At 39.2% G+C, this 72,089-nt stretch overlaps 1 protein-coding gene across 1 annotated transcript; it reads left to right on the top strand.

Annotated features, from left to right (window-relative positions):
* Positions 1 to 8,265: 8,265 nt before the first annotated feature.
* RpS3 (ribosomal protein S3) lies at positions 8,266 to 56,075 on the top strand. The gene is made up of 4 exons (XM_067142756.2): positions 8,266 to 8,423; positions 10,752 to 11,071; positions 38,266 to 38,453; positions 55,838 to 56,075. The coding sequence occupies exons 1-4, from the start codon at positions 8,394 to 8,396 to the stop codon at positions 56,026 to 56,028; spliced, it is 729 nt and encodes a 242-aa protein (XP_066998857.1). The 5' UTR covers positions 8,266 to 8,393; the 3' UTR covers positions 56,029 to 56,075.
* The last annotated feature ends 16,014 nt before the right edge of the window (positions 56,076 to 72,089 follow it).

Consider the following 72,089-nt stretch of genomic DNA (forward strand, 5'->3'; position numbering starts at 1 on the left):
GTCGGAAATCACCCAGAACAAATCGAGCTGCTTTTCTTTGGAATGTTCCAGTACTTGAATCAGGTAATCCTGGTGAGGGTCCCATAAACTGGAAACATACTCTAGTTGGGGTCTTACCAGAGACTTATATGCACTCTCCTTTACATCCTTACTACAACTCCTAAACACCCTCATAACCATGTGCAGAGATCTGTACCCCTTATTTACAATCCCATTTATGTCATTACCCCAATGAAGATCTTTCATTTTATTAACACCTAGATACTTACAATGATCTCCAAAAAAGAATTTTCACCCCATCAACGCAGTAATTAAAACTGAGAGGACTTTTCCTATTTCTGAAACTCACAACCTGACTTTTAACCCCGTTTATCAACATACCATTGCCTGCTGTCCATCTCACAACATTTTCGAGGTCATGATGCAGTTGCTCACAACCTTGTAACTTATTTATCACTCTATAGAGAACAGCATCATCCGCAAAAAGCCTTACCTCCGATTCAACTCCTTTACTCATATCATTTATATATATAAGAAAACATAAAGGTCCGATAATATCGTCTTGCGGAATTCCCCTCTTAATTATTACAGGGTCAGATAAAGCTTCACCTACTCTAATTCTCTGAGATCTATTTTCTAGAAATATAGCAACCCATTCAGTCACTCTTTTGTCTAGTCCAAATGCACTCATTTTTGCCAGTAGTCTCCCATGATCCACCCTATCAAATGCTTTAGACAGGTCAATAGCGATACAGTCCATTTGACCTCCAGAATCCAAGATATCTGCTATATCTTGCTGGAGTCCTACAAGTTGAGCTTCAGTGGAATAACCTTTCCTAAAACCGAATTGCCTTATATCGAACCAGTTATTAATTTGACAAACATGTCTAATATAATCAGAAAGAATGCCTTCCCAAAGCTTACATACGACGCATGTCAAACTTACTGGCCTGTAATTTTCAGCTTTATGTCCATCACCCTTTCCTTTATACACAGGGGCTACTATAGCAACTCTCCATTCATCTAGTATAGCTCCTCCGACAAACAATAATCAGATAAGTACTTGAGATATGGTACTATATCCCAACCCATTGTCTTTAGTATATCCCCAGAAATCTGATCAATTCCAGCCGCTTTTCTAGTTTTCAACTTTTGTATCTTATTGTAAATGTCATTGTTATCATATGTAAATTTTATTACTTCTTTGGCCTTAGTCTCTTCCTCTATCTCGACATTATCCTTGTAACCAACAATCTTTAGATACTGCTGACTGAATACTTCCGCCTTTTGAAGATCCTCACATACACACTCCCCTTGTTCATTAATTATTCCTGGAATGTCCTTCTTGGAACCTGTTTCTGCCTTAAAATACCTATACATACCCTTCCATTTTTCACTAAAATTTGTATGACTTCCAATTATGCTTGCCATCATGTTATCCTTAGCTGCCTTCTTTGCTAGATTCAATTTTTTAGTAAGTTCCTTCAATTTCTCCTTACTTCCACAGCCATTTCTAACTCTATTTCTTTCCAGTCTGCACCTCCTTCTTAGTCTCTTTATTTCTCTATTATAATAAGGTGGGTCTTTACCATTCCTTACCACCCTTAAATGTACAAACCTGTTTTCGCATTCCTCAACAATTTCTTTAAACCCATCCCAGAGTCTGTTTACATTTTTATTTACTGTTTTCCACCGATCATAGTTACTTTTTAGAAACTGCCTCATACCTGCTTTATCAGCCATATGGTACTGCCTAACAGTCCTACTTTTAAGACCTTCCTTTCTATCGCATTTATTTTTAACTACCACAAAAACAGCTTCATGATCACTAATACCATCTATTACTTCAGTTTCCCTATAGAGCTCATCTGGTTTTATCAGTACCACATCCAGGATATTTTTCCCTCTGGTTGGTTCCATCACTTTCTGAATCAGTTGTCCTTCCCATATTAACTTATTTGCCATTTGTTGGTCATGCTTCCTGTCGTTCGCATTTCCTTCCCAATTGACATCTGGCAAATTCAGATCTCCCGCTACAATCACATTTCTTTCCATGTCGTTTCCCACATAGCTGACCATCCTATCAAATAATTCTGCATCCGCGTCAGTGCTACCCTTTCCCGATCTGTACACTCCAAATATATCAAGTTGCCTATTATCTTTAGAAATGAGCCTTACACCTAGAATTTCATGTGTCTCATCTTTAACTTTTTCGTAGCTTACAAATTGTTCTTTCACCAGAATGAACACTCCCCCTCCCACCATTCCCATCCTATCTCTACGATACGCACTCCAGTGCCTTGAGAAAATTTTCTGCATCCATTATATCATTTCTCAGCCATGATTCAACTCCTATTACAATATCTGGTAAACATATATCTATTAAATTACTTAATTCTATTCCTTTCCTTACAATACTTCTACAGTTCAACACTAACAATTTTATGTCATCCCTACTTGATTTCCAGTTCCCTATTCCCTTATCACCGCTCCCTAGGCCATCCCGTTTCCCTGAATGTACTTTCCTATTACACTTCCAAACAAATTTCCCAACTTATACGTACCACTGCGGTTTAAATGAAGCCCATCTGAGCGCAGATCCCTATCTCCTACCCACCCATTAGGATCTAGAAATTTCACTCCCAGCTTCCCAGGTACCCACTCCATAGTCTCATTTAAATCCCCAATCACCCTCCAGTCAGTATCCCTTCTACACAGTATTCCACTAATAACAATCTCCGCTTTCTTAAACTTCACCCGTGCTGCATTTACCAGATCCCACACATCTCCAACTATGTTGTTACTTATATCAGCTTGCCTTACGTTGTTTACGGAAAAAATGAAAATAAAAGTAAAATAACTTATTTGCAAAAAATAAATGAACGGAGGGATATATTGTCTGAGATAGTACTCAAAGATCACACAACAATAGGGTAATTAATATACGACTACACTACAATACTACTCTATTTTTTTAATCCTACAACCCCTAACGGGACGAAAACTGGTGTTAATTACTGGAATATGTAAAGGCATTCACAAGAACTACACAATTCCAAACTGCAAATTAAGCCTATCCTAATTACAACAACAGAATTTTAATAAGATTTTCTACGGATACCTCTACTACACCAGTACTACACAAATATTTTTCAATAATAAAATAAGCACACTAAATTCTGATAGGATATTAGGCTACGCTTTTACTACAGTCATTTTTAAACTACAGTACTTTCAGGCGTATCCTAATTACAATACCGGTACCGTATGTCACCACTAAGCACAAACAAATGAAATTTGCAAGAACTACTGTACTTAAAGATTACCAACAAAGCTAAATGCTTAAACAAATTATTATTAGAACTACGCTCTAATAGATGCACACGAAAGATAACACACGAATATAGCAGGCATGATACGGCACTATCCAAATATACTGTATCTACGATACAATGTATCTACACTACAATTTTCAGCTGAAGTGTGGTTATATTCACTTTACCGCTGGTGGATTAGTATTATTTTCCCTACTACGTGGGACGGAGAATGAAAGTGCCCTTAAATGCCCGAGAATAAGAGGTTGTCTACTATAATTTCTGTCAAAACCACGCCGGAGGCTTGAGATGCAATATTATTGGGTTATAGGATTTTTATTATTATCTTTTACTCGATGAATAAACGAAGGTGGAATGTACAAAGTATGCAGGGAACTAAGACTACAAATTATGGAAATAATGAATCAGCTGACTGTATTTATTTACACAAATATCATGTGCATGCAACCGTGAATTCTCTTTAACTTCTCTTTAAACCGATGTTTACAGGCTTATCGTGTTATTTAATGTAATAAATTATATATGATTCAGTGGACACTTGGGATCTATAATTATACGCAGTAATGTGAGAATGTGTTGGCTTTGATCGTGTTGTGAACCAGGTTTGTCTAACTACGGCAATGCCTCTCTTACAACTATTACTGGTTTAAAGTTTCTTACGGAATAAAATATTTAGAGAGAAATGGATTAGGAATACACTGTACTTCGTGATTATTTTGAAGTCGATGACAAAACTGTAGTGTTTTGAGAATTTATCTGAGGTCAGGGAAGACTTTTCTCTAATTTTAAACGGAGAATCTATTCGTATTCCTCCAAAATATTAATTTATATAGAATATAAACGATATTGTGATATTCCGTCAGTGTGAATGTGCTTTAAAGTGTCGAGTGATTTAGATGTAAGTGTATTTTACAATAATCTGTGCTTGCCTATGGGTTGCCACGCGCTGTTGTTGGGGGGTAAGGGAATGGAGGAGCGGAAAGGAACTGGCCACCCTACCGCACGTAAACTCCGGCTCAGGAACACCTCTGCGGAGGTTCGGACCTGCCTTCGGGCAGAATAACCCTTACCTTGTGCTTGCCTGCGGAAATGTTTGTCTGGATCTTGTGGAGAATATCGAACCTGATTAAGTGTGACAGATAGAACAATCTGTATACTATTATACAAACGAAATAGTGACTTCGGGGATTAGCTGGGTTTGTAACGCAGGGATTTACACTACCAACATCTTTCGATTCATGTTGTGGTTATCTGTTATCAAGCAGACTACACTGAACTGAAGCTCATCCGTGTGATTAAATATCAATGTTTAGAGTCAATAGAGATTTTGACTCATGTTCTTTTATGGGTAAAACCTATTACATCTTTGGTGTTTGAACGTTTCATTACTAAGGTTACCATCATTGTGTGGAGTGTTGCTATGCCATATGCCACATTATGTTAACATCATCACGGCTATTCATTGAGTTAACATAATAATTTCGGGAGTACTTGGGCTAAGTGACTCAGACTGTTGAGGCGCTGGGCTTCTGACAACAAGTTGGCAGGTTCGATCATGGCTCAGTTCGGTGGTATTTGAAGGTGCTCATGTACATCAGCCTCGTGCCGATAGATTTACTGGCACGTAAAAAGGACTACTGCAGGACTAAATTTCGGCACTTCGGCGTTTCCAAAAAACGTAAAAGAAGAAGTTAATGGGACATAAAGCCAATAACATTTCGGATGTACTTCTCTTTAATTGGGTGAATGTAAGAAATTGTACACTTCAAAACTAAGGCAACAAATTAGGTTTCGTAGTTCTCATTAGAGTGAAAAAATTGAGATATCTTGCACCTTAATTTATTTTGAAGCATTCAAAATACTGTTATGTTATACATACAATTTTAACAGGTTCAAAATGTATTTTCATCTATGCAGCAAAGTGAAATCTAAGAGAAAATGTTATTTAACTAAATTAAATTTCTAAATAATCTGTTTGTTTTCCTCTTTTCTGGTAGAATATAATATGTTATTCTAGTTGATTGTATGTGGTGCGTACTTGTTGTCGAAGCGTTTTCATACGTGAAAAGTGATTTTCCCTATGATATTACATTGATCATGTTAAATTAGCGCCATTGTACTTGATATTTTCGCGTTAGCCATTCACATCAATCTGGCTACTTTGGCTGCCATGCTTTTTTTAATATTTCGGTTTGAGGATTTGAGTTGGTCTTGTAATAATTTATTTAACGCGCACAATGTGCAAAGAATTACTATATAAAACATTAATCTTCGTTGCAAAATTTCACCAGTGATTCTGATCGCTGTTTACAATTTAAAACATGGTACCTAGTACAGTGTGCACCACATCTTAAACCTTCACAGTTCAAACCTGGTTCAAGATAACGCTTTATATTACACAGTTTATAATGGAACCCATGAAGTGAGAAACTTGTCAGCAGGTGTCGCAGTTCATATCCACCTTGAACTCACTCGCGATTTAGCATGGCATCGGTAGAGTAGAAATCTTCCCAGATGTCAGCCTTTTTCGAACGTAGGTCTGGAAGCAGATGTATATAGGGTGTTATTGCTGGAAGTAACAACTGTAACCTTAGCTCTTCCACATAATATCCCTCTCTGGATAGCTCATACACGAGCCGGGAAGGAGAATATTTGGAGAGGCACAGAGCCCGTTTCAAGTAGATTGCCTTCAACTTCTCGATTTTATCTTACTGTTTCATACTCAAATATTCCCAATGTTTTCCAAGCCATATGTTGCTATAGGGCTGATTTTTAGATGAAAGAGTTTTATGGCCGTTTGTAAAGACTAGTTTCTCAGATGTTTAATGTCAGATATTGCTTTCATAGATGCATTTAGACGGTCCATGAGATGGAGGGTGAAAACATTACCTTGGGTTTGAAAAATTACACCTAAGTTTTTAAAATGCTTTACGGACCTAAGTTCTTGGTATTCATAATAGTAGATTCCATGAGGCCCCCTTTTTCTAAACGCCATGGAAACTGTTTTTTCTACATTCAGTTTGAGCTCATTTTTATTTATCCAGCCTACTATTTGGATGAATGATTCCTGGAGTTCCTACTCTGACGTTGATGTTAAGACCATATCATCAGCGTACATTAATAGTTTGACGCTTTCCTGGTTTACCAAATCTACTATGTCTGCTGTCGCAATGATGAATAATAATGGACTTAACGGGTCTCCCTGTAATACCCCGGTTGTTTGTTCCAAAATAATAGATTTGGTAATGCCATCATCTACTTCTATTGAATTGTTGAGCAGTAAGTTCCTAATCAGCGGTATAAGGTAGTTCGTACTACCAATGATACTCTCCAATTTTTCTAACAGTATGGTTCTGCTTATGTTGTCAAAAGCTTTCGAATAATCTATAAAGATGGCATGCAATTTACCCCCTGGTTTCTTTAAGGCTTCTTCTATGTCATTCTGGAGACAGCGGATAGCTAAAGTCGTTGATTTTCCTTTTCTAAATCCGAATTGCGACTCCGGTAGGTTATTTTCCACCAGTTTAATGAGACGTTTACCTACTAATGTTAAAGTCTTTAGTAGAGTACATTCTAGCGCTATTCCTCTATATGAGTTGGGATGTGCGGTATCACCTTTGCCTTTATATAGCATTTTAACAGTAGATTTTCTCCAGTTGTCTGGTATCCTACCTTGCCACAAGCATTCATTCATTAGGTGAGTGATGGATTCACCCAATTTTGGGAGAGCAGCTTTAAGATGTTCATTAAAAATGTGATCTGGGCCACATGCCTTGTTATCTTTAGATGCTGTAATATTTGATACAACCTCATTAATTGAAAATTCGTCAATTTCAGGGATTATTTGAAAATCTGGCACGAAATAATTAGTAGGTCGTGTGTCTCTCTCTTGAAGCACTGCACTCAAGTGCTTTTCCCAAACTTCCATTGGTAAGTTCCTGGAGAACTTCGGTTGTCTAGGCTTCAGAGCTAGGTAAGGATCTAGACTGGCACGTTCTATAAGTTTCTTTTCTTCTTCCTCTCTATAATGATTTTTGGCTTCTTTTAGTAGTAGTTTGTATGCTCTCCTTTTACTGGCATATATTTCAAGGAATTCTTTTGTTTTCTCTCTTCGGGCTGTATTTAATGCTTCCAGCACATCTCTACGACATTTATAGCATTCCTTGGTGAACCAGGGCTGAGATTTCCTGACCACAGGTATTGTTGGTAGAGTAGCATTCTGGAGCAGCACTTCTAGATATAATGCAGCCTCATTAAGATTACCCTCTCGTAATAGGTTAGGTATCGTTTGATTATCTTCACCACAGATAAGAGACGGATTACTTTTTCTACTTATTTTTGTACGGTCTCTAACTGTATCAAGCGTACTAGGCCTATTCTCCAGCTGTAAGGAAGTTGCAACTGGTAGGTGTTTCCGTTGCGCCTCGAGAATAACCTCCTGCTTGATCGGCACAAACTTAGAGTTTATAAACACCAGATCTATTGTGCTAGCACCATTGTGGGACATGTAGGTATTCATGTCAGAGGCACTCACCAACCGAAGACCTTCCTCTTCTAAGAAGTCCAAAACTTCTGTTGATTTTCGATGTTCTGTATCGATGCGACAATTTATGTCTCCAGCAAGGATAATGGCACCATCCCTAGTAGTCACAGTTAAAGCTTTACTAACTTCCTCAATAATCTCAGTTGATGAGAAATCTGGCTGGAAATATACACAGACACATACACACGGCTTGGTTCGAACTACTAAAACGTTCGTAGGTCTGTATTGTACACTAAATGGTGAGAATTTGATCAGTGACTTCCCGACGCTGTATACAACTATAGTCATGTTTACTAATGCACGTTATTACTGTTGGTTCATATTAATATTTTCTAGCGAGCTTAATCAAATTCTCTGATTTTTTAGTGTGATATACACTAATGATATAATAATTTTGTTAACTCATTCAATGGTATACATGAATAAAACATTATATTTTTTTCTGTAATTTCCGGCTGGTTCCGGTTGTGTTCACGTATGATCCTTTCGTGCACGTTCGTGTGATTTCTGTCAACATGGCTAGCTTACAGTCGAAGAAAAGGAAGGTTTGTGTGTGATTATATTGTATGTTATAGAGAAACGGTAATATTTTCTGAAGTGTTAACCCCTGTTACTATCATCTAGTATTGGATTATTAGCGTAACGTTGATCTGCTAGTTGTGATCGAACTGGATATTTGTGTGAACTCTTACTCTTGACAGGTTATGTTGTGTATAAGTTGTATGAATGGATCGTACACATATTGTAAAAGGTATTGGAACACTAACCATTTTTATCAACAAGAACAACAAAAAGGACTAGATATTTTCTTGGGAGTGTATATACCTCATTTGTAGCAAGTATAACTTTGAATATACATTCAAAACACTGGCACAGCAAGAAGTATTCGAACAGTATCAATTCAGAGGAAATTTCAGCCTCTTAAATCCACACGGTAGTGGTAATGCCACACGTTCAGTACTTAGTGGGATAGGCGTTAGATTGGATAATAACCTGGAATCATCTTGGCGTTGGTTTCACCAAATTCGACGCGGTAGTAGCGGGAATGTTCTGTTCTGCGAGTGCTCGTTTCAGATCTGCTTTGGAAGAAATGTGTGTTTTTATAGTACATCTTGTTACGAGGTAGGATTACATGGGTGTGTTGTAGAGGATCCACATTCTTGTATTTCGAATGTGTTTGGAATCATTCTGCATGAATACAAAATACTTCATGTTCCTTTTTTTCCTGCCATTGGGACTAGACTAAGCTTTAATACATTAATGTAATACTGGTGGTCCATGTTTTCCTCAAAGTGCCTGGCTACCACACTTGAGGCACTCATACTTCCTCTGTAGCAATTGTTACAGGATTGGTCTGGACTGGTTCTTGCCGTGCAGACGTTAGGATAGGATCTGGACTGGTTTTTGCTGTGCGGACAGTTAGGATAGGATCTGGACAGACCAATGGTCTGGACAGTTAGAAGCCACAAAGCGGCCCTAGGCCTCTTGGTGTTTTTTGTTTGTGCTTTTATTCAGCCGAGGTCGTAAAGCTATGTATTTATCAGCATTGATGGCAATGACGTCACATTCTGTTCACGTTGACCAATGAGAATGCAAGTAGCCACTTTAGCCATGGCTGAAGGCAGGTGCTGCTCTTTCTTAGGGTGTAAATGTACTTCTGGGGGCGGGATGGTGGGTTTCTAGACATCGTAATGAGCAGCACCTCTCTCCTCTAAAAGGAATTCCAAGTAAGATTTGCATTATTTCCGTTTTCTACGGGCAACTCTTCCATTGTATTTGCCCTTCCTAAGGAAATTGCAAACTGTGCTGTGATGTACATTTATGTTGAAATGTGGTTTCTGCTCCGCTGTGATAGTCGATGCTTTGATCTTTGGATATCATTTGATTTTTCTTAGAATAGCTGGACCATCAGTCCATTTTAGAAGTATGTTTTCTGTAACATGCTAACATCACGGCAACTGTAACTTTAAAAGACAGCTTCAAGAAAATGTGTGTAACATTGCCAGGTTGACAAAATCTGTACTGAAAGGAGTAAAGGTCCAAGAGGCTTGCATACAATTCTACTGTTCGAATACTTATTTTGCCTGTATGGTGCAGATATGAATTTGTATGTCTTCTTGTGTGGCCAGTTATGCGTTAAAATCTATGTGCACATTTAAAGGAATATTTACAGTGTATAGCGGCTATAGTCCGCAAGGCCTTACTTCTAAATTGAAGTTTCGCAAAACAAACTAGCATCGCCTTTCCTCTGTTGCCAGCGCGCTACGCCTTACACTGCTGTAAACAGCCCTTGTAAACTGTAATACCCTACTCAGAAAAACTAATGAATATGGATTGAAAACAAATTCACAAAAACTACATTTACTAACATCTGACACTAATAAGAGAATATATTATTAAGAATAAAAGAGAATGAGGAAATAAAACATCGCTCACCCCAATGGCTTACACACCAAGGAGGTTACGGCCTACATAGGGAACACTCCATCCATCTCAGAGTCACTAGTACCCTCCTACAATATGAAAAACACACTCATTAATGAAGGAAAATGCAAAAGATTGCGAAGCGTACTGAATACCATTCACGCTGAGCGAGATAGATTAACCACGTGGCAAATGTAAATATTAGAGTTGGCAACTGGGTTTCGAGATCGTGCTCTGCCGATAAAAAACTATGTGAATGGCAGATTGGGATTGGTTGGATGTCTATGCTTCAGCACATAACCACCAGACAGAGCCAAAATCTGCCAAAACGTCAATTTAGAAGTAGAGTCGTGCGGAGTGTAATATGACTTATATGTAGTACAAGTCATTTGAATACTTTTTATACTTGCTGTATGTTTTTGATGGACATCACTTTTTTCTTTGTTTAGTTTGTTGGGGATGGTGTTTTCAAAGCCGAGTTAAATGAATTCTTAACTCGAGAACTCGCTGAAGATGGTTATTCTGGAGTGGAGGTTCGTGTCACCCCAACCCGTACAGAAATCATCATTATGGCAACTCGTACTCAAAATGTTCTGGGTGAGAAGGGACGCAGAATCCGGGAACTTACATCTGTTGTACAGAAACGATTTAACTTTGCGGAACACTCTGTTGAGCTGTACGCTGAGAAGGTGGCAACCCGTGGTTTGTGCGCTATTGCACAGGCTGAATCCCTTCGATACAAACTTATCGGTGGTCTTGCTGTGAGGAGGTAAGTAAGCATGTTATTCCCTTAATATTCCTTTTGTGCCTCACTTGTTAGAACATGATGACCTGCTTATTGTTTTGTGATGAGTCTGTTTATTAAGTTGATTGGTGTACCAGTCAGTTATGCTTAGCGATGCTTGTGATATACATACACTAAAAAGGAAATTATAATTCTGCACATATTCATTGCCATATTATTTTTACCAAGCATTTACTGCTACTTTTAATGTACCCAACAGTGTATTTTAACATTACTTGCGGGTATTTTAACACAACGACTTTTATAAAAAATCGTATGGAATTTCTGTGTAATATCAAATTATAGCCTCCTCTCAGTATACAGTAGAATCCTCCTATCGAGCTCGATAGCTGCAGTCACTTTAAGTGCGGCCAGTATCCAGTAATTGGGAGATTGTGGGTTCGAGCCCCACTATCGGCAGCCCTGAAGATGGTTTTCCTTGGTTTCCCATTTTCACACCAGGCAAATGCCGGGGCTGTACCTTGAGGCCACGGCCGCTTCCTTCCAATTCCTAGGCATTTCCTATCCCATCATTGCCGTAAGACATATCTGTGTCGGTGCGATGTAAAGCAAATAGCAAAAAAAAAAAAAAAAGAAAGGAATCCTCCTAATCCGAAGTAATTGGAACTGGGGAACTGGTAAAGAAGCCGACCATCTCCAATTATAATTATAAGGGTACTAACAGCATTGTTTTACTTGGTCTGGTGGATGCCCATTATAAATTCATATACATTGATGTGGGACCAATGGACGAGCAAGTGATGGAGGTGTCTACCAAAATAGCTCCTTGTTTGCATCAGTCCAAAATAAAACGCTGAACATTCCTCCCCCTCGCAAACCTCCTGAAACTGAGTGTGAAGTGCCATATGTAATGATTGCAGATGATGCTTTTCCCCTCTCTTCCAACCTAATGAAGCCTTTTGGGTACAGAGGGCTGACAAGAGAGCAGAAAATTTTCAACTACAGATTAAGTAGGGCCAGATGTGTAGTTGAAAATGCATTTGGCATCATGGCAAATGTTTTTAGGGAATTATTGAGTAAAGGACACTCTCTGTTGACAAAGTGGAATCCATTGTCCTTGCTACCTGTGTATTGCACAACTTCCTTTTGGAAGAGAACAGGGGAGTTTATATGCCACCTCACAGTGTGGATGAAGAAAATGTACAAGAAGGCAGTGTGCAATTAGGGGAGTGAAGAAGGGATCTCATCATGGGAGAAATCCAGAGGCAAGGTGGAAACAGAGTTTTGCAAACACCACTAAGTATCAGGAACACATTGAAAGACTACTTTAATGGTGTAGGCAAAGTATCATGGCAAGATCACTGTGTGGATAAATTTCGATTCTAGTTATTTATAACAAACATGTTAATTGTATTTCTCTGTGACTCATTTACAATATTGTGTTAAAATGGACCCTTCTTATAAATGTAGGCAGTAGAGTTTCACATTTAAAAAAATAATTTAAGCCCATAATAGTATAGTGAATAGATACTTAGTTACCACTATTTGAGATGAAAGTTTAAATTCAATTTTCTTTCTACTTTTGAAATTGAGTTAATTTTAATTTGTAAGGGTGTAGTTTTAATTAGACAAGTATGTTTGGAATGATGTTTATCACAGTTGTTCCTCTTAAGGTTGGCCAAATATTTAGCTACTATTCTTGTAGATTAACATGTCTGTGTCTGTTAGGTCAACAGCCAAGAGGCTGGTTGGATCCTCAAATAGCATCACCAAAGGTTATGCAGTTATAGGGAAACCACAAAAATCAATGGCAGTACCAAAATGAGGCATACTAGGCAAGATGAGGAGTGAGGTAGTTTGCCATTGCTATCCTCACTGGGCCAGACAGTGCCAATGTAGCACAACTAACCCTATGAGCAACACCTTTCATGATACTCAGACACACTGGTTGTGCTCTGAATGTCATTAATCATCACCACCCATACCCCAGCAGCTTCCATATTGTCACAGCCATGGATGAGACTGGGACTTCAGTGGAAGCTACACTTTGCTCTGGCCTGTGCCAAGAGATGGATGCAAAAGTACTGTAATCATCAAGAAATGACAGCAGGCAGTAGATTAACATAATTTGTAATATACCAGTATTAGCCCTTGTAGAATGTTTCAACACCCTGTACTTTGCACAGCCATCGCTCAGCTTTCAAATAGTACAGTACATGACATAGTAGAAGTGGTATTGAATTAAATTGAATTAGTGCAGGAATTCATATATTAACTTCAGTTATTGAGTGTTTACAGGTATTTTAATTTATGGTGCTGTCGATCATTAAATTATCATTTAAAGTAATCTGCCTAAGCCTAGTTGCCTTTACTGCATTACAGCCTACATGAATGCTCAGTAATTAAATTGTGTACAGGTTCTGTATTGACTATTATGATCAAAATAAGTATCTATATGTCCACCTGTTCAATACTTTTATAATTCAATAGTATCCTTAGATTATTTCACATGGTCCATGGTTACTGGTTACCGTGTAAAATAATTTAAAGAGACTATTAAATTATGGTCCATGGCTACCATGTAAATAATCTACAGAGATCATTAAATTTTAAAAGTATTGGATAGGTGGACATATACTTCTTTTGATACAGAATATTCCTCTTACTCACACATACTGTCCGCACACTTTATCTTGGTGCATTTACATCCTAGTGCTGAATCGGTCGACCTCGGCGATCTTCGAGATTCGTACTGGCAACCTTTGAAACACAAACTATGAATCGCTTAAGCATCGTTGTGCGACATCTGGCGCACACTTTACGTACTCGTACTGTTGTTTACACATCAAAGCCAAAGTTTAGAATTCATGCTAGGAACAAGATTCGCATCGAGAGATATGTTTTATAATGTTATATAATGTGTATGTGACATAGTTGTTGGCTTAAGATGATAACAGTTTAGAAATTTCATATCGATCGATCATATTCTCGATTCAATTCAGATTTCATTTTCATTCAGTTGGCAGCACCAGGCAGCACTATCGATACCGGGACAGCTCCCTCCTTACTCCTCACCCCCGTACACAAATGCATCAAGATAAAGTGTGCGGACAGTACTCCCTACCTTCACAGCTTATGAAGGAATACAATTTGGCTAACCCTGAATTTTACATATGCATGGATGCAAGAGGTGTGTATCCCATGTCTCAGAAATATTCAGACATAACCTTGCATCCCCCATTAATAGAGTTATTGATGTTTGATTAACTCTGACTGTCAATATCCTCCATTGAAATGAATACATTTATCCCACCACCTACTAGAAGAGTCAATCATACCATGCTGGAAAATTTGTGGGTCAGGAAGACAGATAGCAAAACAAAAGGTGGAGTTTCACATTCAAAGAACATCACTCTCCTACTCACAAAAAAAAAATTTAACTTTCATATTTAAATTTGGTTGTTGCACAGGTCACATGTGACATGACTATCTTGTAACCTATGAAATCTAGATTTAGAAATAAGCTTTACCTGACTGTCATCACTGCTACAAGTTGTATTCATATCCAAATTTGATTTGCTGCTCCTGGTAGCAATATATGGAATAAGGAACAGCATACGGTCATACCAAGCAAATGTTGGTTTGTATACTTCATTGCCACCCATTCCACTGTGTAAACATTTCATAACCTTATTCCTGAAAACAAACAATTGAATGTAATGTACTACAGTAAACGTGCAGATTTAAGTAAGTCAGTCACATTTTAATATACACTGAAGAACAAAAAACCTGTTTATTGGTACACAGTAGGCTGTACATTAATAATTAGGCCTACTGCATTTAAATTTTTGACAGGTCACCAAGTCAACCGTGAATGCATGAATAGAACTAGCTTTACTATCTGCCATATTATAACCTTCATATCAAATTTAAAGAAAAATCAATCAATCTCAAATAATTACGATTGATCAAATTCAGTACTAACCTCTCATTAGTGAATTGAGTTCGAAGCCCGTTTATCTTTGACTTCACATCAGCCGGGCTTGTATTCGGCCGAACTTGTGACACAATTTCGGCGATTGTGTTTTCTGCCTCTCTTCTTGCATTTCTGTTGTGGTAAAGTGGCGTTTTAACCTCGTACAAACATGGATATTTCTGGTATTCGTCCAGTAAAACACTAACAGCTTCCTTAGTCCACCCAGAACCTGCCATTTTAGAAAGAAATGTGTGTTTACAATCGAGCTTCGCAATCTTCTCACGACGTAGCGCCAGCATCATCATGATGTCAGCTTCGCTGATTGGTTCATTTCATAAAATTAATTTTACGGAATAGAACATGTCCTATTTTATGAAAGTTTTGTCAAAGGTTTTATAAAACTTAAATTTGGCCGTGAGCAACAGAAATTTTATAAAATTAAATTATTGTACAATAAATTTGACAGAAAATTTTACCGTGAGCAACAGGCATAATTCATTATGGCCCGCTTCAAATTCAAGAGGAAGAAGTTCCACTAGTTTCATTGTGTCCTTACTCGGACTTAGAGGTTTTGGTCCGCCACCTGTTTGCAGCATTGCTTGCCGGTGTGTAGACACTTCTTTGCATCCATTTTCATACACTGCCACTGTTGTTTTAGTTCCGGGGGACTTCTATCTTGGCCATTTAATTCTGTGAACCTGAAATTTACATCCAATTTTACCTGCCTATTTTATAGTTTCCTGTCTAACCTTGTCAACTAAACATATCTTTGTAAGTTACATTAAACCTTGCTACGTGCAGTGAAAATGGGAAACCCCAAAAAATCATTTTCAGGACAGTCAACGGTGGGGCTCGAACCCATGTGTCTCCCGAATGCAGAGCTTCACTCCATAACTGTAGCGGTACTCCGCTCGGCACATAAAATCTTAGAGTATTTAACAGAAATACATTCTTATCTCTTATGTACTTTCTGCCATGTCTTACTCTTGGCCTTATTTGTGTTTGTGTTAGTCATTTTGCATTCTATAATGCATAGTTCCTCCTTTATGACCTCTTTCAATAATGCCTGGAACAAATTGTTCACGTTATAATGATATGGCTTTTTTTATACAAGAATATTGATATAATATGATAATGAAGTGACCATCTTAATGAAATATCAATAATATGCGGTACTTACTTTTTCTGTCGTCTCCCAGTTAGGGGCCCTTGTCCTTTTTGTAACTCCATTATTCTCAATTTTCCTAATAACCTTGCGGAAGTTTGCTATTAACGTCACGTTGGTCTCTCCTGTTCTGTACTTAACATCTCTTCAACATGTACTAAATGTACGTAACACGACCTAATAGGTTGAAAGTGGGTTTCGATTACAATGTGGTTGTGAAAATTCAATATTCATTGACTTGGCCCTCAATGGGAAACTTAAAAAACGCACTCTACAGTGTGATGGTTGTAGTACCAGACCTGTAGCTCAGATCCTTTCCAACAGAACAAAGATGGCCTAAGCCATGGTAGAGCAACCAACGCGAAATTGGGAGGTAGTGGGTTCGGATCCCACTGGTATCTGGTTGGCCATTTTTGTTCTGTACTTAACATCTCTTCAACACGTACTAAATGTACGTAACACGACCTAATAGGTTGAAAGTCGGTTTCAATCACAAATATTTGTCGATTGCCAGCTGTTTATCACCTCGTGTTGCCACAGCCTTTCCGATATGCAAAGTTTATTTGTCCTACGACTTGGCTTTTAGAAAGGTTCTGCTTCTGGATAAGTAGAAAGAGTGATCATAAAGGCAGTGTACGTGACGAAATACATTGGTGAACTACTGGAAGAAATTCCTACGGCGTGCAACGAGTGTATATGTGTGGTATAGTAATACAGTGCTTTTACAATGTTTATTGTAAGAAAAATCTGCATTGCTTATACAGGGTTTATTCAGTGTATAGCTATCTTCTTCTTCAAGTGCCATATCCGGTTGCCCAGACGTCGGCGATTACTCTGGAGAAAGTTTTTCTGACTTCTGCTAGTCGGAAGAGTCTCTCAGTTGTCTCAATTCCGGTCCACTGCTTGATGTTGTGTAACCATGTTATCTCTGGTCTGCCAACTCGCCGTTTGCCCTCTGTTTTACCTTGGAGAATGAGTTTTATGAGGCCATATTTGTTTCCTCTTAATACGTGGCCTAAAGCTGTTTTGCGAACTTTTATAGTTGTTATTAGTTCTTGCTTTGTCCTAGCTCTCCTTAGGACTTCATCGTTTGTTATCATAGCTGTCCAGGGTTTTCTAAGCATTCTTCTGTGCAACCACATTTCAAAGGCGGCAAGTCGTTTGATACTTGCAGCTTTTAAGGTCCATGTTTCTGCTCCATGTAACAGTACTGACCAGATGTAGCACTTCATTAATCTCTGTCTGAGCTTCAGATTTAGGTGATTATTACAGAACAAAGAGCTCATCCTGCGAAATGCAGCTCTAGCGTTCTCAATTTTGCATCTGATTTCCTTATCTGGATCCATACTCTCTGTTATTATGCTGCCGAGGTACTTGAACTGGTGGACTTGTTCTATTTTACGGTTGTTTAATGGCAAGGTGACATTTGCATTACTATTTCTGCTAAATACCATTAATTTAGTTTTTTCTACATTTATATTGAGACCATACTGTAAACCTCTGACATGGATTCTGTTCAGGATTTCTTGAAGGCCTTCTATAGTGTTGCACAGAATCAGAGCGTCATCTGCATATCTAATATTATTGATCAAAACACCATTTACTTTCACCCCCAGTTCAATATCATGCAAAGCTTCTTTAAAAATGATGGTATTGCAGTGTAATTCACATGTACCACGAAAGATGTCGCTGTCATATGTGACTGAATTCAAGGTCTGTCTAGGGAGGTCTGGTCACGCTACCGCAATTCTTTGCGGTGGCGGCCATATTGGGTCTCAAATATCGTTGTTACGTGGGCATGCCCGATGTAATGATGTCAGTTATTACTTGTATTTTGAAGGAAAGCGCGATACTACGCCGCACCAGATTGTCAAAATAAGATAACTGACGGAATTAGAGTGTTTTCGCTTCCCGAGAGATAAGCAAAGGAGAGCTCAGTGGGTACAAAACTGTAGGCGTGACAAATGGCAACCTGCAGATAATTGCTTCTTGTGTGAGGTTAGTGAAGTTATACATTCGTATTATTCGTGAATAACAGTATGTTTATATGAACGATGTTTTATATTTATAGATCTTATTTTTTATTTTTTTTTTGCTAGTGGCTTTGTGTTGCACCGACACAGATAGGTCTTATGGCGGTCCGGTGTATTTTCTTCTAGCATCATTTTGAATAATCGCAATTTGAACTAAAGAGGGCAGATGGATGGAAACTACTCAAGTGGAATTCCATCCCAACAATTTTCAAAGTCCCTAATCCACCTAAGTCAAACCAAACCCCATGGCACTACAGCCCTTGAAGGGCCTTGGCCTACCAAGCGACCGCTGCTCAGCCCGAAGGCCTGCAGATTACGAGGTGTCGTGTGATCAGCAGGACGAATCCTCTCGGCCGTTATTCTTGGCTTTCTAGACCGGGGCCGCTATCTCACCGTCAGATAGCTCCTCAATTCTAATCACGTAGGCTGAGTGGACCTCGAACCAGCCCTCAGGTCCAGGTAAAAATCCCTGTCCTGGCCGGGAATCGAACCCGGGGCCTCCGGGTAAGAGGCAGGCACGCTACCCCTACACCACGGGGCCGGCTCCACCTAAGTCTTTGACAAATAATAGGAAACCTCCCAAAGAAAGAGAATTGTCTGTCAAAACAAGTAAGAAAAGTAACAGGAAATGTGTAATACTAGTATTGATGTTTATGAAAATTTCCTTTTCATGTGTCCGGCTTCATGGCTAAATGGTTAGTGTGGTGGCCTTTGGTCACAGGGGTCCCAGGTTCGATTCTCGGCAGGTTCAGGAATTTTAACCATAATTGTTCAATTTCGCTGCCACGGGAGCTGGGTGTATTTGTCGTCTTCATCCTCATTTCATCCTCATCACGACGCGCAGGTCGCCTACGGGAGTCGGATCAAAAGACCTGCACCTGGCGAGCCGAACTTGTCCTCAGACGTTCCTGGCACTAAAAGCCAAACGCCATTTCATTCCATTCCTTTTCATGTAAACTACAGACAGTATCATTCTAACCCTACATGCAACGTAGAAATGTTTCACAGATATTTGAAATGCTTGTTCTTGTTCAGTTACCAATTATAATCACAACAAACAGTAGGCCTATCACTTCAAACCAACAATTTATGTCCAGCTGGCGATCATTACAACAATTGTATTGATATTAGCAGTCTTATACTGTAGTGTAGTTATTTACAGCTAAATTTCATTCATCTTAAATGCTCGATAGAGTACATTATATGGCTGGACAAATACTTAAAGATCACAACACTTGCTTCACTCGCACTAACAAACTACTGTAATTTAATGTACTGTAGCCTAACATAATATCCTAATGTAATCCCTAAAATAGTCTAACCTAGGTTAACTCAACTTAATAGTGACTGAATTTCTATTTCTTATGAAATTGTGCCTACCAATGGCTTTAATTTTCTTAACCATTATTATTATTATTATTATTATTATTATTATTATTATTATTATTATTATTATTATATACATGAATATTAGGACTCAGCTAAGAGCCCCGTGGTCGCCAACTCACGCTCACTGGTTAGGAGAGCCTGACGCCCCTTTCAGTCACCTCTTATGACAGGCAGGGGATACTGTGGTTGTTCTATTGCCCCCACCCGCGGGGGGAAACCTATTTTGGGTTGTGACTACGAGGCCCTTAGCTGAGTCTTGACATTGCTTTCACTATTCTAGCCCATCCGACCTCCCCTGGTAAACAGTTGTTCTTTTCCGACCTCGACGGCATTAGCGCATTCGAGGCCTAGGAGGTTTTTCATTTCCACGCACTTTGTGACCTTCATCTTTCTTTTGCCGATACCTTCATTTTTAGAAGTTTTGGTCCCCTTTCATTTGTTTTCTTCTGATTAGTGTTTATAGAGGATGGTTGTCCAGTTGTACTTCCTCTTAAAACAATAATCACCACCACAACTTTGTACTATATAGCTGCTTGGGTTATCAATAAACTAGTTAAGAGTAGCTAAGAACATCACTCTTGTTGTTTACGTGCAGAATATTTTTGCCTTCGAACCGAAAGAAATACCACACAAATGGATAACAACAGTTACCATATATAATATAATGCATTCAACTCAAGAGGCATTCATAGTTTGTCAACATACTGGGGTAACCTTTTAGAAACGCAGTATCGGAAATTACTCTCTTAATAAAGAAAACGCTGAAGGTAATTTATTACTACCGTCGTTTAGTACTTTAAATACAGTACTTAAAGTTCAGTATTTCATGTACCGGTAATCAAAATTAGACACAGGTGCTGTACAGATTTCTATGTTTCTGTCAATAAGATTACGTATTTGACAGATGATATTAACAAGAAACACAGCAAGACCAAGTTGTAAGGAAGTAAAAGAGAAGAACGTGAGCTTTTCTGTTGATTCTTGTTTCTCAAAAAAGAAAAAGAAAATAGAATTTCAGGCTCTGTTAATTATCTTCCTATTCAAACAGCTGTGAATGTATTCATATCATTTAAGTGTTATACAGTTATATATACATGGCCAGGAGATGCCCAATTAAATTCTTTATCAAAATTGGTTGGTATTTTGTTTTTATTTCAGTGTACGGTACCGAAATCCTCTAAATTCGAATACTCTTGCCTTTGGTTACGCTCGCTTAAAGACCCAATATGGCGGCTCCATAAGTGGCATTCGTGACTTCACCTCCCTAGGCAGGCCTTGACTGAATTGCTATCAACTTAACTTTGAGAAATGATAAAAACCGGGCAAATTGGTCATGCGGTTAGGGGCGCGCAGCTGTGAGTTTGCATGCGAGAGATAGTGGGTTCGAATCCCACTGTCGGCAGCCCTGAAGATGGTTTTCCGTGGTTTTCCATTTTCACACCAGGCAAATGTACCTTAAGGCCACGGCCGCTTCCTTCCAACTCCTAGGCCTTTCCTATCCCATCGTCACCATAAGACCTGTGTTGGTGCGACGTAAAGCCACTGGCAAAAATTAAAAAATGATAAATTGTTTATGATACCCAAATCAGGAGTTTCATTACCATGACAATTCCTCAGATAAAGAAAGAGAGCTTGTAGCTTATCCACCTCCATATATTCAACAAAATTTGCAGACTTACAGCAGAGGACAAATTCAGTTTTTTAAATTGAAATAATTCAGGACATTTGCTATTTAACATTCTGTTTGTGTGTGGTGGGTTACCTACTATGCTGGTCAAAAACAGTGCAATAATAGTAAAAAAGTTCACTGCAACTATAGCTGGATAGTTCTTTTCTTTAAAAAACAATGAGTACCATAAATTAATATCCTATTTACTGATTTCTGTGAACTATTTATGTATGTATGCTATATATGTAGTTGGTTTGCCAGTTCATGGCATATTTATTGGATGAAATGCTGATTAACCAATAATTCATACCATTTTTATGTTGATTGCATTTAATCATTGTCACCAACTGTTGTTTCAATGAAAGCAGTCTGTCAATTAGAAATTATGTCGCACCTAACTGAACCTGACCTAACCTGTCACTATCAGTGGTTTTTGGTGGATTACAATGGTCTTGTCACTAGCAAATACTGCCCGGGGGATGCTAAAGGCTTACTGGCCACTTTGCTACCCTAACCTGGGGGCTTACGCACCCAGACCCCCTTTGCTTGCCCACATCCCAGTGGTCTTGTCACTAGCCAGACCTAACCAATCCAGACCAATGGGTTGGTGGTCACTATTTTAATAGCCGGATGTATGTCATGTTCTTGTCATTAGCCACGGTCTTCCTACGTTGTGTTAACTGTGATATAAACCTCTGTTTTACAAACCCGTTTTTAAACTTTTGCCCAATCTAGTTGTCCCCTGATTTGCTACGCTTGATCTGTGTTATATGATGGTAGCCCAGAAACTAATGCAGTGTTCACTAATGCCTCAGAATTAATGGTGGTTCCTCTCGGTATTGCATCAATGAGTAGCACCATCACAGTCCCAAAACACAGTGATTGTGACCTTACCAGCAGAAGCAGTTGCTTTGAATGTTTTCTTCTGTGGAGAGTCAGGATGGCACCATTCTATCGATTGCCATTTTGTTTAGGGCTCAAAATGGTGAACCCAGTTTTCACCACCTGTCACAGTCCAGGACATGAAGTCTCCTTTCAACATCTGTGCCATCACGCTACTCAAGGTCTCCACGTTTCCATACTGAACTGGGAATCGTGATGTTAATTCAAATTATGATCTTTGTGACGTACTCACTCAGCCTACAGATGTGTGACAGTATTATAACGTGGCGGGTCACTTTAATAGTAAATCTCATTGTTTCTCCATAAACAATATCCCATGGGCGCCAGCCTTCATGCTTATGGCTTGAAAACGATAGTTGGTAATTAATAATAATAATAATACGTCATGCGACTCAAAACTCCCAGGGGTAGGGTGAAGGGACACTAACCATTAAGTACACTAACTTGGAACTTAAGGATCATTAATAATCATTTCATAAAATACAAATTAAAACAGCTATTTATTAGGATGAAAAAGTGACGTAACGGCGTATTAACGAAATCTGAACTTACGGAAGCAAAAGGAAAATTGAATGAAATTAACTCTAAGAAAATGAACTGTTGCGCGAAGACTTGCAGTAACTTATGCCATAAGCTCACCCTTTGTAGACTCTGTTGTCTTGAAGCCGATGATCGATGGATCTCTCGTACCGGCTGCCTCATCTGTTGTTGTATTCCGGTCCTACTTATGCTTTTCCTACCTTTAACACTTCCTACTGTACTCCTTACATAAAGTCGTAATGAGTCCTAATTTTAAATGCAAAACCACTATGGGTTATGTTCATGGAGAGAATACACTTGTATTCTTCTGTATTACGGAACAGTAGCGTAGCTGAATTCATAATAAAAGCTCTCCTCCCCTATACTAGTCAAAACCGGTCTCCCATTGACTACCTCTTATCATTGAGATTACAGGTCCCAATGAGAGTAACTTTTGAGTAGTATATACTCTGATGCGAAGTGAACTAAGTTAAAATCTTCTCCGATGTGCAGGCGTAGAATCGTAGTAAGAGTGTCTCTGTGTCTCAGAGTAAGAAAAAAGAATGTCCTCTCCAGCTCGTCTTCGAAGTATATCGGTTCTAAAGTCTACCTCCATCAGCCACATCACATGGTCCAGTAAGATTCGAGGTTTCATCTCTTCTCCTTTGTATTGCTGTGAATTCATCATGTTGCTTCATTACGTCCATTCACATAGGCTAAACTTTCCCGCAAAATCAAAGCATCAGGTAGCGAACTTCGAAAAGTCGGCGTTCATAATGTTTCAACTGTCTCTTCAGAAGTTGGAGAGGGTAAAGTGTCTCGTAACCTTGATGACGTATTTTTCCTGGAAATGGGCTGAAATTAGCCTGCTGACTGGTCACCTCACAACGGCTATTGGAAAATTTACTGCAAGCTATTAATATGAATGATGTTGAAATACTTTACCCAATATGTGGTTCGTTCAGAATACGTTATAGCCGCGATACAAAGAAATGAAATGATGTGAAATGGGCAATTAAAACCCTATGTATACACACACATTAATTTAAAAATGATCTACCACTGATTAAATATATACATATCAATTAATTACACAGTTCAATAATTTATCACATGCTGTGATGTTCCAAACATCACATCTTCACATGACAACATTGTTGGCTTCGAAACCACCTGAATTAAGCCTGTTAATCACCGCAACTTAAGAGAACAAGGTTTATTCTTCCCACTGATAACATATGTTGCCTTAGGATCTATGCACCTCAAGCTGGACTATTCTCTTGTTTACGAAGACTCATCAACTGGGATACCTTCTCAAAAATATTATATTTTATGGTCAGACGCACCACATCATTTCAACTGGTTATAATCTAACAATGCCTTTATAGGTGCTGTCATATGTTTTAGATTGTTATACGCACCATACCCTCATCATTTTAACGTTACCCGGGCTGAGTGGCTCAGACGGTGGCCTTCTGACCCCAACTTGGCAGGTTCGATCTAGGCTCAGTCCGGTGGTATTTGAAGGTGCTCAAATACGTCAGCCTTGTGTCGGTAGATTTACTGACACGTAAAAGAACTCCTGCGGGACTAAATTCTGGCACCTCGGCGTCTCTGAAAACCATAAGAGTAGTTAGTGGGAGTAAAACAAATATTATTATTATTATTATTATTATTATTTAAACGTTACATTTAAAATTTGCCTTAGTAGGTGCATTTAAATGTTATACACCTTATGTTCTACAATCCTCAAGCTGGACTATTTTCTCTTGTATCATACCCTAACTATTGTTAGAGGTCCCGCAAGAAGAGCTTGCCAAAGAAAGCTGCGCAGAACATCGGCAGTGTTCGGGTGGGCTCGGTAGTAGCACTGCACGCCCCCCTCATTTCGCTAAATCGCCGTACTGCCAGCAGTTGTTAATGAACCGTCTGCGCTGGCGGTCTGGCCAGCTAAACTGTGACCAGCGTTCGAGTGAAATCTCAGCGCGTGTATGTAATGCCTTATTGTAGTTATAACCAGAGCCAGGACACATTACCCTATAGCATAATGATATTGTTGAACATGCCGAATCAGAAACATTGAATGAAATAACAATAACAAACAAAGAGATTAAGAATGATGTGATCGTAAAATAGCAGTTAACTTACCCAATGGCTTATTCTAGTCCGCATCTTCTGAAAGAGGTTGAAAGCTGCTCATATCGCCTTCACTGTCATCCGCGCTATCACTAACGCTCGCTCCGTCACTGTCACTATCGTTCTCCAGATTAATGATTATGCTGTTTGATACTTCATCCATTATGTGATCGCTCGCAGTGTACTTATTCCAGTGTCGATTACGTGCGTACATCGACTCGACCATTCTTCTGCCCCAATTGACGCAATTCCTTCCATCAGCAATCAAATCATTTCGATTGGGTTAAAGTCTGGATGGTATGGCGGTAGACGCAAAATCGTATGCCCATATGTAGCAAGTAGTCTGTCGATTTGATATGACTTATAGCGTGATTTATGGGATTTAATCAAAGCGTACAGTTGGGGTTTTATCATCTCTGTAGAAAACGGAATACCCTTATCAGTCAACCAATCCTGCATAACTCTTTTTCTGGATGATGATGTGGGTGCATGCTCACATTGGACATTGTGGTTCGAGGCATTATCAATCACGACTACAGAGTTGGGTGGCATATTAGGAATTAATTTCTCTGTCAGATATTTTTCGTAGTTTCTATAGTTGATCTCATCGTGATAACCCCTTGTTGTTTGGTTGGATTTGAAAACCAACAAAGCATTTGGAACGAAACCTGCATCTGAACCAGCATGTACTACTATTAATCATTGCCCTTTCGAGATAGGTGACTTCAATCCATGAAGAGTACTGTCACTCCAAGCACTTGACTTGGTGTGCAAACTATGCAAATATGTCTCATCAGTGTAAACAATAGGCCTACCCACTTGTCGGTACCGCTTTATGCTTTGTATGTACTGCACACGTAGGAGCCTTATGTCAGGCTTCTCCATCAGTATTCTACGCATGTCTTCTGTCTTCCTCCATCGAAATCCTAGGCCTCGAACTATCTTGCTTAGTGTTCTTACGCAACTTTTAAACTGTACATCCTCAACCAATTTCTTACGGATCTTTTCAAGCGTTGGTCTCTCGCCTTCGGTATAGTGAAAATTGTGAATTGTGCGACTGACCGCGCATTTCTCAAAATCGTCTAATTCACACTTCTTGACAGACTTTGGTCTTCTCTTTCCAGGCGTTGAAAATGAATCCACTTCACCCCTTTCGATCTTCTTTGCGTCTTGTATTACATTCCGCATGGACCTGTCCGACACACCCGTTGCTTCCGCCACTTTTATTTTGAATAGCACATAAGTTTCCAGTGGGGTGGGTTTCGTTTTTCATGAATTTATACACATTATAAATAACTTCTCTAGTTTGACTGTGTAAAGTTTTAGCACTCCCTAATTTAGAACGAAACGGGGGCATCGCCACGTACACTGAATATCATATATCATACTACTACAAATTCACTTTCAGCTACGAAATATAAATAAAATATTGATAATACAAGCACACGCTTCTTGCTTCTTTTCAATACACACTTGATAAAGAGCTGTACACTGTGCCTCTCAGTGAGCGGTTGAGTAAATGAGCCCGGTAATCAGCATTCGGGTGACACACAGGTGCCCCACAACGAGCTTAAACTTCGCCAACAGATATTGGTCTCTGCGCACGTTTGAGTTTCGACAAGCTCTTGTTGCGGGACCTATACCTTCTCTGTTTTGCTTTCGTTGTTTTAACTTTTGACAATTTCACTTTCAACATTAATCCTTATGTTTGCTGTCATGTGTGTTGTATTTCAACTAGTCATAGTTTTAACATTTGTCTCGTAGGTGCTATCATGTGTTATATATTGCTATTCGATAAGTTGCCTTTTGCTCAATTGATTTGTTGGCTGATGACGCACGATGAGCGTCGAAACTAGTACCAACCCTCTTTAAACATTATGTGATATATATTCACATTGTATTGAAAAGATGGACCTTTAACATTTTCGTTTTACTGTTTACCGAATCCAGTTTGTCGAAAATATTTTCACCATCAGAATGTTGGCCGGCACGGTGGGAGAGGTGGTGGTATACAATTTCTAATCACTAGATTATATACAGTTGAACCTGACTTACACGTATCTCAAGGGGAGGAGAAAAAACTACTTGTAACTCAGAATTACTTAGAAATCAGACTTATGCAATACATCACATATTTACTGAAAAACCAATGGAATAGACCTACATGTGTAAATACTTGCAAATAGTAAATACATTAAGACAGAAAATATTATTTTGAACTTGGTCCAGCCTTAAAGAAATCAGATAGATTGGCTTGATTCACTTTTCTTGCATTAAGAGTATACACCTCCTTTTGCAAACTTAGTAATGGATTCAAAGCATTTTCACTACAACTTTTCGCATTGATGCAATGCCTACACACATTGATTGCACTAAACACTTCACTCAGTTCAGGTGTTTCAAGATTCAATCACTATCGCTTGTAGCTTGTCCATCACCACCGCATTGTTGGCATACATCAGCAATAATCTCTTCATCCGGTAGTTCTCCACATACAGCCAGATTATCATCGAAATACTAAAAACTATCGAATTATACACCCTGTGGTAGCGTTAGCTCATTGCCAGACAAAACTTCGTACCCATAATCATCATTAGAGACAGACCCTTCTAGTAAGACACCAGCTTTGCGGAAACAGTTGCTGATTGCGGAGGATGACTCCTGCTTCCAGGTAGCCGAAATAAAGTCCATGGCTTGCAGCAAATTAATGGAGAGAGGTTCATTTCTTGCATAACTCAGTGTTATTAAATTTTGAACCAGCATTTTTCTAGAATGCGCTTTGAAATTTGCAGTGGTGCTCAAATCAAGCGGTTGTAGAACGCCGGTACAGTTAGGAGGGAAAAATTCCACTCAGACATTGTGCAGAACGATTTGAGGTGGATGTGCTGCACATCGATCCATAAGAAGAAGGAGCTGCTTCTGTTTCTTTTTCATTTTAATGTCCAGTTTTCAACCACTCTTCCATTAGAAACATAGTCATCCAAGAATTTCTGTTGGGATTTATATTCCATAGGTTTTGTTTCGCACCCTTAAAACACCTAGGATTCTTCGATTTTCCTATCACAAGTGGAGGAAGTTTGTCAGATCTATCGTTATTGGTGGCGAGAAGTACTGTTACACGAATTTTATTTTTCTTCCCTCCATGGCATGAGTCACCTTTTTCAGATAATGATTTATTAGGAAGGAGATTGTAAAATAGGCCGGTCTTATCACAATTGTAGATGTTTGGAGGCCGATAATCGCTTACGATATCCGGCAGAACCTCTTCTTTCCAGTGTTGCACCGTGACGTCGTCCACAGCTTTTGAGTCACCACAAATTGTTCTCCCTGTGATTCCATGACGATCTTTAAATCCTTGCAGCCACACTGATGAAGCCTTGGAATCAGCAGTGATACTCATCATTTTAGCTAAATCTATTGCCTTTGCCTTCAGCATGTCTCCACTAATTGGTAGAGCTGCAGCCCGCTTTTGCTGGATCCATGTGAAAAGTGCTTTCTCCAAATCTACGTACCTTCCTTCTTGCTGACGGTTGCGCTTTGCTGATTTTGAACCCAGTTTTAAGAACTAACCGAAAATAGGGTTTCTTTTACTGATGACTGCACATAGCGTGGTATAAGCAGTCCATAAGTCTGAAGCAATTTCAGGTATTGTTTTGGGTGGATTAGCGTCCACTTTTCATATAAATTTTACTTTTTCATCTAGGGTATAACTTTTCATTTTTCTGTTTTCCATGGCTAATCAAAAGTAACTGAATGACAAAACTACTGTTCAACAGTAAACACCAGATACCGGCACCGTGGACATTTTACTTCTCCATTGTTTCTACGAAAGAAATTCTCATATTCAAACAAATTTACTGTATTTTCTTTTGTTTCGTTGCTTGTAATGTATCTTAATCTGTGGCGGCGGGTCAAAAAGACCAAGGTAGAGGAGGAGCGAAGAGGACTCACTTGGTTGGCCTTTGTTGAGACGTCAGTAAGTAAGGGTCAACAATGTCACTCGGCGTAACTCTTTGTGTTCTGTTTCAGCCCCAAAACCCGACCACTCTATTTCCGCCTACGCCGACAAAGAGGAAACTTTGTAAATATATTCATTTCTTTTAAAAAAGCACGTGCTCATTACAATTACACAAAACTCAGTTATATTTCAATGACGTATAACAGCGAATTACGTATAAGTAAGGTTTAATTAACACGCTTTTAAATTACATTTTACCGGGACCTAAAGGAAATTACGTACAAATACGAATTACGTAGAAAGCAGGTTCAACTGTATTTATAGGATCAGAAAAATAATAAAGTGTTTCATGCTTGCTAGTAAACTTGTAATAAAATAAATTATAGTTAAGAATGTTTCATCGTGACTATTGCCAGCATACCAGCAATAGAAATATTAATGCTATAGGGAGAAGAGTATTATGCATACAGTACGATATACCGCGAACTTGGTTATGTTATAAACGAATATAGAATCAAGTAATACATCTCCAAATAATACATCCTCAGTGGTCTGTCTCCTGGATCCGAGGTTTGTGAGATTGATCCCGGCCGAGGGTGATGGATTTTAATAGGAGATAGATTCCGAGCATGCTTGGAATTTGTTTACTTGAAATTCATATAAATGTTGATTTTCTGAGGAAAGAATTGATGGTAGAATGAGTTCTTGGTTCAGGGTACTTACAGGGGTTAGACAAGGCTGTAATCTTTCACCTTTGCTGTTCGTAGTTTACATGGATCATCTGCTGAAAGGTATAAAATGACAGGGAGGGATTCAGTTAGGTGGAAATGTAATACGCAGTCTGGCCTATGTTGACGACTTGGTCTTAACACGTTCAGTACCTGCTTCTGAGCGGGACACTTGAATGCCTGGACCGGCCTTTTTCATGCCCGGCCCTCTTGACGTGCATCATTTAATACAATTTACAATTACTTCTAAACTATAAATGTTAGAAAAATGATACTTTGTGCCTACCTGTAGTAAATATTTAGGGTGTGATATCTGGTGTGACAGGTTTCAAAATACGTCTAATTTTATACAGCCTATCTGTATTTTCGGCATAACGATTAGTCATCGAAGTGAAGAAATGAAAGAATATGAAGGAAGCATGTTCGGAACATTGTATTAGAAAATATCGTAGTTTGAATAACAGGGTCTTCTGTCCAGTACATTTTTATATCAGGATTTTGGACTAATCGGTTTCCACGATTGCATGATCGAATTCTTTGTGAAAGGCCGGGGCGCCGCACTTCTCACTTGACTCGCGTATAGATTGGTCTGCTCACACACATACTGATAAAATTCGTCATTCATGAAAATACTCACGTAACTCAAAATATCCTGCTTATTTTCTATTTGAACGTTTATACCTGAATCCTCTGTAAATGGTGGAACGGATGGACAATAACTAGGATGATATGTATCAGGCACTTCACTTTTCTCTATAGGCCTATCGGATTCGGGAATCGCAATTTCCTCGTCACTATCACTTTCACTATCTGAGTCTATTTCAGGAATTTCATCACCAGAATAATCATTGTGAACAATATCTATTTAATCTTCCCTAAGAAACTTTGTATTATAAGCCATTATATTACACTCGGTAAGGACGACACGCACTGCATTGGAATCTCAAGTACCAACTTGACGCGCGAGGAAGTTATGAGATTTTTCAGCTAAAACTGCTGAGATAAACATGAGCCCACTCAACGCGAGGGTTATCTCAAAGAGGTCAACCAACTTCCTGCTACAACCAGTAATGCTGACTAAGGTGTAAGAATGCATAGATGACGAATATAAACAGCATTGCTTCGCGCGGAACATTAAACGTCTTACGCCGTCCACGGCCCGCAGCATAGGAGCAAGCTTGAACGTCTTACGCCGTCCACGGTCCGCAATGAGTTAATGGCAGATTGCGCCGAAAGCCTGCAGTGTAATAATTTGGAACTTGAAAATAGGTGCAATGAGTATGGTATGAAAATTAGCCTCTCGAAGACTAAATTGATGTCCGTAGGTAAGAAATTCAACAATTGAATGTCAGATTGGTGATACAAAGCCAGAACAGGTCGATAATTTCAAGTATTTAGGTTGTGTATTCTCCCAGGATGGTAATATAGTGAGATTGAATCAAGGTGTCGTAAAGCTAATGCAGTGAGCTCGCAGTTGCGATCAACAGTATTCTGTAAGAAGGAAGTCGGCTCCTAGACGAAACTATCATTACATCGGTCTGTTTTCAGACCAACTTTGCTTTACGGGAGCGAAAGCTGGGTGGACTCAGGATATCTTATTCTTAAGTTAGAAGTGTGTTGTTGTTTGAGTCATCAGTCCATAGACTGGTTTGATGCAGCCCTCCATGCCACCCTATCCTGTGCTAACCTTTTCATTTCTACGTACTATTGCATCCTACATCTGCTCTAATCTGCTTGTCATATTCATACCTTGGTCTACCCCTACCGTTCTTACCACCTACACTTCCTTCAAAAACCAACTGAACAAGTCCTGGGTGTCTTAAGATGTGTCCTATCATTCTATCTCTTCTTCTCGTCAAATTTAGCCAAATCGATCTCCTCTCACCAATTCGATTCAGTATCTCTTCATTCGTGATTCTATCTATCCATCTCACCTTCAGCATTCTTCTGTAACACCACATTTCAAAAGCTTCTATTCTCTTTCTTTCTGAGCTAGTTATCGTCCATGTTTCACTTCCATACAATGCCACGCTCCACACAAAAGTCTTCAAAAACATCTTTCTAATTCCGATATCAATGTTTGAAGTGAGCAAATTTCTTTTCTTAAGAAAGCTCTTCCTTGCTTGTGCTAGTCTGCATTTTATGTCCTCCTTACTTCTGCCATTGTTAGTTATTTTACTACCCAAGTAACAATATTCATCTACTTCCTTTAAGACTTCATTTCCTAATCTAATATTTCCTACATCACCTGCCTTCGTTCGACTGCACTCCATTACTTTTGTTTTGGACTTATTTATTTTCATCTTGTACTCCTTACCCAAGACTTCATCCATAACATTCAGCAACTTCTCGAGATCTTCTGCAGTCTCAGATAAAATAACAATATCATCAGCAAATCGCAAGGTTTTGATTTCCTCTCCTTGAATTGTGATTCCCTTTCCAAATTTCTCTTTGATTTCCTTTACTGCCTGTTCTATGTAAACATTGAAAAGGAGAGGGGACAAACTGCAGCCTTGCCTCACTCCTTTCTGGATTGCTGCTTCTTTTTCAAAGCCCTCGATTCTTATCACTGCAGACTGATTTTTATACAGATTGTAGATAATTCTTTGTTCCCGGTATCTGATCCCTATCATCTTCAGAATCATAAATAGCTTGGTCCAATCAACATTATCGAATGCCTTTTCTAGATCTACGAATGCCATGTACGTGGGCTTGTCCTTCTTGATTCGATCCTCTAAGATCAGACGTAAAGTCAGGATTGCTTCACTTGTTCCTACATTTCTTCTGAAGCCAAATTGATCTTCTCCCAACTCAGCTTCAACTTGTTTTTCCATTCTTCTGTAAATAATACGTGTTAAAATTTTGCAGGCATGAGATACTAAACTAATGGTGCGGTAGTTTTCACACCTGTCAGCACCGGCTTTCTTGGGAATAGGTATAACAACATTCTTCCGAAAATCGGATGGGACTTCTCCTGTCTCATACATCTTGCACACTAAATGAAATAACCTTGCCATGCTGGTTTCTCCTAAGGCAGTCAGTAATTCAGAGGGAATATCGTCAATTCCAGGTGCCTTGTTCCTATTTAGGTCACTCACAGCTCTGTCAAACTCTGACCTCAAAATTGGGTCTCCCATTTCATCAGCATCAACAGCCTCTTCATGTTCCAGAACCAAATTATCTACACCTTTACCTTGATACAACTGTTGAATATGCTCCTGCCATCTTTCTGCTTTGTCTTCTTTCCCTAGAAGTGGCTTTCCATCTGAGCTCTTAATATTCATGCACCTAGATTTCCTTTCTCCAAAGGTTTCCTTGATTTTCCTGTATGCAGCATCTACCTTTCCCAGGACCATACAGCCTTCGACATCCTTGCACTTCTTTTTCAGCCATTCTTCCTTAGCTACCTTGCACTTTCTATCCACTTGATTCTTTAATCGCCTGTATTCTTTTCTGCCCTCTTCATTTCTAGCATTCTTGTATTTTTGTCGTTCATCAATCAGGTCTAGTATCTCCTGAGTTATCCACTGATTCTTAGATGATCTTTTCTTCCTTCCTAACATTTCTTCAGCAGCCTTACTGACTTCATTTTTCATGACTCTCCACTCTTCCTCTATAGTGTTTCCTTCAGCCTTTTCATTTAGTCCTTGTGCAACATGTTCCTTGAAACAATCCCTCACACCCTTTTCTTTCAACTTGTCTAGATCCCAAATTTTTGCATTCTTTCCTTTCTTCAATTTCTTCAACTTCAGATGGCATTTCATGACCAACAAGTTGTGGTCAGAGTCCACGTCTGCTCCTGGGAAAGTTTTGCAATCCAACACCTGGTTTCTGAATCTCTGCCTAATCATAATGAAGTCTATTTGATACCTTCCAGTGTCTCCAGGTCTCGTCCACGTATACAGCCGTCGTTTGTGGTGCTTGAACCAAGTATTGCCAAGGACTAAATTATGATCAGTGCAGAATTCAACCAGCCGACTTCCTCTTTCGTTCCTTTGTCCCAATCCAAATTCTCCTACTGTACTACCTTCTCTTCCTTGGCCTACCACTGCATTCCAGTCTCCCATCACAATTAGATTCTCATCACCTTTTACATATTGTATTAAATCTTCTATCTCCTCATATATTCTTTCAATTTCTTCATCATCCGCTGAACTAGTAGGCATATAGACCTGCACTATTGTGGTGGGCATTGGTTTGGTGTCTATCTTGACGACAATAATTCTTTCACTATGCTGGTCGTAGTAGCTTACCCGCTGCCCTATTTTCTTATTCATTATTAAACCAACCCCTGCATTTCCCCTGTTTGATTTCGTGTTGATAATTCGGTAGTCGCCTGACCAGAAATCCTGTTCTTCCTGCCAACGTACTTCACTTATACCAACTACATCTAACTTTAGCCTATCCATCTCCCTTTTCAGATTCTCTAACCTACCACAACGATTCAAACTTCTAACATTCCACGCTCCGACTCGCAGAATGTCAGTATCCATCTTCCTGATGATCGCCCCCTCTCGTGTAGTCCCCACCCGGAGATCCGAATGGGGGACTAGTTTACCTCCGGAATGTTTTACCCGGGAGGAAGCCATCATCAGTACATCATTCATACAGAGAGAGCTGCATGTCCTCGGGAGGTAGTTACGGCTGTAGTTTCCCGTTGCTTTCAGCCGTGTAGCAGTATCAACACAGTTAAGCCATGTTGAGTATTATTACAAGGCCGTATCAGTCAATCATCTAGACTGCCGCCCTTGCAACTACCGAAAGGCTGCTACCCCCCTTTCGATGAACCATTCGTTGGTCTGGTCTCTCAACAGATACCCATCCGATATGGTTGCACCTGCGGCTCGGCTATCTGTATCATTGGGACACGCAAGCCTCCCCACCGCGGCAAGGTCACATGGTTCGCAGAAGTTAGAAGTAACAGACATGAAAGTAGCAAGAATGATTGCTGGTACAAACAGGTGGGAACAATGGCAGGATGGTACTCGGAATGAGGAGATATAGGCTAATTTAGGAATGAACTCGATGGATGAAGCTGTACGCATATACCGGCTTCGGTGGTGGGGTCATGTGAGGCGAATGGAGGAGGATAGGTTACCTAGGAGAATACTGGACTCTGCTATGGAGGGTAAGAGAAGTAGAGGTAGACCAAGACGACAATGGTTAGATTCAGTTTCTAACGATTTAAAGATAAGAGGTATAGAACTAAATGAGGCTACAGCACTAGTTGAAAATCGAGGATTGTGGCGACGTTTAGTAAATTCACAGAGGCTTGCAGACTGAACGCTGAAAGGCATAACAGTCTATAATGGTAATGTATGTATGTATGTAAGGAATACCGTATTGCTGAAAGACCAGGATTTTAATATTTCAACGTTCCCATGTGTTCCGTAAGACAATACAGACATCAAAAGACGCGTATTAGGCCCACAGTACTCGTTTATGGTAAAGCATGACAGAGAAAATTAAGAAGTAAAAGTGCATTCCAAGAAACTGTAGGCAGCAATGGTAAAATTATACGACAAAATACTTCGCACAAATGTAAAACAATTTATTTATCAGTAAAGCTAACATCCCCCTGAATCTCTTCTTTATTCCTTACTAGCTGATGTACCCGTGCTTCGCTACGGGATTCTCAGAAAGACTGACTTTGTGGTTTTCCTAACTGAAATCAACATAGGTCATTACAAAAACGTAAGTATGAATGTAGCGATTAAAAGCAATGCTATCATATAAAATACTCGATCAAATGGAAAGCCGCACGTTTTATCACTTTTAACGAACTGTGCTGCGGTTAGATTGCGGTGTCAATCTAATAGTCCAAAGTTCCAGAGCTGGGATGACCAGGCTGCAGATTGCCATGAACACTCATCTGCCATTATTCCGCTAAATCTGCACACTGTTCATTCCAATCAGTGCCTCAGAGTAGGGATTGAATAGCCCGAATGCTATGATGATCCAGTGTGATACGTACCAGTAGTATCAGAAAATTTATAAACCAGGGGAATGGCATGCTAAAGAAGAAAGTTATCTAACTCCCCAGCTACTTCCCATCAATATTCAGGCAGGTTGTTACACTCTGTACGACTGGGCGAGTTGACCGTGTGGTTAGCGGTGCGCAGCTGTGAGCTTGCATCCGAGAGATAGTGGATTCGAAACCCATTGTCGGCAGTGCTGAAGATGGTATTCTATGGTTTCCCACTTTCACACCAGTCAAATAATGGGCCTGTACCTTAATTAAGGCCTAAGTCACTCCTATCCCTTTCCTATCCCATCATCGCCATAAAACCTATCTATGTCGGTGCTACGTAAATCAAATAAAAAGTACTCTGTACGCAGCAGTAATCATATCTACGGGAGATGGGGGGCAACAGAAGACAAAGCACATCACGGCAAACAATGGTCAATGTAATGGTATTGTTGATCAATGTTATGAGCTTTCTATATTGTAGGCCTTCACATTTAGTTTACTTTCGACACTGTGATTTGTAAAATATTTTATACCGTAAACTGTAGTTTCTTATTCTCCGACTTTACATACCGATTTTCATTAAATACTGTTTACCCATTTTCTCGTTACTCGGCGCTGATATGGACTTAGTAACAAAAATCCAAATTCATGAATATATTTGTAATCATAGCCAGTACGGTAACAATGTATAAGACATGAATAATAGGAAATTGAATACTATATAACCTTAGTTATGTAGCATTCATCGAATAAACCTCTAATAAGAAATATTTGAGAATTACATTTTAGGCCTTCCCCTAAAATACCATTTCACTCAGCGTGAAGAAAATAATTTACAGCCCAGACTATAGCGACTTATTTCCTGACTTTGCATACGGATTTTCATCAAGATAGGACTACTAATAACAATATTTGAGAATTAAATTTGAGGCCTTACCCTAAACTACCATTTTTCTCAGCGTGAATACAATTATTGATAGCCTAGATTGTAGGAACTTATTCCCCAACTTTGCATACCCATTTTCTTCAAAATACGACCATTAATAACATAAATAGTTGATCATTCAATTTTAGGCCTTCCCCTAAACTACCATTTCACTCAGCGTGAGTAAAATTATTTATAGCCTAGATTGTAGAGGCTCATCCCCCAACTTCACATACTGATTTTCATTAAATTCTCTCCAGCCGTTTTCTCATGATGCGTGTACATACATACAGACAGACATTACGGAAAAGCAAAAAGTGCATTTTCTTGTTACTATGGACATGACCGATACAGAAATACCATTATTTTCAAATTCTGAGCAATGTACAGACAAAACTCTTATTTTATATATATAGATGTACGATAGCATTAATTTGCCACAATCATGTGATATTAATACAAAAATGTCGGTCATTGAATTACTTGGCTCTGATTGGCCAATTCCAATCGACCATGCCTTCGACTATTCCTTCAGTGCAGCCAACGCTAGCGCAAACTTGACATCATTAGTTTAAACGGGCGTGCTGTCATTTGAACTAAACGAGTGTCAGAAATTGGTGGAGAAAATGGACGAAGTTTAAACCAGGTTCTAAAGTTAAACGGTTTATTTTATACCAGGTTTAACTCGATTTGGGGAAAATGGCCCTTAGAGTTTTGTGTTCCTCCATAAGACGGCGCGGAACCCATCGTGAACACTTTTCCGTTACACCCACGCCTCCTTTGTTGAATGACAGATGCCGCGCCAGCTGCAGAGTCGTTCTGTGTCAGTCCTTGGGAATTAGCACATCAGCAAGCTGCACCTTGTCGGATGTGACAGCCGTGGGTGGCCTCCCTGGCCGCTGCAAATCTTGGAGCTCTGCCGAACTGCTTGCAGATGGCCTCAACCCCCTCTGCCCAGCGACTAACCATACTTCTGTTGACTACTGATGCTCCATGAACTACACATAAACGTTTGTGACGGTTTCCAACCGTTTCTTTGCTCCGCAGTAAAAAATATATGCTGCTTGTAACGTACATCACTTACAGATGCCATGTTGAACCATTGCTGCAAGTTCGCTGTCTGTCAGAAGAAACTAAAACTTTGCGCGCACGCGCATTCCGAGAACTTCAAAGTTTTGCGTTCGTACCATTGTTGGGAGCTGAGAAAAAAAATTGTGGTGCATTATTTTCTGGGCCACCTTCGTATGTGTACGTTGTGTCGAACACCTGAAAGGTACTAGGTCATCAATCTCCTGTCAAATTATCCACCATTACTGTAAATCTCAGCCTTCCAATGCAGTCACCCATGACATCACACAGACGCACTTGCTCACGGCCACAGGGCTTGTGCTCGCCCATGCTGACAGATCGTGGACTTATATCCCCTCTCTTTTTTTGTGGATGGAAAGTAATTGCTACCTCATAGTAGCCAAGAGATACTTATCATTCTATAGATTACCCTAACTTAATTCCTCTTACTCCATACAGAGTATGGGACCTCTGAGAATTGCCTTTCTGTTTCTATTCTTGGCTATGTTCGTTGCTTCTGTACATGATTTTGCAACTTTCCAAGCTTTCTTTCTCAGTGGACAGTTCGAAAAAAAGAATGAGCACATAGTATTGTGTAAGTTCCCTGCAGGTACATTTTTCTCAGAAACAATTGGGCCTGTTGATTTGTGGGTATCTGCAGGGTTTGTGTCTATTTGGGAGGTGAATAATTAAAACTAGTGTGATGAAAAATGGGAGGACCATGTGCTCATTCATTTGTATTTAATCATTTGTAAGGTGAAATGTTTATCTGTTTTAGAGCCTGCTATGGTGTATTGCGCTTCATAATGGAAAGTGGAGCTAAAGGGTGCGAGGTCGTGGTTTCTGGAAAGCTTCGAGGTCAGAGAGCCAAATCCATGAAATTTGTGGATGGCTTGATGATCCACAGTGGTGAACCTACCAATGACTATGTTGACACTGCGACACGTCATGTCCTCCTCCGGCAAGGTAATCCTATCTGATTTGTGTTTGTATTCTTACATCATCCTTCAGTTATTCTGAAAATAGATTCCATGTACCATGTACTGATAACAAACTTGGATTCAAAAATTGAGTTTTCACCTTTTTACATAATAAACCCTTCATCTTGTTTTCAAAGTGTGGTTAAGAGACTGGTGTTTCACGTAGCTGACGTGGTTATTTGATATTTAGCATATGGCTAACACATCACATTACACACAAATACAGTAGTAATACTTAATATTTTTAGTTTGAAGTATTTACAGGTTCAATTTATTTACATAGTCAACACACAAAGGTAAGAGCAGAAAAACTTAATGCAACGCATTATTTCCACACCTTTCGACATCCATAAATACGCAAAATTTCCTGTTGTTTTTATTTTTTCGCCATGGAACTTCTGGCACAATCAGGGCGTTTAAAGAAATATCATATACCTAACCTAAACAATGCGATCTCTCTATCTCAGTTACAGCTTTTTGGGTAAATCCTCAAATTTTGTGCTGTAGACGCAATACTTCTAGGCTATAAAGAGCTATAAATTGTACATCTAAACATTCTACACTATTCTCTAACAAACATATCAATGTATTCTGAGTTTTACTTGCTGTTTTCATTGGAAGGCAGTATTTCTAAATTTAAAGACAAATGGTGAACACCTGACTTTCAGGCCTTCGTACCATATAAATACGAGTATATCACGTCATTCGTTTCATATCGTTAACTCCTCTGATGAGATTGACATGAGGGAAGGGCATCCGGTCATAAAAACCCACTACGAAGATTTGTCTCACTTGAACTCGACCCTGTAGATAAAAAGGGATAATGATATTGTATTATACAACATTAATACAAAAGAAATTAATGGCCAGTCATTTGTCTCTCTGTTGAGCAGTAGGCCTACCACACAGTGAACCTGATCGCTGCTATAATTTGAATTACCGTACTCTTGTCGCCAACTTCCTGCTGTGTCGTCATTCCAAATGACAGTCTTCTTCGCTGCCATCTTGTCAGCCACGCACTGCCATCGAAAGGATTTGAGATCCCGTCATTTCGAAACTTTTAAAAATAGTTTCTTTCCCGACTAGAGAGTCCAAACTGTGAGAATCTATTCACAAATGATCGCTGTTGCGAGTTTTAATATGTAGTGACTGGAAGCATTCTTTGGATAACTGGATGTTGAAAGCCAGACCTTTATTTTTAAGCATATTTCATGCTTGTTCTCTACATTTATCATATCAGGATTTACCTAAACAACTGTAATTGAGATTAAAGAGACAGCATTGTTTAGGTTAGGTACGCTTTTGAGTGTAGGCCTACACTAACTGATCGTCTGTTTATGTAACCACTATAAGTGGAAATTAAAGTATTGAATAGGTGGATTAAAGAACACCTTTATTTATTTTTGAACACCTTGCACGTTCCAGGACACTTCCTTTGCACAGCGCTTTATCTTAAAATCATTCTGAAATCATGTGGAAATTCCTTTTGTATGTTTGTACTATTTCGTGTCCAAGAAATACAGAAAGGTTCATAGGAATGCAGAAGTAGCCGTGAAGTTAATTGTTCTGAACAGGGCTTTTTCCAAATCTTTTGTTTGGGTTGTTTTTTGTTCTAATTAGTGTACATTTTGAGATTTTTAGTTACCTGGGAATGCTACCAGCGACTATTTACTCACAAGTTACGAAGGGCTGTCGCTAATAAGATAGAGGTCAGGTAGTTCAATTAACCTTGATAACAAAGAGACTGACATGTCTTGATTGTTAGGCAGAAATACCATAGCATTTCAATCGCCCAGTAAACATGAGGAAGGAGTTTAAATCTAGAGGCAAGAAAAAATTTACCGTAGTGCTAAATACTTTCAGTGAGAAAAGCTCCCAGGAAAATTGAACTAAGGGAAAACATAATTGTGAAGAATAAAAATATTTCAAATTAGTGGGAGGAAAATAGGAATCGAGGAATGAAAAGAAAGTGGGCGTCAGTTTTCAGTCAACTTTGCAGTATATGCAGTATTCAAATGTGTGTGAGCAAAGAAGCCGAGTGAGTGGGCCAATGTTACAAGAAAAAGCACGAGAAATTGCAAATAACCTGAGAGTTGAGGTTAATTGAATAAAGAACGTGTATCTTATGCTGGGTTGTTATTCCCTTTTCGACAATATCACAGTAAAGAAAAATGTCCTAAATTTGTACACCTAGCTGAATGATTACTTCCCAAAGCTGCAATGAATGTAGAAGCTGTAAAATCTCCCAGACAAATATAGTAGAACCCCTATTTAACATTTTTACAGGGACCTGATTTTTTTTTAACCTTAAATGGGGTTTACCTTTTCTGAGATCTTTGTCCGTATTAACAAATTGTACCATCATCATCACCACCAATGTCCGACTCCAGTCACCCGTCAGCCTCCTCCACTCCTTTCTGTCCTTCCACTTTTTCTGCTCCATTACTTCCGCCACATCCAGTCTAGCTTCTCCAATGTCCTTCCTAATCTGATCCATCCACCTTCTTCTCGGTCTTCCAACTGGTCTCTTTTCCCTTAACTTCTTTCCAATTCCCTTCTTGCTACCCTTCCTTTCCCATTCTTTTTACATGTCACCAACCATCTCAGTCTTGCTTTCTGTATGTTCTGTGCTAACAGTTCTATATTTAGCTCTTCTCTGATTTTAATATTCGGAATTCTATCTCCTCTTGTCTTTTTAATCAATGTTCTTAAAATTTTTGTTCCTACTACTTGGATCTTACCAACTTGTCTCTTGTTAGTTACCAGCGTTTCTAGTCTGTATGTTACATTTGGTATGAAATACTATTTATATAATGTTAATTTCATTCTCTTGGGTACTTTGTCATCCTGTAAAAGCTGTCTGACTTGATGATAAAATGTTGTACCTTTACTCAGTCTGTTATTAATTTCAGGGTTGATTTCATTACTTCCATTAATAATGCTACCCAGATATGTAAACTGTTCTACATTCTCTAACTGTTCTCTGTCTGTGTTCACTTGGCTTCTCTTTTTCTCTTCCACAGTGCATGAGTACAGTTTTCTTTTTACTAATTACCATTCCAAATGTCCAATCTCCTTAATACTTTTCTCCAAATCACCACATCATCTGCAAATACCAAAGCATTTAGTTCACCACTACTGATACTGTGTTTTACACGTTTTATGATTTCATCCATCAATATAATATCTGCTATATCTTGCTGGAATCCTACAACTTGAGCTTCAGTGGTATAACCTTTCCTAAAACCGAATTGCCTTTTATCGAACCAGTTATTAATTTTGCGAGTATGTCTAATATAATCAGAAAGAATGCCTTCCCAAAGCTTACGTGCAATGCATGTCAAACTCACAGACCTGTAATTTTCAGCTTTAACCTTCCAGCGGGCGCGCATACCTGGATTTCGCGTGCGGGCGCGCGGCGGCTAAATGACCGCCCTTTCTTTTCACATAATCAGTACTCGATTTATATGCAGTGAATCATCGGAAACTGAAATCAATAACTTCACATACATTTCCACAAAGCACACAATATACTTTATTAAATATAGTTGATAACGTCCTCATAAAAGGAAGTGGCATGAATAATAAATTAAACAAATAATTCAGTCGTCTGAGGCGCAATATAGCATTTAATAACTGTAGAAAATTAAAATGAGGAAGTATTTTCGAAGTATAAGTAATCAACCACTTTTAATTGCACTCCTGAACTAAACATTATAGAGAAAATAACATTCCTGAGCTCTGAAGTCAGTCTTGTCTGACACATAACGTTACATACTTGAAAAACTTTTTAAATGGCTAAATATTGTCTACATTTAGGAAGTTCAGTTATTTACGCTTGTTTCAAGAAGCGAAAAACAATTCTTCAGTGAAACAAATTGAAATGGCGGCAAGGATGAAAGGAACTTAAGTCATGTAGTACAATGACTTTCCTTGAAATCAACTACACCATATCTTCCTCTCCCATGTTCTTCAGGCAAGCATCACAGGAAACTACTTGCTGTGAATGCTTTTTGCAGACGAATCTTTCAAATTTATGGCACTGTAGACGAGTACGGTTGTTCTTTTTTGACTCGCAGCGATAGCAAATACATCGCGTTATTGAAACACTTCCTGAACTTCCAGTCGGTTCACTATCCCTGTACTGTTCCAAGAAAACATGCAAATCCTTTGGAAGAGACCAAATTGTTGCACAGTGTTTCAAGTTTTCCTCCATGAGTACCATCGCCAATTTGAAAGTATATTCTCTTCGCAAAGTGTTTTTTTCTGCGTTGTTTGCTTTGTATATAATGCATAAATTTATTCCAGCAATATTGAGGAAGCGATGAAACAGTACCATCGGCCACCTTTGTGTTTGTCTGGAAGTCGAGCATCGTGAAGTCATTAAGTCCACTGTATCCACCCCTCCTTTGGTGGCATTGTAATCCATGATGTGGAATGTTTTCCCAGATTGTTGATCAATTTCAGCATCATGCATCGTTGATAGAACTAACACAACTTTCTTCTTTTTTGTAACCACTGATACAAGGCTTTTATCGTATTGGCATCCAAACTGGTATGTACCGGGAACTAGATGTCTATTTTCAGTTACAAACTCGGGTGGAACTTCTTGTTTGTTCTTCTTCAGGGTGCCTACAAAGGTCAGTCCTTGTTCCAGTAGGTATTCGGCCAACGGGTAGTTACTGAAATAATTATCAGTAGTCACATTTCGGTTGGTATTTTTTATTGGCTCGCTCAACCTCCTTACTACATCAAAAGGCTTATTTGAAACTTCATAATGCCCTGGTTTCTGCGTCCAACAGTAGACCTCCAAATTGTAAGTACAGTATAGAAAGTTCGGGAATCGCACATTGCATAATTTTGAGGCCATATTTGGCGGGCTTTTTGGCCATATACTGTATAAAACTACAGCGGCCACGAAATGCAACTAACATTTCATCTATAGTTACAAACTCGCCAAGACAATAGGCACTTTGACAGTTTGCAACGAAGTGATTGAGAAATTCCCGAATAGCGGCCAGTTTGTCATTTTCCGTATGCTCAGTCCTAGTATTCACGTCATCAAATCGAAGACTTCTCAACAGGAATCGAAAGCGACGTTCACTGAAGTTAGCCCGCAGTATTATCATTCCGGTTCCGTTGGTAGTAAACAATTCCGATAAGTTTGTGCGGTTTGCTCTTTTCACAGCTATCAAGAACAAGGCACCAAAAAGAGCTAAAATTTCCGATCTTGTTGTTTCTCTAAAATCTTTTTCTCGACCTTCTGGATGTTGCACTTTTATCCTGTCAATAAACGTATTTGTGTGTCTAACAATTTCATCGACCATGTTTGAATTTATTATGGTGAGAAAACATTCTAGTTCAGTTTTACAGTGGCGAGCTTGTCCTTTAGGACCAGGAAAAGTTTTTATCAAGTTCTTCGCCTTTGTTTTTATACTTCTTCCCATGGGATTATTTGCCCATTATGTCTCACCATCTCTCCCAATGAAGAAACGTAGGGTGCTGTCATCACGGTCGTCATCGCTTACATCATCAGCCCTGTCCATCTCAACTTCAGAGTCACTGCTGTGAACGTCAGTTTCGATAACTTCGGGTTCGAAGTCAATATCATTAGGATCGTCCCAAACATCTTCTCCTTCATTTCTTCTTCTTCTTCCAATTCATCAAGAATTCAGAGAATAGAATCAGGATCGTTGTATCGTGCCCTGAAACGCGTAATAAGACACAATTGCGTCAATATTATTCAAGAAAAACAATAGGACAAAGGAAGGAATCACACAGAAAACTAAGGAAACTTCAGAATATAAATATGTTTGAACATTTATGCACAAAAGAAAACGTTCCCTCTCTCTTTCACACACGCACGCACACACGAGCGAAATGTATTTACTTACATGTTTCGTTCGGGTGTGAGAGAACACGAAAACAATCAGGCGCGTGGCGGCAGACTGGCCGCCTGACTTGAACGACAATGGCACGCACCACTTAGCAACTGAACAGCGGCAGATCGGCGCCGACTGGAAAAAGTACGAAAGCGCTGTCTCACGTCAAAATAAGTAATTAAAGAATAGCCGGCGGTCCCGCCTGGCTAGTTGTCCATGAAGGGCACAATCTCGCGATTTTCTCCAAAAGGCGGCCAAATTGACGCCCACGCGCCCGCTGGAAGGTTAAGTCTTATCACCCTTTCCTTTATACGCAGGGGCTACTATAGCAACTCTCCATCATTTGATATAGCTCCTTCATGCACACAATAATCAAAGTTACAGTACTATATCCCAAACCTGATCAATTCCAGCTGCTTTTCTAGTTTTCAGCTTTTGTATCTTACTGTAAATGTCATTGTTATCATAGGTAAATTTTAATACTTCTTTAGTATTACTCACATCCCCTATCTGGACATTATCCTTGTAACCAACAACCTTTACATAGTGCTGACTGAATTCTTCTGCCTTTTGAAGATCCTTGCATACACACTCCCCTTGTTCATTAATGATTACTGGAATGTCCTTCATGTAGCCTGTTTTTGCCTTCAAGTACCTATACATACCCTTCCATTTTTCATTAAAATTTGTATGACCTCAAATTATGCTTGCCATCATGTTATCCTTAGCTGACTTCTTTGCTAGGTTCAATTTCCTCGCAAGTTTCTTCGATTTCTCCTTACTTCCACAGCCATTTCTAACTCTTATTTTACCAATCTCGATAGCTGCAGTCGCTTAAGGGCATGTGTCTGTGAAGACCATAGTAAAATAGTGCAAAATCACTATATTTGCCATCATAATTTGAACAGATACACTTGTTCTAGGTGGACAGATATTATTATGTTCAATGAATGAGCGTTGTAGATTGTTGTTATATCATTAATTGTTGGTTAATGTTCATTGTTAATGTTTTAGAGGGTTTATTTCTTGTGATGTTTCCTAAGATTGCAAAATCACTCCAAGCTGTCGGAAGGGTACACTCTGAAACTACTTGTGTGATATGAATGATATTTTTACAGATGCTACCCAGAGCATGTAGCTGCAAAGTAGACTACAATCATGATATGCAGTAAAATGGTTCTTTTGTGGGAAAAGTTCGAAAATTGTTATTAAAATTTTCATAAATTTTGTTGAATATTTTATGGTCTACTTTTCAGACAATAGCACACTAAAACTGTGTGCCAAATTTCAGTGTTCTGTCATTAACGGTTACTGAGATAGTAAAATAAATATTCTTAAAAAAATACAATTTTTCATGAGAGCCAATCAAAGTAAAAATTTAAGTTTGTGACCAACCCTTACAGTTTCGATGCATTCCAGCTCCATATTCCTGATGATTTAGGACACTCTTATCATCCTGCTGTGTTTTCCTATTTCTACTATTTGTTCTGACTTCTTTGGAGCTTTCAAATACAGCCCTCTCAGCGTCAATTACCCTATGACGATCAATTGCAGCTAATGCTGAGGCCATATTTTCCCCTGGAGATATTCCTAAAGACTCCAGTACCTTACATCTGGATGCAGCACCTGCATTGAAGTAGATAACTGCATACAATACTCCCATTTTTAAGGTAGGAAGACCTACAAATACGCTTTTTGGCACACGTTCCCAAATGCAATGATGGAAACTCTAATTAGGGCTCTGTGTTCGTCCCTGTAAACATTTTTCCAAGAGATTTTTGGCATTAAGATCTATATAAATAGGTTATATGGCTTCAATAACAACATAAGGTAATGAATGTTTATGACAATCTTTTACCCTCTGTCCTTGCTATCTGGTACCCACACCAGAAGTCTGGAGCTGGAGGACACAACATGTGTTGTGGGTGGTAATCAGTTGATGCTTTCTGAATTAAACTAGCCCATACAGATTTTCTCATAGCTTCCAAATTACCCTGGTTTCTCCTTATAGCTAAGCCATAGTACAGTTTTAATAAGCCCTGAAGGAGATTTTCTGTGGTTTCCTATTTTCACTCCAGGCAAATGCTGGATGTTTACAAATAGAAAATTTCATGCACGCTACAATACAATACTGGCTTCTGTTTACAACCTAGCACGTTGCGGCTGGCAGGTCTAAGAGCAATCAATTCTTACGCAGGGCAGCTTTCGATAAAATACTACTTACCGCTTTCCGATATCTTTACTGGTGGAAAAATTATGACACTTTCAAATGTTTGACATTTAAAGGGGCTTGGCTACTTAGTGCAGACATTCTTAAAAACAACATTTAGAATAAAATATGCTTGCTAACATATATAAAATATATATATATTCTGAAAGAGAGGACTCCAACGAATAATGATACATGAAAATCAAAAATTCAATTTCAATTTTTTGAAAATTCACGTACATGTGCCCTTAAATGTGGTCAGTATCCAGTATTCGGGAGATAGTAGGTTCGAACCCCACTGTCGGCAGCCCTGAAAATGGTTTTCCGTGGTTTCCCATTTTCACACCAGGCAAATGCTGGGGCTGTACCTTAATTAAGGCTATGGCCACTCCTAGCCCTTTCCTGTCCCATCGTCTCCATAAGACCTATCTGTCGGTGCGACGTAAAGCAACTAGCAACCTGCTCCTCCTTCTTAGTCTTTTAATTTCTCTATTACAATAAGGTGGGTCTTCACCATTCCTTACCACCTTTAAAGGTATAAACCTGTTTTCACATTCCTCAACAATTGCTTTAAAACCATCCCAGAGTCTGTTTGCATTTTTATTTACCGTTTTCCATTGATCGTGTTGTCCTAGACAAGCGCCACCAGTGAATAAGGTGTGTAGTGGTAGTGCATCTTATATCCATCTGTAAAGAAGAACAGCACTTCGTTTGTGGTTTCCAGTGGGTATTTGTGATTTTATTTTGGGTGCTGAGTTTATGTTAGTGTATCTAGTGAGTCCACATTCATTTAATGGTGTTTTAGGGTCATATTTATTATCAGTTTTGTGCCCTAAATATCTGCCATCTTGTTCACTGCTACAATCGTTCCACATATATCACTACTTAGAGGGAAACTCGTTATATCTATTTTAAACATTTTGCCCTAACTGGCACCCATTTTGTCTCGTCTGCCATCACTACCATGGAGACCACAAAGAAGATGTGCACTCTACTCTCTTGTCACGCAGTTGCCTAGGTCACAGAGTCTGCCCATTTTGTCAGCCATCTTAAGAAGGGCGATTTTTTTGGTACGACATGTAGACAACCTCCAAGATGGTGTACCCTGGGCAATGGACTGCAAGAGCAGGACGGCAGAAAGTCTACACAAACGGTAACCGAACTAGATCTCGTATCTCTCCCGGTTTTTGTGATCTACAAACTTATCCCAACGGCTCCTTTAAGGGCCAATTCACACAGAACTCAAAATGCATTGGACCTTGTGCCTGTGCCCTACAACTGAACATTGAAGGCATATCCAAAGATAAATGCGAATACCTGAGTAAATTATCTAAAGAACATAACATTGATCTCATCGCCCTACAAGAAACCCATCTAAAAGACGGATCGGGTAGAATCTAGAGCAAGAATACCCGGTTATAAAATTGTAGGCATGCTTGGTTCAGAGATTTATGGTTCCATCATGTACATTCGCCATGACATACCCGACTACAGTGTTACTTTTTGCTACCGACAAAGTAATACTGAAATCATCTCACAACGTAATGGGAACAATAATATCTGCAGTGTACAAACCACCACAGGAACGCTGGCCAGATCTCCCTCTTCCAAACATAAGTCATCCAGGTGTTTACCTAGGTGAATTCAACAGTCATCGCACTTCGTGGGGCCATGACAAAAATGATGAAAACGGAGAAAAACTATCAGATTGGATGGACCAGAACCAACTTCATCTGTCCTACGATGCAAAAGACAAAAAGATCTTTCAATTCTGCTAGATGGTGTAAAGACACCAATCCTGATCTCTGCCTAATATTCCTTTACCTCACACAAGATATTTACTATCAGGTTTTCCACGCAGCCAGCATCGTCCAGTTATTTTAACCATCGGTTTACAAGTCCCATTAATTACAACAAAACAGAAACCCAGGTGGAACTTCAAGAAAGCGCAATGGATGAAGTATTCTCAAGAGGTTGATTCTCATCTTCGCTGGATTCCACCTAAACTAGAGAATTATAAACGCTTTGTTGGAACAGTTATTGGAGCAGCAAAACGTAACATACCTCGTGGGTATAGAAGGAACTACATTCCTTGCTGTAATGAAGAGACTGGAGAGCTTGCTAAAGCATACAAAGAAAACGGAGATCCTGCCTTGGGCATTCAGATTCTACAATCCTTGAACACCCAAAGAAGGGAGCACTGGCATAGCACAACACAAGGTCTTGATTTTACTCACTCCAATCACAAAGGTTGGTCACTTCTTAGAAAACTTGGAGCAGCAACACCACTGCGGATTTCCAGAACTGAACCTAATCCATCTTCCATTGCACAACACATTAAAAAGAGGTCAGAAAATGTTCTGATAGATGCCTGCCAATACAAAATTGTACAAGAGTTTCTTGAAGCAATCAATGATCTGCTGGATGATAAATCCATTTTATTCCTCTCCTTTTACAAGTGCTGAACTCAATCAAGCAATTCGATCTTTGAAATTTGGAAAAGCAGCTGGTCTGGATGGTATATTCCCAGAATTTAGAATCACCTAGGAAGTAATGGCAGGAAGTGGCTCAGGAATTTTTCCTCAGATATCCTCGCCAAAGAACAAACACCACCAGAGTTCAAAATTGCAAAAGTCATCGCAATCCTTAAACCTGGGAATCCAGCAGACGACCCAGCCAGCTACCGTCCAATTTCACTCCTCAGCGTTTGTTATAAAATTCCGGAACGCCTAATTTACAACAGAATATACTGCACATTAGATAGCAGAATACCACCAGAACAGGCTGGATTCAGGAGAAAATGAAGCTGTTGTGAGCAAGTCTTAGCTTTAACATCCTTTATAGAATCAGGTTTCCGAAGAGGATTGAAAACATCCGTGGCTTTCATCGACTTTGCTGCGTATGATACAGTGTGGATTGATGGATTAATGTTGAAGATAAAATAAGCACTACCGTGTAGAAGACTCACTGCCCTGTTATCTACCATGTTAAGGAATCGTTATTTCAGTGTGTGTTCAGGTGACAAGATGGGCAAGTCGTACACCATCAAGAATGGCCTCCCTCAAGGATCTGTATTAGCCCCATAGTTCTTCAACCTATATACAAGTGATATACCAGAAACAATGTCCTCTAAGTTCTGCTGTGCTTATGACTCTGCCATAGCAATTCAAACTATCTTCAAGGAGAAGAAATCCTGACACAGGATCTACAAACACTAGAAAATTATTTCAAACAATGGAGACTTTGTCCAAACCCGTCAAAAACTGAGGTCACAGCTTTTCACCTTAACAGTAGAATCTCCAAACAAGAGCTGAACATTATATTCTGCGGGAAAAGGGTGAGAAACAATCCTAACCCCAAATACCTGGGAGTTACTCTGGACCGCACTCTTGACTTACAGAAAATACCTCAAGAATACTGGAGGAAAACTTAGGACCAGGAACATCATCATTCACAAACTAGCCGGCATAACATGGGGTGCTGATGCAAGTACTCTTCGTATGGCAAGCCTTGCACTGGTCTACTCTGTTGCCGAATACTGTGCACTGGTATGGTATAGTAGTGCTCATGTCCACAGAGTGGATACTTACCTCAGTGATACCTTATGGATCGTAACGGGCACATTAAGATCAACCCCTGTGCCATGGTTACACGTACTGGCAAGTATACTTCCTCCACAACTAAGAAGACAACAAGCTGCTGCCCAAACTTGGAAAACTTACATCTGTCCTGACTTTAAACACCTTCCGATTCACTCAGTGCTGAGTAATCCACCAACCATGTGTCTGAAATCCAGGAAGCCTATTTGGGATGATAACATTATTAAGCAGCCAGGGCTGTTCAAAATCAACAAAGTCTGAAGGAAAGGGTGGAGTTATTTCTCATCATCTCGTCAAATCCAATTAGATTATCCTTCCCAGCATGTTCCAGGAACTGATCTACCAAGAGCTACGTGGTGCCAACTAAACCACGTACAAACTGGTCATGGTAGGTGCAAAGCAACGCTGCACAAATGGGGATGGCTAGATTCACCTGCTTGCGTCTGCGGAGCTCAAGAGCAGGCGATGAACCCGATCACTCGGGAGTGTCCACAGCGCAGCTTCACAGGTGTTTGGGAAGAGTTCATGAAAGCATCAACTCCAGTGCTTTCCGGGCTGAAGAGTATTGATATTCATTTTCAATTTATTACGTACATATTTGTGTTAAATAATTTAGATCATTTGTTCTATACGAAATATATATATAGTAACTTTCAAAACTCCCTCATGCCTCTATCAGCCATATCGTACTGCCTAATAGTCATAATTTTAATACCTTCCTTTCTCTCACATTTATTTTCAACTATGACAAAAACAGCTTTGTAATCACTAATACCCTATTTTACTTTGGTTTCTCTATAGAGCTCATCTGGTTTTACCAGCACCACATCCAGAATATTCTTCCTTCTTGTTGGTTCCATCACATTCTGAATCGAATCAGATGCCCTTCCCTTATTAACTTAATTGCCATTATTTGTTCATGCTTCCTGTTGTTCACATTACCTTCCTAATTGACATTTGGTAAATTGAGATAACCTGCTACAATCACTTTCCTTTCCTTATCGTTTCCCACATAGCTGATTATCTTATCAAATAATTCTGAATCACCGTCAGTGCTACCCTTTCAGGGTCTGTACACTCCAAAGACATCAAGTTGCCTATTATTTTTAGAGATGAGCCTTACACCTAGAATTTCATATTTGTCATCTTTAACTTTTTCATAGTTTACAAATTATTCTTTCACCAGAATGAATACTCTCCCTCCTACCATTCCTATCCTATCTCTGTGAAACACTCCAGTTCTGTGGGAAAATTTCTGCAACCATTATATCATTTCTCAGCCATGATTCAACTCCTATTACAGTATCTGCTAAATATATACCTATTAAATTACTTAATTCTATTCCCTTCTTCACAGTACCTCTACAGTTCAGTACTAACGTTTTTGTCATCCCTACTTGACTTCCATTTCCCTGTTCCCTTATCACTGCCCCCTATGCTACCCCGTTTCTGTGAATGTACCTCCCTATAACCCTTCTAAACAAATTTGCTAAGTTATATACCACTGCGGTTTTAGTGAAGGCCATCTGAGCGCAGATCCCTATCTCCTACCCACCCATTACGATCTAGAAATCTCACTCCCAGTTTCCCACATATCCACTCCATAGTTGCATTTAAATCCCCTATCACTTCCAGTCAGTATCCCTCCTACACACTATTCCACTGGTAACAATTTCTGCTTCCTTAAACTCCACCCGTGCTGCATTTACCAGATCCCACACATCCCAACTATGTGGGACTTATACCTGCTTGTCTTACGTTGTTAGCACCAACGTGAAGCACTCCCACCTTCTCCTTTCCCTCCTCCTCTTCTGCTTTCCTCAACATCTGCCTAAACCTAATTCCTGGATAACACTCTGCCATGGTTCCCATTCCTCCACACACTTTCCCCACATGTCTGCCAATGGAATCCCCCATGACCAGAGCCTCAACCCTACCCACCTCATTTGATCCCCTCCCCTCCTGGTCAGTCCTATGTTTCCTAACAGCTACAGAAGCTACTTCCTCCATTTTCTGCATCTCATGACCCTGTTCCACCTGTCTTTTCCTATCCACTAATCCACATTTCCCTTTCCTGCCTTTTCCCTTCCTCCTACTTCCACACTTCTCAGCAACAGTTCCCTGTTCATCTTCTCTCGGTTGTTCTACCTGCAATGATTCGTACCTATTTCTCACAGACTTCTGATCCTGAATGGAGTCCTTAGCCTGCTGTCTTCTTACCCTAGAAACATTAGACCACCTGTCTTCTACAATCCTTCCCTTCCCTCTTTCACACATACTGTATCCTGTACATTATTTGAGGGAGGCCTACTTTCCTTCCTGTCCTCTGAGATAATCCTAATTATCTCTCTCAAACTCTCCAACTTCTTCATACTCCTTTGTGCCTGGCCACACCCACAGTTCCTACATTTGCACTCCTTAGCCATTCTTTACTGAATAATGAAAATAAAGGGTAAAATAAGATAACATATTCTGTGCAAAATTAAAATGAAAGGAAAGAAATATTTTCTAGGATAGTTAACAAAGATCACACGAAAATAAGGTAATAATAATATGAGATCCTTGCCACGTGTTTCTTGGTCACACTTTGCACATTTGCCTGGTCACACTTTGCACATTTGCCTGTGAAAGAAAAATTTCCATCTCCGAAAGAAACAATACAAGTGGGACGTAAAACCAATAAAATTATTTTATTGCAGACAGATGGATAGTTTTTTGTGGGAGTGAAGGCAGAGTTTCTCAAGGTTGGAATTCAGCTGCTATCGAGTTGAAAGTAGTCGATTGGTATCAAGTGCTGTACCATCAAATACAGTAGAGATAATACGCGACACTTACGGATTTCGCCTTGCTAAAATGGGAGACAATTCGACGGTGGCGCTCCTAGTGACTTGACCTGAACAAATCGCGCTAAATTCAAATATATACGGAAATGAATAAATAAATTACGTCTAGAAGGAAAGTGTTATTGAGATATTAACTTCGAAGTTGCTAAAGCAATTCTGAATAAATGAATGAAGAATTATTTAAAAGGTTATTATTCAAAGACTGAAATTAGACATATAAACAAGAAGTGAAATGGACTGGTGTGAAATGGCTTGATCTTTCATTTATGCATTACCTTTTTAGCTTTAGCATTCCTGCCTGAACTCTTACGGTTGGATTTGTCTTTTTTCTCATTTCGAAAAATTGTATCATCACATTAAGACACTTGTCAATAAAAATATCGGCACATTTCTTACACATATGATGCAATCAATTAACATTTAATAGCTGGACAATTTTCCTCTTAACATGAAGCCTACTAACAGAAAGATATTCCTTACACATATGATGTAATGAATTAACATTTAATAATAATAATACCGTAATAATGTTTTATTTTTATTTTACTTCCCACTAACTACTCTTTTACGGTTTTCGGAGACTCCGAGGTGCCGGAATTTAGTCCCGCAGGAGTTTTTACGTGCCAATAAATCTACCGACACAAGACTGACGTATTTGAGAACCTTCAAATACCACCGGACTGAGCCAGGATCAAACCTGCCAAGTTGGGGTCAGAAGGCCAGCGCCTTAACCGTCTGAGCCACTCAGCCCGGCGAATTAACATTCAATAGCTGGACAATTTTCCTCCTAACATGGCGCCTACTAACAGAAAGATAATCTATAAAATCCCAGCTTTAATCTGAGAAGAGGGATAAAGAAAGAAAAGTATGGAAATGTTGTCGATAGTGATGCTTTAAGGAATATTTACGTAAAATTAGAGCAAAAATGTAACATACCCTTGGCTGTATTGTCGAGGATTTCTAAAGTCGCTGGCTTGGAAATGATCTGAACAGATCTTGTAATACTTATATAAGCGTTACGTCCCTTCTTTCTCGTACACCTTATCCAAATCAGTTATGTGACATTTCAAAACCCACAGATCACACCTACAACACATCGGTATTGAAGGTTAACTGCTGCACTATACAATAAAATATGTGTATTACATTTTATGCCAGTTAAAATATGGGTCGAGCAGGTCAGATTATGAAGTACTATAAAAATCTCTGTCACTGGAAGAATATATATACAAACACAATATTACATGTTCTTGTCACGAGGGAACCTGAAGAACGACTGCGCATTTTTATCTACTTCATAATCACTGCAGCCAAACACAGCACATACCTTTCCCCTCATGTTGAGAGGAGATATCAAGGAATGACACACACTACTATTTATTTATGTCAACTCACTGAAAACGCGTAAACACCAAAACTTCACACACAAATACACGTGCTCTTATGAGAGAATCAGCACTGTTCAGGTCTATCCGCTAGAGTGAGCTCCAGTAGCTGTCCGTCGATATCTCGCTCAGTGTCGCGTATTGTCTGTACTGTATTTGGTACCATTAACAAAAACACCCATACCTGCCAACTTTCCTGATTTAGGCAGGAGACTCCTGATTTTTGACAGTTTTTCCCGCCTCCCGATTCTATTTTTCCCAATTTTAGCTTATTTTTTTGTGAACTTCAAACATTTGTTTTCAGATCTAGACATTTCAGCTTTATACGCCAGTGGCCGCTTTCAAATGAAATATCGACGTTTACTGATACGAGAAATGCGTGCGAATGTGCGATGGTTATTGAAACCTCTATAACACGACGCATATATCAATTGTCAATCTCCCGTTCTCGTGTGCTATGTGTTTGTTCATGAGTCTAGTCGATTCTAGAGACTAGTCGGTAGATTAGGAGGGGTTTTTTTTAGTAATTTAGTGAGAGAATTTCAAAGATAGCGACTAGTGAATTTTCTAGAGATTTTACGAGCTATCTGGAGACAATTGTGGCGAATTCTAATTTATTACTTGAAATAGCATTGCGCTTCGCATACTCGTGCGGATGCGTGATGGAATATGTTAATCTATGCATTTGCTAAGTAATGGCATATAAGTGCATGACTGATTCACACGTGTGGAGCCTGTGTTCATACTATTTTCGGAAGGTTTACTAGAGACCAATCATCTCACTCGCATACTTCCTGTGAGGGAATAGATATGTGTAATTTTCAGCCTTGTAGCCTCGTATAGCAACAGTCCAGTTATGAGGCAATAAATGTTATTATATATACCATGGTACTCCTGTTGTATTGTGCAGACATGTAGAATTAGCAGTTTTGACCAATTGTATCTCCTGATTTTTGGTGTTGTAAAGTTGGCAGGCATGAATACCCTTCAGCATCTAATGGAAACATGGCCAAAAGCTTTTTTTCAGCAAGAGGCTCTCCAACTGCTGATCCATGCATAGTAGGCATTAGACCTCTAGTTAAGTTTAATTTGTGTTCAATATTTATGGCTCTGTGAAACAATTTCTGTTAAATTGCAATATATGTTACATGTATGTTTTTATTTTGAATTAGTGTTACTGCATTCCCCGAACTGACCCCTTGGTGTTATTCGACAGAAGTAGGCTGTGTCAGTACTGGGTTTCACCCTTCACATGTCTCGTCCCACCTTGAGGCGCATGGCTCGTCCATGGGCGTCAGATAGAAAGACCTGCACCAGGCGAACGAAACATGTTCTTGGACACACCCAGCATACAACAGATTTTTTTCAGTTGTTTCATTATTGCAATTTTTATTCAGTTTTAAGATTTGTCTTGTGTTGGAATGTAATATAATTCATTCTTTCTCATTCCAGGAGTTCTAGGTATTAAAGTGAAAATTATGTTACCTTGGGATCCAAACGGGAAGATAGGACCTAAGAAGCCTCTGCCTGACAATGTGTCTGTTGTGGAACCTAAGGAAGAAATACTTCCAACAGTCCCTGTGAGTGATGTAAAAGCAGCCAAGCCTGATGCTCCAGCCATCACTGTGGCTCCAACTATGTGAAAAATGTAAATGACTCTTGTATCAAAATAAACCAAGACTGGTAATAAGGAGTGTGTCAAATTATTGCCATATAATAGTGATCACACTGACCTGCGAATCCAAACTTTCTGATCATTGCATGTAGTTTACATACTGATCTTTTATATTTCGAACATGCTGATTCCGGAACAAGTCGGTTTTCCCCTATCATATCAGGATTTTCTGCAAATTCAAAAAGGTAATTTGATAAATATGCAGCATGCGCACATGCAAGACAACTATTACAACTTGTAAAGAGCTCTTCTTATTATTTTCATCCATCTGAACACTTCTATATTACACCGATGAACATAATATAAAGATATGTAGTGTATTGTGTTAACAGATCTGTAGAAAAACACAGCCAAATGGACCGAAATTTACCACGCATTAAGCCTGATAACGTACTGAGGCTGATTAGTCTACGGTTTCAATTTTATAATGTCCTACCTTAGTATAAGAAATGTCTTCACCTTGCTTTTCACGTGTGAGTAGTGGTTGGACCTTCTCTCTTTAGTAACCAGCAGTAATCTGCCAGCATGTTTTTGTTCCATTTCCCTTGGTATCTGCATTCCATTTCCTGTAGATCCCGATGGAATCTTTCTCCTTGCTCTTCGCTCAGCATTCCTAGGTTCACAGGGAAATAGTCCAGATGTGAATGTAACGTACACTTTCAAGCTCGTTTTGCAGCTTTGCTTGTAGTCTGAATCCTTTGTTTACAAGAAATTTTTTGACCACATTCCGGAATGCTGTCCATGCTGATCGCTCTGCAGCGCACATAACGTCTTCAAAATTAGCATCAGAAAGAAGTTTTCTGATACCTGGACCTGTGAAAATACCCTCCTTGATTTTGGAATGACTGATACCTGGGAATCTATGACACAGGTACTGAAAGCATTAACGTTCATTGTATAGCTTCATAAGCCGTATTTTATATGAAGCGGAGGTAACAGTATTTTGCTCTTGTGAACAAGAGTTTTATGTTTTTCGACCCTACAGTCCATCGTCTACGTGGCCATTCTTTTTTAGTCCATTGATGTAACCTTGCTCGACTGTCCCACTCACCTCCTTGTAAACCTGACAGAATACTTATCACTTTGAAATCACCACACACTTGCCACTTGTGTTCCTGGTACTTCAGTTTACACATCATCATTTCAACATTTCCATATGTTTTTCGCATAATAACTGAATGAGCAACGGGAATAATAGATGCAAGTTTGTTTTCATTGTGAAGGACGCACTTCAAACTACGCTTGGAGGTCACTTTACAAATAAAAAGTATTTATAAAATCCTCCTTATCAATACAGATCAAATCATATGTTAGATGGAACAAAGTCTATACATGTTTTCAGCCTTTTCTCAAGGCCATCAATACAGAACGATATTTATAACTTGCAACGTTCGGAGGCGTTGATGAAAAGTCTCCAGTCAGTAGCGTCATACTGTGGTGCTCCTAGTTTTAAGATAACCTCTGAAATGTTGTTGCAGTAAACCAAGGCTCCTTCTTCAGAAATGGGTGTAAATTCTTGTTCGCAATGTCTGAACCAATAGGACGTCGTCCCTGGTGCCGACGTGTTCCTTTCACGAAGTCTAGACCCGAGTAACTCGGCAGATTCCTTTGTAAGGCCAAGATCTTGAACAAAGTTATTTAATGCACTTTGCTTGAACAGTCTCGGTTCTTTTTCAACACATTCAGGGGAAAAATACAGTCGGAGTTAGTGCCCGCCATTTCTGCGTCAGATTCAGAAGAGGGACAATCCTGTAAATGTTCTGGACGCTGTGGTTCTGGTGTGCCAGGGCTGTGAGGAACAAGTAAAATTGCAGATCGAATATTGATTGGATACACAATGTTAGTGAGTACTGTGGTCTGGGGGTTCTCACCACAGCATTGGAATACCGAATGGCAACGCATTTCGCTTACCGTTCACCCATTGCCGTGACTGCACTATACAGGTTCTACAAGCTCACATGATGACCACGGCTTGTCTTGGACTCAAGTTTCAAGCCATAGTAGGACTTTCTCACAAAGTCTGTTATATTGCTTCGCTGTCTCATCGGCACCATACTTCCACATACATAGCAGAATGGATTCAGATTGTTCTTGCAGCCACTTCGTGGCATGTCGATAGATGAAAGTTCAATAAAAATATTAACACAGTACGTCACTCACATATAGAACGCTTATGAAGGCAAAAATCTCTCTTCACTAACAAGCGAAACACAGCTCAGACTGTCGCGGACGAAGTACGAGAGAATGACGCCACTCAGCCAAAACCATGAGGTACGGGCTGTTGTACATAGTTGCCACCTCTACACTGAGCGTGATGATACAGGACTATGAGAGGGCTGGAGGATGTTGATTTAATAAAAGAATATGGAAATCTAAATTAAAGCAACACACTTCCTAACAACGTAAAAGGTGCATGTGATGAAATAAACGTAATATAGAATTTTTGAGAAAATGTGATATGATTCAGGATACAGAAGTCATCCTAAAAAGCAATGAAAACATTGCAGGACTGCTATTTAAGATATTCCCATTTCCTTCAACCCAGCATTTTGGTACATAATTTATTCAGAGAGGAACTGAAATGCATTTGTAGGAAATTTGTGTGTAAAAGATGCAAGGCAGAGGAGAAAATCTCATCACTAATAATAGGTTAATATAATAGGTATTTTGCAAGGCAGAATATATCCTATTTCTCTAATGGGAATATTTTCAAAAGTAATTTCATTCTAAATGGTGTTATGTGGGCATCATGCCTGGTGTAGGACAAGAATATTTTGAGATTGAATATTTCTTCCAAAAGCTATGGACAATTCAAGAGGAAATACAGTATGTGTGTAAAATTCTTCCTCTTTTTGTGGAAACATTATTATTATTATTATTATTATTATTTGAGCCGAGGAAAGTAGGCTTCTCTATTTTTAATTTCGCTCTACCACTCCAGGCCCCATTAGTGTGTGCTATTCTTAACCCAGTCCATGTGTTGTGGAAGTGATTCACAGAAAAAGTAGGCAATTTCTGTCGGAAGTGGTACCCTAGTTTATGCTCCACCGGTGCCTGTGAAGGATGAGCATTATCTTGATAAACTAGCATGGAGAACTATTCTTATATTTTTTAACTACTGATCTGTCATGTAGATATACTTCTGAGCTCATTCGTTGATGATTAACTGGAGAAGTGAGGAGATGAGCTTATCCTCAAATGTTCTATGTTTTTTCGGTTTTCATAAGTTTAACACATTGGTGACTAGCCTCGAACTCGGACTGTTCCGCGGTGTTAACTGGGTAAGAGTTATCATCTTAAACATATATCATGCTATTTTATTGAGTATGGGCTATGTGCACCCGGTTTGGTTTCTGTAATGGATTTGGCTTCAGAGAGGCATTGCTATAGACGCTAAGTCTATGGATGTATATGCTTGTTTCCTTGACTACCAAAACAGTTTCAAACATCAAACTTCGCTGGATATTCTACGTGATATTGGCATGGATGTTAGAGATATCTGAATTATTGCAATCAGACTGCATGAGTTAAGGTTTACAACGCAAACACCTGTGCTATTGAAATAAAACAAGGATCTACACTGCTCTTCCATATTTACTCGGAAAGGGTGTTTTCTGAAGCACTAGAAGGAAAACAGGAGGGCATTGTTAATGGGATCACGATTGCAGATGATGCTGTTCTGCTTGCAATAAGTGCTGATCTGCAGACATTACTAAACTGCGTGGATGAACACAGTGCTGCAGCAGGTCTGTGTTTAAATATGAAAAAAGACGAAAGTGATGGTCATAAGCAAATATTTCAACCTGTTAAATTGACAGTAGCTGGAACAGTGCTGTTGAAATTAGGTCCCAGATTGATCAGGCAAGGACTGCATTCAATAGAACGAGCAAACTTCTGTGTAACAGGGACTTCGAAATGAGTCTCCATTTGCTTAAGTGTTGTCTTTTCTGGCTTATTTTACGGTTCTGAGACTAAGACCCTAACAGAGAACACAAAATACTCGGATCTTTTGAGATATGGTGCAATCAATGCCTGCTCTGAATATCATGGGTTGACAGAATACATAAAACAGAAGTACAGTACTTCAAACCTGAACAAAAAGCTTAGGGGTCATGCACATCAAAAAGAAGAAACACGAGTACTTGGGCCATATTCCAAATGACATAGGCTCCTTCAGATTATCTTACTAAGCAAAATTGGAAGGAGAATATCTTAGCTACGAGAATAGTATGGGCTCTACCCCCGCTACACTCTTCCAGAGAACCCTGATGACAGCTGACGTCTAATGAGCATATGGTACAAGAAGATGGCTTTCTCCTCTGCCTTGCAGTTTTTTTACCCACGCCATATAACGTACAAATGTGAATGATTTCACATTGAACAAACAAAAGAATATTTGACATTGGATTTCAAGAACACCCGGTGGCATTTCGGCTACTTAAGCATGAAGAATGAGTTGCTGCACATCTACATGACAGATCATGGAAGTAGTAATGGGCAACGCTCTCTCTCGAGACTGACGTCGCAGATCTCGAGACTCGCGAGAATACCGAGACCGATCCTCCTGTAGCACAAGCTGTGCGACGTACCTGTAACTATGACTGTAAACTTGATAGTATATCATTGGCAGTTATTGCGTGAAATAACGTTCTCTTATGAATACGTGTGAGCCAATACATTTTGTCAAACGCCTGGAAGAGTACTGCATGTTCAACTATGAACCCCTTAATACGATTAACTAAAGTGGAAACAGAATGTCAGTATCTTAAACTGTTCACGACTTATTTGGGGTGGACATCTTAGGTGAATAACAATGCATACTTTGTGAAAAACTGTAGATAGGATGTACACCAACTTGGATACTAGAGGCGTGCATTATTCGAAACTGAGACGGGGAAGATGTGCTTTGCTACATATGCAACCCCCATTACACATGAGTGGAACGTTTAACAGGGGTGATGAGTAACGCTCTCGAGACCGATTCTCGTGTGTTGCGAGCTGTGCGACGTCCCAGTAACTACGAGTGTAAGCTTGATAGTTCTCACATGAAAACGTGTGTGACGATAAATTTTGTCAAAACCCCATGAAAGCACTGCATGTTGAACTATGAGCTCCTTATCATTAACGAAAGTGAATACAGACTGCCAGTATCTTAAACTGTTCACGAGTTATGTCAGGTGGACTTCTTAGCTGAATAACCCCTATAATTTGTTAATAATTGTTATTAGGATGTAATCCTACCTGCATGCCTCACAATCGTTGTCGGCAGGATAGTTTCTTGTGATTCAGACCGGGCCGGAGGTGTTCTGTGACGATTCCTCTTCATTGATATGCGTTTGTAAGTGCCTGATCATCCCAAAAGTATTTATGCCGATGTATTTTACTTCTTTTGAATAAGCAACGCAGTGGGCTGTGCTATGCGACATCTCTTAAAAACAACCGACATCCACGACTTACGTTGCGTTTCGGACATCGTCTTCAAGTTGTCGCGTACAATTCGACATAGTTCACATTGCACCGTTATATATCGAAGTACCTACCTAATTATGACGCGAATACTCTATAGCAATTAAGATTGCACATTCCACTCATGCGTAATGGTGGTTGCATATGCAGCAAGGTTCATCTTGCCTCGTCTCGAGTTCGAATAATGCATGCCTCTAGTATCCAGGTACGTGTACCTACAGTAGCCGTCAGGTTCTGTACTTAAACCACTCATTCGTGTACCTACCAGTGCATACAATGCCCGAATGCGTATCCTTTATAATTATGTTATACTGCGTCAAAATAGACCTCGGTATAAACGAACGACCTAGTCGCTTGTTGACACGTATTTACGAAAATGAGAAGGCCCGTGGGTGGCTATTCGCATGTTCGGAACAAACAACATTCAGCTCCGACTACCTGCAGGTTTACAACACGCTGCTCGCCGCACATTGTGGGGACAACGCTCTCGAGATTTCTCGAAATTTCTCGCGAGAAATAATGCCTGCGCTAGTCTCGAGAAATCTCGAGACCTCGTCTCAGACTGCCCATCACTACATGGAAGTATGATATATACAAAATTCTCTCACCATTTTACACACACATCTGAAAGGGTTATAGTTGACATTTTAGAAAGTCCACAAATCAATAGATCCTCAACACACAAAGATAAAATTGAAAATTAATATTAATAAACAAAATTAAACTTTAGCAGCAATTGTATATTTATGAATGAAGCTCTTTTCTCCAGTCACGGATGACCACTACCTGGGGAGAGCGTATTCGTTTATGGTAATCTAAATCATTAGGCCTACATGGAATTCGATTTGAACGTATACAAAAAAAATCGAAGATATTAAAATTACGTGAATGTTACCATGGTGTATATGTTCCATACTCAATACATATTATACAACCTTACTTATTATATTACATTTGAATGGGCAGAATCCCCTCCACCCAGTCACGGATGACTATCAACCGTAGGAGAGAACATCCGTCCACTGCAATAATCGCAATCACATGCCACTAATGTTAGTTTTAGGAAATCGAACATCCAATTACACATGAATGCACAAAGACAACAAACAGGACTCCCAGTCTCGGATGACCACCAAATGGGGGGGGGGAGGGGAGAGAACATGCGTCCATCACAATCACTGCAGCCATATGCAACAGTATTGTTATTCGAACATACCAAAATTATGTTTTACCACAATTGAGCTAACAGACCCCACTTCCCATTACGGACAGGTAACCAACAACCGGGGCGGAGGGGGGGAGAACATCCGCCCGCCGCTGTTGCACTTACATGCAACCAGTATTATTCATTTTTGGGAAATATCAGACATATTTTGACTGCATATGACCGATGAAAACAACTGATGTTACGGATGACTACCAACATTGGCGAGAGACTATCCGATCGTCGCTATCACATGCCACTGGTTTTGTTCGTTTTCGAAATGTAACAGACTTATTCCAACTAACAAAGTGTCATAATGCATCACTGAACTATAATTTACTGCTACAGTACGTATTATTTAATACACAGTTTAAAAAAAGAGCGGAACATGTTTTTGAACGTATGCCATGCTCCGAAAAACCATACCAAATACAGTAGAGATAATACGCGACACTTACGGATTTCGCCTTGCTAAAATGGGAGACAATTCGACGGTGACGCTCCTAGTGACTTGACCTGAACAAATCGCGCTAAATTCAAGTATCAATGAAAATGTATATAAGGAAATGGATAAATAAATTACGTCTAGAAAGAAAGTGTTATTGAGATATTAACTTCGAAGTTGCTAAAGCAATACTGGATAAATGAATGAAGAATTATTTAAAAGATTATTATTCAAAGACTGAAATTAGACACATAAACAAGATATGAAATGGGCTGCTGTGAAATGGCTTCATCTTTCATTTATGCATTACTTTTTTAGACTGCAGTCTTCATAGACTATACAAAAGCCTTAGACATAATAGACAGGAAGATACTAATGTCAAAACTCCAAACTATGGCTGGAAATACTCCCCTTACAGCTCTAATAAGAAATATTCTGGCATACAACCAGATCACCATAGATGATGCGACCCATAAAACAAAGGAAATCACCCAAACTAATGGAGTGCTGCAAGGTGATCCACTCAGCCCCATACTATTCAATATTGCCACCGCGGATGTAACAAAAGCAATCAGAGAAAGAGCAAAGGATGCAGTGATCTACATATATGCAGACGATATGGTCCTACGGTCAACAAAGAAGGAAGAGCTCCAACACGCTTTCTCAGCGCTGGCTGAATGGGCAGGAAATAACAGCCTCAAGATAAACTGGAAAAAAAACTCAACAGGTGGTCTTTCGGAAAGGCGGACGAAACGCAGCAAACGACAACGTAGAATACGAAGACGGCAAAGTGGAAATAGTAAACTCATTCAAATACCTGGGAATAACCTTACAGACTACTGGGACGTTCAGACTACACATATAAGACAAAGCAGTTGCAGCCATGAAAGCCATGTACGACATCAACAATCTACAGCTGTTATCCTTAAAAACAGCTATGCGCCTATTTGACACAACGATCCTACCAATACTCACCTATGGAATCCACTTGATATGGGAAAGACTAACAAAGAGAGACCTGGCCACCATAGAAGTAGTTAAGGCAAAATTCCTAAAGACCATAATGGGCATCACAAAATACACGCGTTCCCGCCTAACATACGAACTAGCACGGGAACCCTTTCTTATTGAAGAACTGAGGATACAACTACCACTGCCATCCACAATGAATGTAGAAGCACACCTAGCGGAGAGACGGAAGCAGAGAGAAGAAATTCCGCTAGAGTTCTACAGCACAGATGCCATGTTAGATCGAAATTGGACGAACGCCAACCAGAAGCTAAGACCTGTGATAATAAAACTAGCAGAACACGGGTACCACCATAAAATGTGTAAAAATATATCTTATCACGACCCAAATGAAAAATGTGAATGTTCACTGTGTGATCAGTTCTGTGACATGTATCACATCACAAGATATAAAAACAACAACAAATCTCTATGCGATTATAGCAAAGACTAAAACGGTCAATAATCTTTGTAATGCACATCCGTGCGCTTTTCTAATAATAATAATAACAATTACTTTTTTAGCTTTAGCATTCGTGCCTGAACATTTACGGTTGGATTTGTCTTTTTTCTCATTAAATTTTTTTTATCATCACATTAAGACACTTGTCAATAAAAATATCAGCACATTCCATACACACATGATGCAATGAATTAACAATTAAAATCTGGACAATTTTCCTCTTAATGTGAAGCCTACTAACAGAAAGAAAATCTATAAAATCTCGGCTTTAATCTGAGAAGAGGGATAAAAGAAAGAAAAGTATGAAAATGTTGTCGATAGTGATGCTTTAAGGAATATTTACGTAAAATTAGAGCAAAAATGTAACATACCCTGGCTGTATTGTCGAGGATTTCTAAAGTCGCTGGCCTGGAAATGATCTGAACAGATCTTATAATTCTTATATAAGCGTCACGTCCCTTCTTTCTTGTACACATTATCCAAATCGCTTCTGTGACATTTCAAAACCCACAGATCACACCTACAACAACACATCGATATTGAAGGTTAACTGCTGCACTATAGAATAAAATATGCGTATTACATTTTATGCCAGTTAAAATATGGGTCAAGCAGGTCAGAAAATCATAAAGTACTATAAAAATCTCTGTCACTGAAAGAATATAATATATGCAAACACAATGTTACTTGCATGTTCTTGTTACGAGGGAACCTGAAGAACGACCGCGCATTTTTCTCTACTTCGTAATTACTGCAGCCAAACACAGCACATACCTTTCACCTCATGTTGAGAGGAGATATCAAGCTATGACACACGCTACTATTTAATTACGTCAACTCACCGAAAGCGCATAAATAACACCAAAAACTTCACACAAAAATACACGTGCTCTTATGAGAGAATCAGTACTGTTCAGGTCTATCCGCTAGAGTGAGCTACAATAGCTGTCCCTCGATATCTCGCTCAGTGTCACGTATTATCTCTACTGTATTTGACCATACCTCACACCCAGGTGTATTACATACTAACTAAATCTGTATTCTTTACCGTTGAAGCATACTAAAGAACGTCGATGGATTCGCGTTCATTGTCAGAACCCAAACAGAAATGTCCAAATAGGAGCGAAAACAAAGTGATAACAGTCCACCAGGGTGGATTTTATCACAGTTGGAGAGCTTCAGTATGGTGTATGTCCTCCATGAGCATTTATCACAGCTTGGCATCAACGTGCCATGCTCCGCATAAGTCGACGGAGGTCACCTTGCGGTATCAGGTCCCATTCTTCTTCTTCTTCTTCCTGAAGATGTTTGTTTGGGTTTGTTGTACTATTACCCAGTCGCTGTATATGTGTATTATCGTCTCGTATTTGTTAGATAAGACTTGTTACTCACGCGCATCACACATTATGGAATTTTATTCACACAAATTCTAAAATGTTATTGTTAACACCAAAGGTTAACTAGCGGTTGTATTCAAAAGCGAGGCATAGAGATTGAAGGTTAGGGATACAAAGAATGTAGGAGTGCAAAGCCTATGACTGCTGCTAAAACAGAAGAAGGTCGTTTGTTTACAACGTTAATTTGGTATGATCAAGAAACTGGTTTAAAAGTGAAATAATGTGGGGTAATGGCATAATAATAAACATCATTACTGATCTACATTTAGGGAGGTCACCCATGTGGCAGATTCCCTATCTGTTGTTTTCCTAGCGTTTCCTAAATGATTTCAAAGAAACTGGAAATTTATTGAACGTCTCCCTTGGTAAGTTATTCAAATCCCTAACTCCCCTTCCTATAAATGAATATTTGCCCCAGTTTGTCCTCTTGAATTCCAACTTTATCTTCATATTGTGATCTTTCCTACTTTTATAAACGCCATTCAAACTTGTTCGTCTACTAACGTCATTCCACGCCACCTCATCGCTGACAGCTCGGAAGATACCACTTAGTCGAGCAGCTCTTCTTCTTTCTCTCAGTTCCTCCCAACACAAACTTTGCAACATTTTTGTAACGCTACTCTTTTGTCGGAAATCACCCAGAACAAATCGAGCTGCTTTCCTTGGGTGGATTTTTTCCAGTTCTTGAATCAGGTAATCCTGGTGAGAGTCCCATACACTGGAACCATACTCTAGTTGGGGTCTTACCAGAGACTTATATGCCCTCTCCTTTACATCCTTACTACAACCCCTAAACACCCTCATAACCATATGCAGAGATCTGCTTCCTTTATTTACAATCCCATTTATGTGATTACCCTAATGAATATCTTTCCTTATATTAACACCTAGATACTTACAATGATCCCCAAAAGGAACTTTCACCCCATCAACGCAGTAATGAAAACTGAGAGGACTTTTCCTATTTGTGAAACTCCCAACCCGACTTTTTACCCCGTTTATCCCATTGTCTGCTGTCGATCTCACAACATTTTCGAGGTCACGATGCAGTTGCTCACAATCTTGTAACATATTTATCACTCTATAGAGAATAACATCATCCGCAAAAAACCTTACCTCCGATTCCACTCCTTTACTCATATCATTTATATATATAAGAAAACATAAAGGTCCGATAATACTGCCTTGAGGAATTCCCCTCTTAATTATTACAGGGTCAGATAAAGCTTCACCTACTCTAATTCTCTGAGATCTATTTTCTAGATATATAGCAACCCATTCAGTCACTCTTTTGTCTAGTCCAATTGCACTCATTTTTGCCAGTAGTCTCCCATGACCCACCCTATCAAATGCTTTAGACAGGCCAATCGCGATACAGTCCATTTGACCTCCAGAATCCAAGATATCTGCTATATCTTGCTGGAATCCTACAAGTTGAGCTTCAGCGGATTAACCTTTCCTAAAACCGAGATGCCTTCTATCGAACCAGTTATTAATTTCACAAACTTGTCTAATATAATCAGAAAGAATGCCTTCCCAAAGCTTACATACAATGTATGGCAAACTTACTGGCCTGTAATTTTCAGCTTTATGTCTATCACCCTTTCCTTTATACACAGGGCTTACTATAGCAACTCTCAATTCATCTAGTATAGCTCCTCTGACCAAACAATAATCAAATAAGCACTTCAGATATGGTACTATATCCAAACCCATTGTCTTTAGTATATCCCCAGAGATCAGATCAATTCCAGCCGCTTTTCTAGTTTTCAACTTATGTATCTTATTGTAAATATCATTGTTATCATATGTAAATTTTAATATTTCTTTGGCCTTAGTCTCCTCCTCTATCTGGACATTATCCTTTTAACCAACAATCTTTACATACTGCTGACTGAATACTTCTGCATTTTGAAGATCCTCACATACACACTCTACTTGTTCATTAATGATTCCTGGAATGTCCTTCTTGGAACCTGTTTCTGCCTTAAAATACCTACACATACCCTTCGAATTTTTCACTAAAATTTGTATGATTGCCAATTATGCTTGTCATCATGTTATCCTTAGCTGCCTTCTTTGCTAGATTCAATTTTCTAGTATGTTCCTTCAATTTCTCCTTACTTCAACAGCCATTTCTAAATCTATTTCTTTCCAGTCTGCACCTCCTTCTTAGTCTATTTATTTCCCTATTATAATAAGGTGAGTCCTTACCATTCCTTACCACCCGTAAAGGTACAAACCTGTTTTCCAATTCCTCAACAATTCCTTTAAACCCATCCCAGAGTTTGTTTACATTTTTATTTGCCGTTTTCCACCGATCATAGTTACTTTTTAGAAACTGCCTCATGCCTGCTTTTATCAGCCATATGGTACTGCCAAATAGTCCTACTTTTAAGACCTTCTTTTCTATCACATTTATTTTTAACTACGTCAAAAACAGCTTCATGACCACTAATACCGTCTATTACTTCAGTTTCCCTATAGAGCTCATCTGGTTTTATCAGCACCACATCCAGGATATTTTTCCCTCTGGTTGGTTCCATCACTTTCTGAATAAGCTGTCCTTCCCATATTAACTTGTTTGCCATTTGTTGGCCATGCTTCCTGTCGTTCGTATTTCCTTCCCAATTGACACTTGGCAAATTCAGATCTCCTGCTACAATCACATTTCTTTCCATGTCGTTTCCCACATAGCCGACTATCCTATCAAATAATTCCGAATCCGCGCCAATGCTACCGTCTCCCGGTCTGTAGACTCCAAATATATCAAGTTGCCTATTATCTTTAGAAATGAGCCTTACACCTAGAATTTTATGTGTCTCATCTTTAACTTTTTCATAGCTTACAATTTCTTCTTGCACCAGAATGAATACTCCCCCGCCGAGCGTTCCTATCCTATCTCTACGATACACACTCCAGTGCCGTGAGACAATTTCTGCATCCATTATATCATTTCTCAGCCATGATTCAAATGCTTGTTGGCGGAGGTATGTTCATTTTTATTAACTGCTTGAATAAAATACGTTGAGGAGAAGCATATTGAGAGCATTGAAAGAGCAGGTGGTTACTATCTCTGTTGGGATGTCCACAGATACAGTATGGGAGGTTAGAAATGTAAAGCGGTATTTGTAGTCAGGCGTTAATGCATGGTTAAGTCTTAATCGTATGATATTAATTATGTGACGTCGAGTATAGGATCCGTTTAAGTACCATGGTTTTGTAAGAATATAGGGTTGCAACTGATAAAAGAATTTCCCTTTGATTCCTGCCGAGCGTTGACATAAATTTTGCCAAGATTGACGAGCTTCATGTTTGATAATTGGAAAATAATCTGTAATAGGTACTTTGATTTGAAGGGGATCTGATAAGGAGTTACTTGCTTCTTTAGCGGCTACATCAGCTTGATCATTACCTGGGTGTGCAGAATGACCTTTGATCCATATTAAAGTAATATATGCTCCGGAGTGTTCGAGTTGTTACAGCATTTGTTTAACCTCATATAAATATCCATTGTAGGACTGCGTGGGGGTATGCAGAGCGTGGAGAACACTTTGGGAATCCGTAAAAATGTTTACTTTCGGAAACGCATGTTGTTGCACATATGATAGAGCTTGTCGAATTGCAAAGAGTTCAGCCGTGAAGATAGTTACATTATTCGGTAAGTGATACTGAAAACTTGTGCGTGTATTGGAATCAAAGAATGCTGCTCCTACCCCATGTTGGGACTTCGCTCCATCTGTATATGTATTTACGTCGTTTCTCCTTGGTGATATTTTAAGTTTCTTAACTGTTGGCATAACTGATGCCGTATTTTGTGAGGGTTGAGGTGATGAGGAGGAAGATTGAATAATAATCTGAGGTTTAAAATTAAGGATTTCGTAAGAATATGCGTGCATGATTAATTGTGATGTTCTTAGTACAGATTAGCGAAGAATATGAAACTCTGCGTAAGCAAGATATATCGATGGGTATCTGCCATTTTTTGGAGGGCGTTGTTGATAATATTCGTAAAGAAGTTGAAGATTAGGTATAAAATGGAATTTGATCGAGTAAGGTGTTTCAGGATATATATTTTTTGCTAACATTAAACCTCTAATGAAGAGAGGGTATTCACTGGTTTCGACTAGCATTGCATTTGTGGGGGTAGTTTTAAGAGCGCCAGAGGTGTAGATAGGGGCCCGCAGCACTCACACGAGACACTTCGTGTGGCGCAACCTCCCTCCACTCTCGTCAACAAAAGGCTGCTGTCAACCGACCTGAAGTGTCTTCCACTCTTGGCGAACGGAAGCTCACTAAATCTGATTAGTTCGTTCAGACGTCTAACATTGTGTGCGCCACAAATTCGAAGTTTTTGTTTCAAAATGTCGGTTCCATTCATAGATGCTGAAAAGTTAATAATAGAAATGCAAAATCGTCCTTGTCTGTGGGATTTACGAACGACTGACTATTCAAATAAAATAAAAATTTCAAAAGTGGAATGAAGTTTTGCAAGAAGTGATTCCAAATTTTGCCGAACTGAACGATTCCCAAAGGGAGAAGTTAGAAAGTACAATAATATTGTACGTGTTATATGTTAACTATTTATTCAATATTAGAATAACGTAAGTAAGTGAACAAATAATTAATCAAGGTTTTTAGCAGTCTTTGCTTCAAAAGTATTATTTCCAAGTAAATCACATAACATTTTCTTATTCGTGAGAACTACCAGTATTTTATTCACAGAAATTAGGTATAGGTAGCAAGGCCGTACTAGTAGCTGACTAATCAGTCGTTCAGGCAGTCAACATTGTGCGCGTCACAAGTTCAAAGTTTTTGGCTCAAAATGTCGATGAAACCCATTTTCTCATGTTGGTGTCCTGACGCTGTGAACTTGCTTCAAGGATTGACAATTCATCACAAAAAAGTAACTTTTTGGATCACTGTTATGTGCATCTAGAAAAATGGGATGAGCTCTTCGTTCTATGGGATAAGAATTCAATGGATGGACCCAATGAACCCTAGTACTATTCTTTCTCCTCAATATTTTTTTCGTAAGAATATAAAACCCTAGGATAACGTTCGCGTCCATGGACCAAAGTCAAACTAAGACGCAAAAGATGTGGCGGGGACTAGAATTTGCCGGAAATGGAGAGCAACCCAAAACAGATAGTGTCCGAGAAGTGGAGTGGCGTGCCGTGGAAAACAGTGGACCAATTTTTTTATCCACTTCTAACTTCGTCTTACCCATCCACCACTGCTCACTCTTAGAAAACTTGACATCCCTTTTACAAACCATCACTCTGGTTTTCTAGATTCCACTCTTTACAGTAGCTTTCTATCTCACTCATACTATTTTGCATCTTGGCAGGTGTTAATGCGAGTAGAATGATATCGTCCGCACGGATTAAGACTGGAATATCTTGATTCTCAAGACATAGAGAAGCTCCTTTCTCAAATCTTTTCGATTGGAAGAAATCATTAATGAACTATAAAAATAATATAGGTTGACAGTTTACACCCTTGTTTTGGGACCCAGTTTTGAAATTACCTTCCCCACTACTACACCATATTTTTACATAGATAGTACATTTAAATTCGTAATATATGTTATCAATTGCTCTTATAATTTTCGCAGATTCTCTGATCTGCCCTAGCTTGTGGATGGCAGCCCTTCTACTCACCGAATCAAACGCTTTCGTTAAATCGATTAAAGCAATGTACACCTTGCCCCTCTTCTTAATATATTTATCTATTACTGTACAGTTTTTACTACCATTATGTTGTCATTTGTCCTCATTACCTATCTAAATCCTACTTGGGATCTCGACAGGATCGAGCACACCTCTGCCCAATTCATTAAATGTTTTGCTAATATCCCTGTGTATTTCTTGCTTAAGGAATCTAACAACGTTATCCCTCCTTATAATTACTTGGGTTAGATCTTTCCCCACGTTTCTTATATACAGGACAGATGATTCCTTCTTGCCATGATGTAGGGAATATTGCTTCCTCAAAAATCTAGTTAAAATTTTTAACTATACCTGCCAGGACAAAGCTGTTCTTG

The sequence above is a fragment of the Anabrus simplex genome, chromosome 3 (genome assembly GCF_040414725.1).
Source record: "Anabrus simplex isolate iqAnaSimp1 chromosome 3, ASM4041472v1, whole genome shotgun sequence".
NCBI classification, from domain to species: domain Eukaryota; kingdom Metazoa; phylum Arthropoda; class Insecta; order Orthoptera; family Tettigoniidae; genus Anabrus; species Anabrus simplex.

Excerpts from the sequence above, each read along its gene's own strand:
- RpS3 (XM_067142756.2), top strand. The coding sequence starts at position 8,394 with ATGGCTAGCTTACAGTCGAAGAAAAGGAAG. Across the intron at positions 8,424-10,751 it reads TACAGTCGAAGAAAAGGAAG|TTTGTTGGGGATGGTGTTTT; the intron begins GTTTGTGTGTGA and ends TTCTTTGTTTAG. Across the intron at positions 11,072-38,265 it reads GGTGGTCTTGCTGTGAGGAG|AGCCTGCTATGGTGTATTGC; the intron begins GTAAGTAAGCAT and ends TATCTGTTTTAG.